Here is a 72,089-nt window from a genome sequence, read left to right on the forward strand (position 1 = left end):
AGTGGAGTGGAGTGGAGTGCAGTGGAGTGGAATGGAATGGAATGGGATGTAATGGAATGGAATGGAGTAGAGTGGAGCCGTGAGGAGTGGAATGGAGTGGAATGGAATGGGATGGTATGGAGTGGAGTCGAGTGGAGTGGACTCCAGTTGAGTGGAATGAAATGGAATGTAGTGGAGAGGAGTTGAGTTGAGTGGAGTAGAGTGGGTTGGAATGGAATGAAATAGAATGGAATGGAATGGAATGGTGAAATGAAATGTGAGCTGAGATTGTGTCACTGCACTCCAGACTCTGACAAAGTGAGAACCTGTCGAAAGAAAGGTGTGGAATGGAATGCAGTTGAATGGAAAGGAATGGAATTGATTGGAGAGGAGTGGAGTGGAGTGGAGTGGAGTGGATTGGAATGCATTGGAATGGAATGGGATTGAATCTAATGGAGTGGAATCTAATGGAGTGGAGTGGAGTGGACTGGAATGGAGTGGAATGGAATGAAATTGAATGGAATGGAGTGGAGTGGTGTGGAATAGAATGGAATGGAATGGAATGGAATGGAATGGTGAAATGAAATGTGAACTGATATTGTGCCACTGCAGTCCAGCTTGGTTGACAGAGTGAGATCCTGTCAAAAGAAAGAAATGGAATGGAATGAAGCGGAATGGAATGGAATGGAGTGGATTGTAGTGGAGTGGAGTGAAGTGGAGTGGAGTGAAGTAGAGTGGAATGGAGTAGAAAGGGATGGGACAGATTGGAATGGAATGGAAAGGAATGGAGTGGAGTGAAGTGGAAGGGAGTGGAATTGAATGGGATAGAATGGGATCGAGTGCATTGTACTGGAGTGAAGTGGAGTGGAATGGACTGGAATGGAATGGAATGTAGTTTAGTGGAATTAATGGAGTGGAGTGCATTCGAATGTTATGGAAAGGAATGGAATGCAATGGAATGCAACAGAGTTGTGAAATGTAAGGTGTGCTGAGATTGTTCCACTGCACTCAAGCCTGGGTGAATGAGTGATACCCTTTCGAAAGAAAGGAATGGAATGGAATGGAGGGGAATGGAATAGAATGGAATGGAATGGAGTGGAGTGCAGTGGACTTCAGTGGTGTGGAGTGGAATGGAGTGGAATGGAATGGGATGGAATGGAATGGTGTGGAGGAGAGTGTCATGGAGTGGAGTGGGGTGCAATGGAGGAGAATGGAATGGGATGTAATGGAGTGGAGTGGAATGGAGTGGAGTGGAGTGGAATGGAATGGAATGGAAAGGAGTGAAATGGAGTGGAGTGGGGTGGGATGGAGTGGAATGGGATGGAATGGAATGGAATGGTATGGAATGCAATGAAATGGAATGGTGAATTGAAATGTGAGCTGAGACTGTGCCACTGAGCTCCAGCCTGGATGAGAGTGAGATCCTCTAGAAAAAAGGAATGGAATGGAATGGAGTGGAATGAAATGGAATGGAATTGAATGGAGTGAAGTGCAGTGGATTGTAGTGTAGTGAATTGGAGTGGAGTGGTGTGGAGTGGACTGGAATAAGGTGGAATGGAATGTGATTGGTTGGAATGGAATGGAGTGGAGTGGAGTGGAGTAGGGTGGATTAGAGTGGAATGGAATGGGATGGAATGGAATGGTGTTGAATGGAATGGAGTGGAGCGAAATGGAATGGAATGGAGTGCACTGGATTGGAGTGGAGTCGATTGAAGTGGAAAGGAATGGAATGCGATGCAATTGAATGGAATGGAAAGGAATGCTTAAATGAAATGTGAGCTGTGATTGTTCCACTGCACTCCCACCTGCGTGAAAGGATGAGATCCTTTCGAAAGAAAAGATTGGAAAGTAATGGAGTGGAATGGAATGGAGTGTGATGGTAATGAGTGGAGTGGAGTTGTGTGGAATGGAGTGTAATTGAATGGTGAAATGAAATGTGAGCTGAGATTGCGCCAGTGCACTGCAGCCTGTGTGACAGAGTGACATCCTGTCAAAAGAAAGGAATGGAATGGAATGGATTGGAATGGAATGGAAAGGAACTGAATGGAATGGAATGGGATGGAATGGAATGGAATTCAGTGGAGTGGAGTGCAGTGGAGTGGAATGAAATGGGATGGAATTGTGTGGAGTTTAGTGGAATGGAGTGGAGTGGATTGGAGTGGAATGAAGTAGAATTGAATGGGATGGAATGGCGTGGATTGGAGTGGAGTGCAGTGGAGTGGATTGGAATGGAACAGAATGGAATGGAATGGAATGGAGTGGAATACAATGGAATGGAATGGTGAAATTAAATGTTTGCTGAGATTGTGCCACTGCACTACAGCCTGCTTGACAGGGTGAGATCCTCTCAAAAGAAATAAATGGAAGGGAAAGGAGTGGAATGGAATGGAATGGAATGGAATGGAGTGGAGTGGGGTGGGCTGGAGTGGAGTGATGTGGAGTGGAATGGAATGGAAAGGAATGGGATGGAATGGAATCAAGTGCAGTGGAGTGGAGTGGAGTAGAGTGGAATGGTGTGGAATGGAATGGGATGGAATGGAAAGGAATGTAGTGTAGAGGAATGAAGTGGAATGGAGGGGAGTGGAGTGAAGTGGAATGGAGTAGAATGGAGTGGGATGGAGTAGAATGGAGATGATTGGACGGTAGTGGAGTGGAGTGGAATGCATTGCAATGGGGTGGAGAGGAGTGGAATGGAGAGGAAGGGAATGAAATTTAATGCAATGGAATTTATTGGAATTTAATGGAAATTAAGGTTCAACTCTGTTAGATGAATGCACACATCACAAGGAAGTTTCCCAGAATGCTTCTGTGTAGTTGTTTTGTGAAGATATTTCCTTTTCCACCATAGGCATCAAATCACTCCAAATGTTCACTTGCAGATAGGACGAAAAGGGTCTTCCAAAACTGCTGAATCAAAAGTATGGTTCAACTCTGTGAGTAGAGTGCACATATCACAAAGAAAGTTGTCAGAATGCTTCTGTCTATTTTTAATGTGAAGATATTTCGTTTTCCACCAAAGGCCTCAAAGCAGAACAAATGTCCACTTGCAGCTTCTAAAAAAGAGTGTTTCAAAGCTTCTCAATCAAAAGAAAGTTTCATCTCTGTGAGATGAATGCACACATCACAAAGAAGTTTGTCAGAATGCCTCTGTCTAGTTTTTATGTGAAGATATTTCTTTTTCCAACATAGGCCTGAAAACACTAAAAATGTCCACTTGCAAATTCTCCAAAAAGAGTGTTGTAAAACTGCTCAATGAAAAGTAAGGTTTAACTCTGTGAGACGAATGCACACATCATAAAGAAGTTTGTAAGAATTCTTCTGTCTCGTTTTTATGCGAAGATATTTCCTTTTCCACCATAGGCCTCAAAGAGCTCATAATGTCCACCCGCAGATTCTACAAAAAGGGTGTTTCTGAGCTGCTCAAACAAAAGAAAGATTCAACTCTGTGAGATGAATGCACACGTCACAAAGAAGTTCGTCAGAATGCTTCTGTCTAATTTTATATGAAGATATTTCCTTTTGACCATAGGCCGCAAAGCGCTCCAAATGTCCACTTGCAGATTCTACAAAAAGAGTGTTTCAAAGCTGTTCAATGAAAAGTAAGGTTCAACTCTGTGAGATGAATGCATAAATCAAAAAGAAGTTTGTCAGAATTCTTCTGTCTAGTTTATATGTGAAGATATTTCCTTTTCCACCACAGGCTTCAAAATGCTCCAAATGTCTACTCGCAGATTCTACAAAAAGGGTGTTTCAAAGCTGCTCAATAAAAAGAAAGCTTCAGCTCTGTGAGATCAACGCACACATCACAAAGAAGTTTGTCAGAATGCTTCTGTATAGTTTTTATGCCAAGATATTTCCTTTTCCACCAAAGGCCTCAAAGCGCACCAAATGTCCACTACCAGATTCTATAAAAAGAGTGTTTCAAAACTGCTCAGTCAAAAGAAAGTTTCATCTCTGGTATATGAATGAACACGTCACAAAGAAGTTTGTCAGAATGCTTCTGTATAGCTTTTATGCCAAGATATTCTCTTTTCCACCATAGCTCGCAAAGCGCTCCAAATGTCCAGTTGCAGATTCTACAAAAGAGTGTTTCAAAACTGCTCGTTGAAAACTAAGGTTCTACTCTGTGAGACGAATGCACACAACACAAAGAAGTTTGTCAGAATTCTTCTGTCTAGTTTTTATGCGAAGTTAATTCCTTTTACAACATAGGCCTCAAAACGCTCCAAATGTCCACTTGCAGATTCTACAGAAAGACTGTTTCAAAGCTGCCAAATCAAAAGAAAGGTTCTACTCTGTGAGATGAATGCACACATCACAAAGAAGGGTCCCAGAATGCTTCTGTCTATTTATTATATGAAGATATTTCCATATCCACCATAGGCCTCAAGGCGCTCCAAACGTATACTTGCAGATTCTACAAAAAGAGTGTTTCAAGACTGCTGAGTCAAAAGAAAGTTTCAACTCTGTGAGATGAATGCATACATCAGAGGTAACTTTTTCAGAATGCTTCTGTCTATCTTTTATGTGCCGATATTTCCTCTTCCACTGTAGGCCTCAAAGCTCTCCAATTGTCCACATACAGATTCTACAAACAGAGTGTTTCAAAGCTAGTCAATCAAAATAAAGGTTCAACTCTGTGAGATGAATGCACACATCACAAAGAAGTTTGTCAGAATGATTCTGTCTAGTTTTTATGTGAAGATATTTCCTTTTCCACCAAAGGCCTCAAAGCTCTCCAAAGATCAACCTGCAGATTCTATAAAGAGAGTGTTTAAAACCTGCTCAGTTGAAAGTAAGGTTCAACTCCGTGAGATGAATGAACACATCACAAAGAAATTTCTCATAATGCTTCTCTCTAGTTCTTATGAGAAGTTATTTCCTTCTCCACCATAGGTGTCAAATCACTCCAAACGTTGACTTGCAGATAGTACGAAAAGCGTCTTTCAAAACTGCTCCATCAAAAGTAAGTCTCAACTTTGCGATATGAATGAACACATGACAAAGTAATTTGTCAGAATCCTTCTGTCTCGTTATTATGTTATGATAATTCTTTTTCCACCATAGGCCTAAGAGCGCTCCAAATGTCCCCTTGTAGATTCTACAGAGAGTTTCAAAACTGCTCAATGAAAAGTAAGGTTCAACTCTGTGAGATGAATGCACATATCACAAAGAAGTTTGTCAGAATGCTTCTGTATATTTTTCATGTGAAGATAATTCCTTTTCCACCATAGGACACAAAGCACTCCAAATGTCCACATTCAAATTCTACAAAAAGAGTGTTTCAAAGCTGCTCAATCAAAAGAAATGTCCAACCCTATGAGATGAATTCACACATCACAAAATGTTTGTCAGAATGCTTCTGTCTGGTTTTTATGTGAAGATATTTCCTTTTCCACCATAGGCCCCAAAGTGCTCCAAATGGCCACTTGTAGATACTACAGAAAGAGTTTTTCAAAACTGCTCAATGAAACGTAAGGTACAATTCTCTGAGATGAATGTATACATGACTAAGAAGTTTTTCAGAATGCTTCTGTCTAGTTTTTATGAGAAGATATTTGCTTTTTCACCATAGGCCACAAAGCGCTCCAAATGTGCACTTGAAGATTCTCCAAAAAGTCATTCAAAGCTGCTCAACCAAAAGTAATGTTCCACTCTGTGAGATGAATGCACCCATCACAAAGAAGTTTCTCAGAATGCTTCTTTGATTATTATTATTATTATTATTATTATACTTTAGGCTCTATGGTACATGTGCGCAACGTGCAGGTAAGTTACATATGTATACATGTGCCATGCTGGTGCGCTGCACCCCCCAACTCGTCATCTAGCATTAGGTATATCTCCCAATGCTATCCCTCCCCCCTCCCCCCACCCAACAACAGCCCCCGAAGTGTGATGTTCCCCTTCCTGTGTCCATGTGTTTTCATTGTTCAATTCTCACCTATGAGTGAGAATATGTGGTGTTTGGTTTTTTGTTCTTGTGATAGTTTACTCTTCTGTCTAGTTATTATATGAAGATATTTCCTTTTCCACCATTGGCATCAAGGCGCTCCAAATGTCTACTTGCAGATTATATGAAAAAAATGTTTCAAAACTGCTCAATAAAAAGTAAGGTTCAACTCCAACTCTGTGAGATGAAAGCACACATTTCAAAGAAGTTTGTCAGAATGCTTCTGTCTAGTATTTATGTAAATATATTTCCTTTTCCAACACAGATATCAAAGCGCTCCAAATTCCACTTGTAGATTCTACAAAAAGAGGGTTTGAAAACTGCTCAAAGAAAACGAAGGTTCAACCCTGTGAGATGAATGTACACATCACAAAGAAGTTTGTCAGAATTCTTCTACCTAGTTTTTATGTGAGGATATTTCATTTTCCACCACAGACCTCAAAGTGCTCCAAAACTCCACATGCAGATTCTACAAAAAGAGTGTTTGAGGGCTGCTCAATCAAAAGGAAGGTTGAACTTTGTGAGAAGAATGCACACATAACAAAGAAGATTGTCAGAATGCTTCTGTCTAATTTTTTTGTGAAGATATTTCCATTTCCACAATAGGCCTCAAAGCACTCGAAATGACCACTTGAAGATTCAACAAAAAGAGTGTTTCAAAACAGCTCAATGAAAATTAAGGTTCAACTCTGTGAGATGAATGCACACATCACAAAGAAGTGTGTCAGAATGCTTCTGTCTAGTTATTATTTGAAGATACTTCCTTTTCCACCATAGGCCTAAATGCGCTCCAAATATCCACTTTCAGATTCTACAAAAATAGTGTTTCAAGTCTGCTCCATCAAAAGAAAGGTTCAACTCCGTGAGATGAATGCACACATCACAAAGAAATTTGTCAGAATGCTTCTGGGTGGTTTTTAGGTGAAGATATTTCATTTTAAACCATAGGCTTCAAAGCGTTCCAAATGTCTACTTGCAGATTCTACAAAAAGAGTGTTTCAAACTGCTCAATAAAAAGAAAGGTTCAACTCTGTGCAATGAATGCACACATACCAAAGAAGTTTGTCAGAATGCTTCTGTCTATTTTTTGTGTGAAGAAATTTTCTTTTCCAACATAGGTCTCAAAGTCCTCCAAACGTCCACTTGTAGATTCTACAAAAATAGGGTTTCAAAACTGTTCAATGAAAGGAAGGTTCTACTCGGTGAGATGAATGCACACATTACAAAGGAGTTTGATGGAATGTTTCCGTATACTTTTTAAGTGAAGATATTCCCTTTTCCCCCATAGGCCTCTGTCTAATTATTATGTGAAGATAGTTCCTTTTCCACCATAGGCTCAAATGTGCACCAAATGTCCACTTGCAGATTCTACAAAAAGAGATTTTCAAAGCTGCTTAATCAAAAGAAAGGTTCAACCCTGTGAGACGAATGCACACATTACAAAGAAGTTCGTCAGAATGCTTCTGGCTGGTTTTTATGTGAAGATATTTTTTATCCCACCATGGGCCTCAAAGCGCTCCAAGTGTCCACTTGCAGATTCTACAAAAAGAGTGTTTCAAAGCTTCTCCATCAAAAGAAAGGTTCAACTACGTGAGATGAGTGCACCCATCACAAAGAAGTTTCTCAGAATGCTTTTGTATAGTTATTATATGAAGATGTTTCGTTATACACCACAGGCCTCAAGGCGCTCCAAATATCTACCTGCAGATTCTATAAAAAGAGGATTTCAAAACTGCTCAATGACAACCAAGGTTCAACTCTGTGAGATGAATGCACAGAATACAAAGAAGTTTGTGAGAATGATTTGTCTGGTTTTAATGTGAAGATATCTCCTTTTCCACCACAGGCCTCCAAGAGCTCCAAATGTCCACTTGCAGATTCTACAAAAAGAGTGTTTCAAAACTGCTCAATGAAAACTAAGGTTCAACTCTGTGAGATGAATGCACACATCACAAAGAAGTTTGACAGAATTCTTCAATCTAGATTTATGTGAAGATATTACCTTTTCCACCATAGGCCTCAAAGCACTCCAAATGTCCACTTGCATATTCTACAAAAACGGTGTTTCAGAGCTGCTCAAACAAAGGAAAGGTTCAACTCTGTGAGATGAATGCACAAGTCACAAAGATGTTTGTGAGCATGCTTCAGTATATTTTTAATGTGAAAATATTTCCTTTTCCACCATTGGCATCAAAGTGCTCCAAATGTACACTTGCAGATACTACAAAAGGAGTGTTTCAAAACTGCACAATGAAAAGTATCATTCACCTCTGTGAGGTGAATGCACACATCACAAAGAAGTGTGTTAGAATACTTCCCTCTAATTTTATGTGAAGATATTTCTTTTTCCACCATAGGCCTCAAAGCGCTCCAAATGTCCACTTGCAGATTCTACAAAGAAAGTGCTTCAAGGCTGCTCAATGAAAAGTAAGGTTCAACTCTGTGAGATGAATTCACAAATCATGAAGAAGTTTGTCAGAATTCTTCTGACTAGTTTTTATATGAAGATATTCCCTTTTCCACAATAGGCTTTAAAATGCTCCAAATGTCCTCTCGCAGATTCTACAAAAAGCGTGTTTCAAAGCTGCTCAATCAAAAGAAATGTTCAACTCTGTGAGATGAATGCACCCGTCACAGAGAAGTTTGTGAGAGTCCTTCTGTCTAGTTTTTATTTGAAGATATTTCCTTTCCCACCATAGGACTAAAGGTGCTCCAAATGTTCACTTGCAGATTCTACAAAAAGAGTTTTTTAAAACTGCTTATTGAAAACTAAAGTTCTACTCTGTGAGATGAATGCACACATCCAAAGTAGTTTGTCAGAATGCTTCTGTCTAGATTTTATGTGAAGGTATTTCCTTTTCCACCATTGGTCTCAAAGCGCTCGAAATGTCCACTTGCAGATTCTACAAAAGAGTGTTTAAAAGTTGCTTAATCAAAAGAAAGTTTCAACTCTGTGAGATGAATGCACACTTCACCAAGAAGTTTGTCAGAATGCTTCTGTCTTGTTTTTATGTGAAGATATTTCCATTTACACAATAGGACTCAAAGCACTCCAAATGTCCACTGTCAGATTCTACATAAAGAGTGTTACAAAACTGCTCAATGAAAAGTAAGCTTCAATTCTGTGAGATAATTGCACACATCACAAAGAAGTTTGTCAGAATGCTTCCGTCTGGTTTTTATGTGAACATATTTACTTTTCCACCATAGGTCTCAAAGTGCTACAAATGTCCACTCGCAGATTCTACAAAAAGAGTGTTTCAAAGCTGCTCAATGAAAAGCAAGGTTCAACTCTGTGAGATGAATGCACACACGACAAAGGAATTTGTCAGAATCCTTCTGTCTCTTTATTATGTTAAGGTAATTCCTTTTCCACCATAGACCTAAGAGTGCTCCAAATGTCCACTTGTAGATTCTACAGAGAGTTTCAAAACTGCTCAAGGAAAAGTAAGGTTCAACTCTGTGAGATGAATGCACACATCACAAAGAAGTTTGTCAGAATGCTTCTGTATATTTTTCATGTGAAGATAATTCCTTTTCCACCATAGGACACAAAGCACTCCAAATGTCCACTTTCAAATTCTACAAAAAGACTGTTTCAAAGCTGCTCAATCAAAAGAAATGTCCAACCCTGTGAGATGAATGCACACATCACAAAATGTTTGTCAGAATGCTTCTGTCTGGTTTTTATGTGAAGATATTTCCTTTTCCACCATAGGCCCCAAAGTGCTCCAAATGGCCACTGGTAGATTCTACCGAAAGATTTTTTCAAAACTGTTCAATGAAACGTAAGGTACAACTCTCTGAGATGAATGTACACAAGACTAAGAAGTTTTTCAGAATGCTTCTGTCTAGTTTTTATGAGAAGATATTTGCTTTTCCACCATAGGCCACATAGGGCTCCAAATGTACACTTGAAGATGCTCCAAAAACAGTGATTCAAAGCTGCTCAATCAAAAGAAATGTTCCACTCTGTGAGATGAATGCACCCAACACAAAGAAGTTTCTCAGAATGCTTCTGTCTAGTTATTATATGAAGATATTCCCTTTTCCATCATTGGCCTCAAGGTGCTCCAAATGTCTACTTGCAGATTCTATAAAAAGAGTGTTTCAAAACTGCTGAATCAAAAGAAATGTTCAGCTCTGTGATATGAATGCACTAATCACAAAGAAGTTTGTCAGAATGCTTCTGTCTAGTATTTATGTAAATATATTTCCTTTTCCAACACAGATATCAAAGCGCTCCAAATTCCACTCGTAGATTCTACAAAAAGAGGGTTTGAAAACTGCTCAATGAAAACGAAGGTTCAACCCTATGAGATGAATGTACACATCACAAAGAAGTTTTTCAGAATTCTTCTGCATAGTTTTTATGTGAGGATATTTACTTTTCCACCATATACCTCAAAGAGCTCCAAATGTCCACATGCAGATTCTACAAAAAGGGTGTTTCTAAACTCCTCTATCAAAAGGAAGATTCAACTCTGTGAATTGAATGCACATATCGCAAAGGAGTTTCTTCTCAGAATGCTTCTGTCTAATTTTCATGTGAAGATATTTGCTTTTCCATCATAGACCTCAAAGCACTCCAAATGACCACTTGCAGATTCAACAAAAAGAGTGTTTCAAAACATCTCAATGAAAAGTAAGGTTCAACTCTGTGAGATGAATGCACACATCACAAAGAAGTGTGTCAGAATGCTTCTGTCTAGTTATTATTTGAAGATATTACCTTTTCCACCATAGGCCTAAATGCGCTCCAAATGTTCACTTTCAGATTCTACAAAGATAGTGTTTCAAATCTGCTCAATCAAAAGAAAGGTTCAACTCCGTGAGATGAAGGCACACATCACAAAGAACTTTGTCAGAATGCATCTACGTGGTTTTTAGGTGAAGATATTTCCTTTTACACAACAGGCCCCAAAGTGCTCCAAATGTCCACTTGCAGAGTCTATAAAAAGAGTGTTTCAAACTGCTCAATCAAAAGAAAGCCTCAACTCTATCTGACGAATGCACAGATCCCAAAGAAGTTTGTCAGAATGCTTCTGTCTATTTTTTGTGTGAAGAAACTTTCTTTTCCAACATAGGCCTCAAAGCGCTCCAAACGTCCACTTGTTGATTCTACAAAAATAGGGTTTCAAAACTGCTCAATGAAAAGTAAGTTTCAACCCTGTGAGACGAATGAACGCATCACAAAGGAGTGTGTCAGAATGCTTCTGTCTAGTTATTATGTGAAGATAGTTCCTTTTCCACCATAGGCCAAATTGTGCACCAAATATCCACTTGCAGATACCACAAAAAGTTTTTCAAAGCTGCTTAATCAAAAGAAAGGTTCAACTCTGTGGGACGAATGCACACATCACAAAGAAGTTCGTCAGAATGCTTCTGGCTGGTTTTTATGTGAAGATATTTCCTATCCCACCATGGGCTTCAAAGCGCTCCAAATGTCCACTTGCAGATTCTACAAAAAGAGTGTTTCAAAGCTGCTCCATCAAAAGAAATGATCATCTACGTGAGATGAGTACACCCATCACAAAGAAGTTTCTCAGAATGCTTTTGTCTAGTTATTATATAAAAATGTATCGTTATACACCACAGTCCTCAAGGCGCTCCAAATGTCTACCTGCAGATTATATAAGAAAAGGGTTTCAAAACTGCTCAATGACAACTGAGGTTCAATTCTGTGAGATGAATACACAGAAAACAAAGAAGTTTGTGAGAATGCTTTTGTCTAGTTTTAATGTGAAGGTATGTCCTTTTCCACCACAGGCCTCCAAGAGCTCCAAATTTCCACTTGCACATTCTACAAAAAGAAGGTTTCAAAACTGCTTAATGAAAACTAAGGTTCAACTCTGTGAGATGAATGCACACAACACAAAGAAGATTGTCAGAATGCTTCTGTCTAGTTTTTATATGAAGATATTTCCTTTTCCACTATAGGACTCAAAGCACTCCAAATGACCCCTTGAAGATTCTACAAAAAGAGGGTTTCCAAACTGCTCAATCAAAAGGAAGCTTGAACTCTGTGTGATGAATGCACACATCACAAAGAAGTTTCTCAGGATTCTTCTGTCCAGTTTTTATGTGAACATACTACCTTTTACACCATAAGCCTCATTGCGCTCCAAATGTCCTCTTGCAGATTCTATAAAAAGAGTGTTTCGAAAATGTTCAAACAAAAAAAATGTTTAACTCTGGGATATGAATGCACACATCACAAAAAATTTTCTCAGAATTATTCTGTGCACTTTTTTGGTGAAAATATTTACTTTTCCACCATTGGCCTGAAAGCACTCCATATGTCCTGTTGCAGATCCTACAAAAACAGGGTTTCAAAACTGCTCAATGAAAAGAAAATTTCAACTTCATGAGATGAATGCACACATCCCAAGGAAATTTGTCATAATTTTTCTATATACTTTTTATGTGAAAATATTTGCTTTTCCACCATAGGCCTCATAGCGCTTCAAATGTCCACTTGCAGATTCTACAAAAAGAGTTTTTCAAAGCTGCTCATTCAAAGGAATGTTTAAGATCTATGAGGTGAAAGCACACATCACAAGGAAGTTTCTCAGAATGGTTGCGTCTAGTTATTATGTGAAGATATTTTGTTTTCCACCATAGGTCTCAAAGCGCTCCTGATCTCCCATTGCAGATTCTACAAAAGAGTGTTTCCAACCTATGCAATCAAAAGAAAGGTCAAATCTGTGAGATGAATGCACACGTCACAAAAAGTTTCCCAAAATGCTTGTGTCTATTACTTGATTGAAGATATTTCCTCTTCCACCATAGGCCTCCAAATAGCCACTTTCAGATCCTACAAAAAGAGTGTTTAAAACTGCTCAATCAAAGGAAAGTTTCAACTCTGTGAGATGAATGCACCCATCATAAAGAAGTTTCTCAGATTGCTTCTGTCTAGGTTTTTATGAACATATTTCCTTTTCCACCATAGGCCTCAAAGCACTCCAAATGTCCACTTGCAGACAGTATAAAAAGGGTGATTCAAAACTGCTTAATCAAAAGTAAGGTTCAACTCTGTTAGACGAATGCACATATCACAAAGAAGTTGGTCTGAATGCTTCTGTCTAGCTTTTATGTGAAGATATTCCCTTTTCCACCATAGGCCTCAAAGCACTCTGAATGTCCACTTCCAGATTCTACAAAAAGATAGTTTCCAAACTACTCAATCAAAAGAAAGTTCAAATCTCTGATATGAATGCACACATCACAAAGAAGTTTCTCAGAATGCTTCTTTCTAGTTATTATGTGAAGATATTTCGTTTCCCACCATAGGCCTCAAACGCTCCAGTTGTCCAGTTCCAGATTCTGCAAAAAGAGGGTTTCAAAACTGCTCATTTGAAAGTGTGGTTCAACTCTGTGAGATGAATGCACACATCACAAAGAAGTTTCTCAGAATGCTTCTGTCAAGTTCGTAAGTCAAGATACTTCCTCTTCCACAATAGGCCTCAAAGTGCTCCAAATACCCACTTGCAGATTTTAGAAAAAGAGTGTTTCCAAACTGCTCAATAGAAAGAACGTTTCAACTCTGTGAGATGAATGCACCAATCACAAATAATTTTCTCTGAATGATTCTGTCTAGGTTTTAAGCGAAGATATTTCCTTTTGCACCATGGGCCTCAAAGCGATCAAAATGTACACTTACAGATTCTACAAAAAGAGTGTCTCCAAACTGCTCAATCAAAAGAAAGGTTCAAAGCTGTGAGATGAATGCAAACATCACAAAGAAGTTTCTCCAAATGCTTCTGTCTAGTTGTTACATGAAGATATTTCGTTATCCACAATAGCCCTCAAAGCACTCCAAATGTCCACTTGCAGATTCTACAAAAAGAGTTTTTCAAAGCTGCTCAATAAAAGGAAAGTTCAAGTGTGTGAGATGAATGCACACATCTCGAAGAAGTTTCTCAGAATCCTTTTGTCTTGCTATTATGTGAAGATATTTCGTTTTCCACGTTGGCCTCAAAGCACTTGCAGATTCCACAAAAAACATGTTTTGAAAGAGCTCAATCGAAAGTAACGTTCCTCTCTGTGAGATGAATGCACACATCACACAGAAGTTTCTGAGAATTCTTCTGTATAGTTTTTTTGTGAAGATATTTCCTTTTCCAGCATAGGCTGCTAAGCGCTCTAAATGTCCACTTGCACATTCCACAAAATCATTTCAAAACTGCTCAATCAAAAGAAAGGTTGAAGTCTGTGAGATGAATGCACACATCACAATGAAGTTTCTCAGAATGCTTCTGTCTAGTTCTTAAGTTAAGATACCTCCTTTTCCACCATAGGCCTCAAAGGGCTCCATACATCCAATTGCAGATTCTACAAAAAGAGAGTTTCCAAACATCTCAGTCAAAGAACGTTTCAACTCATTGAGAGGAATGCACACATCATAAAGAAATTTGCACAATTCTTCTGTTTAGTTTTTATGAGAAGATACTTCCTTTTCCACCATCGGTCTCAAAGCACTCCAAATGTCCACTTGCAGATAGTACAAAAAGGGTGTTGAAAAACTGCTCAATCAAAAGTAAGTTTCTATTTTGTGAGATGAATGCACATATCAGAAAGAAGTTTGTCAGAATGCTTCTGTCTAGTTTTTATGTGAAGATATTTCCTTTTCCACCTTAGGACTCAAAAAACTCCAAATGTCCACCTGCACATTCTACAAAAAGAGTGTTTCCAAACTGTTCAATCAAAACAAAGGTTCAACTCCTTGGAAGGAATTCACACATAACAAAGAAGTTTCTCAGAATGCTTCTGTTTAATTTTTGTGTGAGGATATTTCTCTTTCCACCATAGGCCTCAAAGCCCTCAAATGTCCACTTGCAGATTCTACAAAAACAGTGTTTCAAAACTGCTCAGTGAAAATAAGGGTAAAACTCTGTGAGATAAATGCACACATCATAAAGAATTTTCTCAGAATGATTCTGTCTAGTTTTTATGTGAAGATATTTCGTTTTCCACCATAGGCCTCAAAGCGCTACAATTGTCCACTTGCAGATTCTCTAAAAAGAGTGTTTCAAAATTGCTCAATCAAAACTAAGGTTCAACTTCATGAGATGAACCCACCCATCAAAACGAAGTTTGTCAGAACGGTTCTGTATAGTTTTTATGTGAAGATATTTCCTTTTCCACCATAGGTCTCAAAGTGCTCCAAATATTCGCTTGCATAGTCTACAAAAAGACTGTTTCAAAACTGCTCAATCAAAAGAAAATTTCAACACTGTGAGATGAATGCACACATCACAAAGAAGTTGCTCAGTGTGCTTCTGTCTAGATTTTATGTGTAGATATTTCCTTTTGCACCATAGGCCTCAAAGCACTCCAAACGTCCTCTTCCAGATAGTACAAAAAGGGTGTTTCAAAACTGCTCAATGCAAAGAAAGTTTCAGAGATGAATGCATGCATCCCAAAGGAGTTTGTCAGAATTTTTCTGTTTAGTTTTTATGTGAAGATATTTCCTTTTCCACCATAGGCCTCAAAGCACTCCAAAAGTCCACTTGCAGATAATAAAAAAAGGGTGTTTCAAAACTGCACAGAAACATTCTGACAAACTTCTTTGTGATATGTGCCTTCATCTCACAGAGTTGAAAATATCTTTTTATTGAGAAGTTTTAAACCACTTTTTTTTGTAGAATCTACAGGTGTTCCTTTGGAGCACCTTGAGGCCTATGGTGGAAAGGGAAATATCTTCACATAAAAACTAGACAGAAGCATTCTGACAAACTACCTTGTGATATGTGCGTTCCTCTCACAGCGTTGAACCTCACTATCGATTGAGCAGCTTTGAAACACTCTTTTTGTCGAATCTGCATGTGGACATTTGGAGCGCTTTGAGAACTATGGTGGAAAAGGAAATATCTTCAAATAAAAATTACACGGAAGCATTCTTAGAAACTTCTTTCTGATGTGTGCATTCATCTCACAGAGTTGAACCTTTCTTGGATTGAGGAATTTGGAAATACTCTTTTTGTAGGATCTGCAAGTGGACATTTGGAGTGCTTTGAGGCCTACGTTGGAAAACGAAATATCTTCACATAATAACTAGGCAGAAGCATTCTTAGAAACTTATTTGTGATGTGTGCATTCATCTCAGGGATTGAAATTTTCTTTTGATTGAGCAGTTTTGAAACACCCTTTTTGTACTATATGCAAGTGGACATTTGTAGCGCTTTTAGGTCTGTGGCGGAAAAGGATATATCTTCACATAAAATCTTGACAGAAGCATTCTGACAGACTTCTTTGTGATATGTGGATTCAACTCACAGAGTTGAACTTTTGCTTGCACAGTTTTGAAACACCCTTTTTGTAGTATCTGCAAGAGGATATTTCAGTGCTTTGAAATCTATGGAGGAAAAGGAAATATCTTCAAATAAAAACTAGACAAAAGCATTCTGACAAACGCCTTTGTGATATGTGCGTTCATCTCACAGAATTGAACATTTCTTTTGATTGAGTAATTTCGAAACTCACTTTTTGCAGAATCTGCAAGTGGACATTTGGAGTGCTTGGAGGTCTATCGTGGAAAAGGAAATATATTAATTAAATAACTAGACAGAAGCATTCTGAGAAACTTCTTTGTAATGTGTGCATTCATCTCACAGTGTTGAATCTTTCTTTTGATTGAGAAGTTTTGAAACACCCATTTTGTGCAATCTGCAAGTGGACATTTGGAGCACTTTCAGGCCAATGGTGGAAAGGAAAAATCTTCACATAAAAACTGTACAGAAGAATTCTGAAAAACTTCTTTTGGAAGTGTGCATCCATCTCACAGAGCTGAATCTTGCTTTTGACTGAGCAGTTTTGAAACACACTTTTTGTATAATCTCCAAGCGGACAGTTGGAGCGCTTTGAGGCCTATGGTAGAAAACGAAATATCTTCACATAATAACTAGACAGAAGCATTCTGAGAAAGTTCTTTGATATGTGCATCCATCTCACGGAGTTGAAACTTTCTTTTGGTTTAGCAGCTTTAAAACACTCTTTTTGCATAATCTGCAATTGGACGTTTGGAGCGCTTTGAATCCTAAGGTGGAAAAGGAAATATCTTCACATAAAAACTATACAGAAACATTCTGACAAACTTGTTTGTAATGTGTGCATTCATCTCACAGAGATGAATCTTTCTTTTCATTGAGCAGTTTTGAAACACTCGTTTTGTAGAATCTGCAAGTGTACTTTTGGAGCGCTTTCAGGCCTATGGTGGAAAAGGAAATATCTTCACGTATAAACTAGACAGAATCATTCTGAGAAAATTCTTGGTGATGTGTGCATTCATCTCACAGAACTGAACATTTCTTTTGATTCAGCTGTTTTAACACACTCTTTTTGTAGACTCTGCAATTGGACATTAGGAGGGCTTTGAAGAATATGGCAGAAAAGGAAATATCTTCATATAAAAATGAGACAGAAGAATTCTGAGAAACTTCATTGTAATGGTTGCACTCAGCTCAGCGAGTTGAATTTTTTTTTGACTGAGCCGTTTGGAAACACTCTTTTTGTAGAATCTGCAAGTGGACATTTGGAGTGCTTTGAGGCCCATGGTGGAAAAGGAAATATCTTCACATAAAATCTAGACAGAAGCATTCTGACAAACTTCTTTGTGATATGTGCATTCATCTCACAGAGTTCAACCTTACTTTTGATTGAGCAGTTTTGAAACACCCTTTTTAAATTAGGTGTAAGTGGACATTTGGAGTGCTTTTTGGCCTATGGTGAAAAAGGAGATATCTTAACATAAAAACTAGACAAAATCAGTCTGAGAAAACTCTTGGTGTTGTGTGCATTCATCTCTCAGAGTTGAACCTTTCTTTTGGTTGAGCAGTTCGGAAAGAATCTTTTTCCAGAATCTGCAAGTGGACATTTGGAGCTCTTTGAGTCCTATGTTGGAAAAGGAAATATCTTCACAAAAAAACTAGACAGAAGCATTCTGACGAACTTCTTTTCGATATGTTCATTCATCTCACAGAGTTCAACCTTACTTTTTATTGAGCAGTTTTGAAACACCCTTTTTGAACTAGTTGCAAGTGGATATTTGGAGTGCTTTGTGGCCTATGTTGGAAAAGGAGATATCTTTACATAAATACTAGACAGAATCAGTCTGTGAAAATTCTTGGTGATGGGCGCATTCATCTCACAGAGTTGAACCTTTCTTTTGATTGAGTACTTTGGAAACACCCTTTTTCCAGAATCTGCAAGTGGACATTTGAAGAGCTTTGTGTCCTATTGTGGAAAAGGAAATATCTTCACAGAAATCCTAGACAGAGGCATTCTGAGAAATTTCTTTGTGATGTGTGCGTTCTTCCCACAGAGTTGAACCTTCCTTTTTATTGAGCAGTTTGGAAACACTCTTTCTGTAGAATCTGTAAGTGGACATTTGGAGAGTTTTGAGGCATATGGTGAAAAAAATCTTCCCATAAAAACTAGGCAGAAGCATTCTGACAAACTTCTTTGTGATATATGCATTCATCTCACAGAGTTGAACCTTACTTTTGATTGAACAGTTTTGAAACACCCTTTTTGTACTCTCTGCAAGTGGACATTTGGAGTGTTTGAGGTCTATCTTGGAAAAGGAAATATATTCCCAAAAACTAGACAGAAGCACTCTGACAAATTTCCTTGTGATGAGTGCATTCATCACACAGGTTTGAACCTTTCATTTGATTGAACAGGTTTGAAACACTTTTTACAATCTGCATGTGGACATTTGGAGCGCATTGAAGACTATGTTGGAAAAGAAAGTATCTTCACATAAAAACTATACAGAAACATTATGACAAACTTCTTTGTGATGTGTGCATTCATCTTACAGATTTGAACCTTTCTTTTCATTGAGCAGTTTTGAAACACTGTTTTTGTAGAATGTGCAAGTGTATATTTGGAGAGTTTTGAGGCCTATGGTGGAAAAGGAATTATCTTCACATAAAAACTAGACAGAAGCATTCTGAGAAACTTCTTTGTGAAGTGTGGATTCACCTCACAGACTTGAACTTTTCTTTTTATTGAGAAGTTTGGAAACACTCTTTTTGCAGAATCTGCTAGTGGACATTTGGAACACTTTGTTTTTTTTTTTTTTTTGGAGAATCTGTACATTTTATTTTTTTTTTCTTTTTTTTTTTTCTTTTATTATTATTATTATCATTATTATACTTTAGGTTTTATGGTACATGTGCGCAATGTGCAGGTAAGTTACATATGTATACATGTGCCATGCTGGTGCGCTGCACCCACCAACTTGTCATCTAGCATTAGGTATATCTCCCAATGCTATCCCTCCCCCCTCCCCCCACCCCACAACAGTCCCCGAAGTGTGATGTTCCCCTTCCTGTGTCCATGTGTTCTCATTGTTCAATTCCCACCTATGAGTGAGAATATGCGGTGTTTGGTTTTTTGTTCTTGCGATAGTTTACTGAGAATGATGATTTCCAGTTTCATCCATGTCCCTACAAAGGACGTGAACTCATCATTTTTTATGGCTGCATAGTATTCCATGGTGTATATGTGCCACATTTTCTTAATCCAGTCTATCATTGTTGGACATTTGGGTTGGTTCCAAGTCTTTGCTATTGTGAATAATGCGGTAATAAACATACGTGTGCATGTGTCTTTACAGCAGCATGATTTATAGTCCTTTGGGTATATACCCAGTAATGGGATGGCTGGGTCAAACGGAATTTCTAGTTCTAGATCCCTGAGGAATCGCCACACTGACTTCCACAAGGGTTGAACTAGTTTACAGTCCCACCAAGAGTGTAAAAGTGTTCCTATTTCTCCACATCCTCTCCAGCACCTGTTGTTTCCTGACTTTTTAATGATCGCCATTCTAACTGGTGTGAGATGGTATCTCATTGTGGTTTTGATTTGCATTTCTCTGATAAAAACCCTAGAAGAAAACCTAGGCATTACCATTCAGGACATAGGCATGGGCAAGGACTTCATGTCTAAAACACCAAAAGCAATGGCAACAAAAGCCAAAATTGACAAATGGGATCTAATTAAACTAAAGAGCTTCTGCACAGCAAAGGAAACTACCATCAGAGTGAACAGGCAACCTACAAAATGGGAGAACATTTTCGCAACCAACTCATCTGACAAAGGGCTAATATCCAGAATCTACAATGAACTCCAACAAATTTACAAGAAAAAAACAAACAACCCCATCAAAAAGTGGGCGAAGGACATGAACAGACACTTCTCAAAAGAAGACATTTATGCAGCCAAAAAACACATGAAAAAATGCTCACCATCACTGGCCATTTGGAACACTTTGAGGCCTAGTGTGGAAAAGGAAATATCTTCATATAAAAACTAGACAGAATCATTCTGAAAAACTTCTTTTGGATGTATGCATTCATCTCCTAGAGTTGAACCTTACTTTTGATTGAGCAGTTTTGAAACACGTTTTTTGTAGAATCTGCAAGTGGACATTTGGAGCACTTTGTGGGCTATGGTGCAAAAGGAAATATATTCACATATAATCTAGATAGACTCATTCTGGCAAACTTCTTTGGGGTGTGTGCATTCAATTGACAAAGTTGGACTTTCTTTTGATTGATCAGTTTTGTAACACTCTTTTTGTAGAATCTGCAAGAGGACATTTGGAGCGCTTTGAGGCCTATGGTGGAAAAGGAAATATCTTCACTTAAGAGCTAGACAGAAGCATTCTGAGAAACCTCTTTGTGATGTGTACATTCATCTCACAGAATTGAACCTTTTCATTATTATTATTATAATACTTTAAGTTTTAGGGTACATCTGCACAATGTGCAGGTTAATTACATATGTGTACATGTGCCATGCCGGTGTGCTGCACCCATTAAATCATCATTTAGCATTAGGTATATCTCTTAATGCTATTACTCCCCCCTCTCCACCCACAACAGTCCCTAGAGTGTAATGTTACCCTACCTGTGTCCATGTGTTCTCATTTTTCAATTCCCATCTATAAGTGAGAACATGCAGTGTTTGGTTTTTTGTCCTTGCGATAGTTTACTGAGAATGATGATTTCCAATTTCATCCATGTCCCTACAAAGGACATGAACTCATCATTTTTTATTGCTGCATAGTATTCCATGGTGTATATGTGCCACATTTTCTTAATCCAGTCTATCATTGTTGGACATTTGGGTGGGTTCCAAGTCTTTGCTATTGTGAATAGTGCCGCAATAAACATACGTGTGCATGTGTCTTTATAGCAGCATGATTTATAGTCCTTTACGTATATACTCAGTAATGGGTTGGCTGGGTCAAATGGTATTTCTAGTTCTAGATCCCTGAGGAATCGCCACACTGACTTCCAAAATGGTTGAACTTGTTTACAGTCCCACCAACAGTGTAAAAGTGTTCCTATTTCTCCACATCCTCTCCAGCACCTGTTGTTTCCTGACTTTTTAATGATCACCATTCTAACTGGTGTGCAATGGTATCTCATTGTGGTTTTGATTTGCATTTCTCTGATGGCCCGTGATGATGAACGTTTTTCATGTGTCTTTTGGCTGCATAAATGTCTTCTTTTGAGAAGAGTCTGTTCATATCCTTTGCTCACTTTTTGATGGGTTTGTTTGTTTTTTTCTTGTAAATTTGTTGGTGTTTATTGTAGATTCTGGATATTAGCCCTTTGTCAGATGAGTAGGTTGCAAATATTTTCTCCCATTTTTAGGTTGCCTGTTCACTCCAACGGTAGTTTCTTTTGCTGTGCAGAAGCTTTTTAGTTTAATTAGATCCCATTTGTCAACTTTGGCTTTTGTTGCCATTGATTTTGGTGTTTTAGACATGAAGTCCTTGCCCATGTCTATGTCCTGCATGGTAGTGCCTAAGGTTTCTAGGGATCAATTCAACAAAAAGAATTAACTATTCTAAATATATATGTACCCAATACAGGAGAACCCAGATTCATAAAGCAAGCCCTGAGTGACCTACAAAGGGACTTAGACTCCCACACAATAATAATGGGAGATTTTAACACCGCACTGTCAACATTAGACAGATCAACGAGACAGAAAGTTAACAAGGATACCCAGGAATTGTACTCAGCTCTGCACCAAGTGAACCTAATAAACATCGACAGAACTCTCCACCCCAAATCAACAGAATATACATTCTTTTCAGCACCACACCACACCTATTCCATAACTGACCACATTGTTGGAAGTAAAGCTCTCTTCTGCAAATGAAAAAGAACAGAATTTATGACAAACTGTCTCTCAGACCACAATGCAATCAAACTAGAACTCAGTATTAAGAAACCCATTCAAAACCACTCAACTACATGGAAATTCAACGACCTCCTCCTGAATGACTACTGGGTACATAAAGAATTGAAAGCAGAATTGAATCTTTCTTTTGATTGAGCCGTTTTGAAACACTCTTTTTGTGGAATCTGCAATTGGATATTTGGAGCGCTGTGCAGACTAAGGTGGAAAAGCCAATATCTTCACATAAAAACTAGACAAAAGATGTATGACAGACTTCTTTGTGATGTGTGCGTGCATCTCACAGAGTTGAAACTTACTTGCAATTGAGCAGTTTTGAAACTATCTTTTTGTAGAACCTGCAGGTGGACATCTGGAGGGCTTTGAAGCCTATGTTGGAAAATGAAATAACTTTACATAATTAATAGAAGCAGTCTGAGAAACTTCTTTGTGGTGTGCGCATTCATCTCACAGAGTTGAAAATTTATTTTGATTGAGCAGCTTTGAAACACTGTTTTGGTAGAATCTGCAAGTGGACATTATGAGCGCTATGAGGCCTATGTTGGAAAACTAAATATCTTCACATAAAAACTATACAGAAACATTCCAACAAACTTCTTTGTGATGTGTGCATTCATCTCACAGAGTTGAAACTTTCTTTTAATTGAGTAGTTTTGAAACAATCTTTTTGAAGGATCTGAAAGTGTATATTTGGACCGCTTTGAGGACTAGGGTGGAAAGGAAATATCTTCACATAAAAAACTAGACAGAATCATTCTGAGAAAATACTTTGTGATATGTGCATTTATCTTAGAGAGTTGAACCTTTCTTTTCATTGAGCAGTTTTGACACATTCTTTTTGTAGAATCTGCAAATGATCATTTGGAGCACTTTGAGGCCTATGGTGGAAAAGGAAATATCTTCTCATAAAAACTAGACAGAAGCATCTGAGAAACTTCTTTGTGATGTGTGCATTCATCTCACAGACTCCAACCTTTCTTTTGATTGAGCAGTTTGGAAACACTCTTTTTGTAGAATCTGCAAGTGGATATTTGGAGTGCTATACTGACTACTGTGGAAAAGGAAATATCTTCACATAAAAACTGAACAGAAGCATTCTGAGAAACATTGTTTTTGATTGAGCAGTTTGGAAACACGCTTTTTGTAGAATGTGCAAGTGGACATTTGGATCACTTTGGGACCTCTGGTGGAAACGCAAATATCTTCCCATAAAAACTAGGTAGAAGCAATCCGACAAACTTCTTTGTGATATGTGCATTCGTCTCACAGAGTTGAACCTTACTTTGGATTCTGCAGTTTTGAAACATCCTTTTGTACTGTCTGCATGTGGACAATTGGAGTGTTTGAGGTCTACGGTAGAAAAGGAAATATCTTCACATAAAAACTAGGCAGAAGCATCCTGAAGACTGTCTTTGTGATGTGAGCATTCATGTCACTGACTTGAATCATTCTTTCAATTCAGTAGTTTGGAAAATCTCTTTTGGCAGAATCTACAAGTGGACATTTGGAGGGCTTTGAGGCCTTTGGTGGAAAAGGGAATATCTTCACACAAAAACCAGAAAGAAGCATTCTGATGAACTTCTTTGTGATGCGTGCATTCATGTCAGAGAGTTGAACCTTTCTTTTCATTGAGCAGTTTTGAAGCACTCTTTTTGTAGAATCTGCAAGTGGGCAATTTGTGCATTTTGAGGCCTATGGTGGAAAAGGAAATATTTTCACATAAAAACTAGACAGAAGCCTTCTGAAAAATTTCTTTGTGATGCATGCATTCATCTTACAAAGTTGAACATTTCTTTTGGATGAGCAGTTTTGAAACACTCTTTTTGTAGAATCTGCAAGTGGACAATTGAAGCGCTTTGAGGCCTATGGTGGAAAAGGAAATATCTTCACTTAAGAACTAGACAGATGCATTCTGACAAATTTGTTTGTGATGTGCATTCATCTCACAGAGTTGAACCTGTCTTTCGATTGAGCAATTTTGAATCACACTTTTTATAGAATCTGCAAGTGGACATTTGAAGCACTTGAGACCAATGCTGGAAAAGGAAATATCTTCACATAAAAACTAGGCAGAAGCATTCTGACAAACTTCTTTGTGATGTATGCTTTCATCTCACAAAGTTGAACCTTACTTTTCATTAAGCAGTTTTGAAACACTCTATTTGTAGAATCTGCAATTGGACATTTGGAGTGCTTTGTGGCCTGTGGTGGAAAAGGAATTATCTTCACATACAAATGAGACAGAAGTGTTCTGACAAACTTCTTTATGATGTGTGCATTCATCTCACAGTGTTGAACATTTCTTTTGATTGACCAGCTTTGAAACACTCTTTTTGTAGAATCTGCAAGTGGGCATTTAGATCGATTTTGGGGCCTATGGTGGAAAAGGAAATATCTGCACATAAAAACCAGACAGAAGCATTCTGAACAACTTCTTTGTGATGTGTGCATTCATCTCACAGTGTTGAACCTTACTTTAGATTGAGCAGTTTGAAACACTCTTTTTGTAGAATCTGCAAGTGGACATTTGGAGTGCTTTGAGGTCTATGGTGGAAAAGGAAATATCTTCAAATAAAAATCAAACATAAGCATGCTGACAAACTACTTTGTGATGTGTGCATTCATCTAACAAATTTGAAATTTACTTTTCATTGAGCAGTTTTGAAACCCTCTTTTTGTAGAATCTGCAAGTGGACATTGGAGGGCTTTGAAGACTATGGTGGAAAAGGAAATATCTTCACATAAAAACTAGACAGAAGCCTTCTGAAAAATTTATTTGTGATGTGTGCATTCATCTTACAGAGTTGAACCTTTCTTTTGATTGAGCAGTTTGGAACACTCTTTTTGTAGAATCTGGAAGTGGGCATTTGGATCGCTTTGAAGCCTATGGTGGATAACGAAATATCTTCATATAATAACTAGACAGAAGCATTATGAGAAATTTCTTTGTGATGTGTCCATTCATCTCACACTGAGTTGAATCTTTGTTTTGATTTAGCAGCTTTGAAACACTCTTTTTGTAAAATATGCAAGTGGACATTAGGAGTGCTTTGGGGCCTATGATGGAAAAGGTAATATCTTCACATAAAAAGTAGACAGAATCAGTCTGAGAAAATTCGTTGTGATATGTGCATTCATCTCATAGAGTTGAACCTTTCTTTTCATTGGGCAGTTTTGACACACTCTTTTTGTAGTATCTGCAAATGGTCATTTTGGGTGCATTGTGGTCAATGGTGAAAAAGGAAATATCTTCACATAAAAACTAGACAGAAGCATTCTGAGAAACTTCTTTGTGATGTGTGCATTCACCTCACAGACTCGAAACTTTCTTTTGGTTGAGCAGTTTAGAAACATTATTTTTGTAAAACTTGCAAGTGGATATTTGGAGTGGTATACTGCCTCTAGTAGAAAAGGGAATATTTTCACATAAAAACTAGACAGAAGGATTCTGAGAAACTCCTTTATGATGTGTGCATTAATCTCACAGAGTTAAACCTTTCTTTTTATTGAGCAGTTTTGAAACACTCTGTTTGTAGAATCTGCAATTGGACATTTGGGGCGCTTAGAGGCCTATGGTGGAAAAGGACACATCTTCACTTAAATACTATAGAAAAACATTCTGACAAACTTCTTTGTGATGTGTGCATTCATCTCACAGAGTTGAACTTTGTTTTCATTGAGCAGTTTTGAAACACCCTTTAGCAGAATCTGCAAGTGTACATATGGGGCGCTTTGAGGCCCATGTTAGAATAGGAAATATCTTCAAATAAAAGCTAGACAGAATCATTCTGAGAAAATACTTTGTGATATGTGCATTCATCTCACAGAGATGAACCCTTCTTTTGATTGAGCAGCTTTGAAACAATATTTTTGTAGAATATTCAAGTGGACATTAGGATCACTAGCTGGTCTATGGTGGAAAAGTAAATATCTTCACATAAAAACTAGACAGAATCATTCTGACAAACTTATCTGTGAGGTGTGAATTCATCTCACGGAGTTGAAACTTTGTTTTGATTGAGCAGTTTTGAAACACTCTTTTTGTAGAATCCAAAATTGTACATTTGGAGCGCTTTGAGGCATATGGTGGAAAAGGAAATATCTTCACATAAAAACTAGACAGAATCATTCTGAGAAAATTCTTTGGGATATGTGCATTCATCTTAGAGAGTTGAAACTTTCCTTTCATTGAGCAATTTTGACAAACTCTTTTTGTAGAATCTGCAACTGGTCGTTTTGGGCGCTTTGAGATCTATGGTGAAAAAGGAAATATCTTCGAATAAAAACTAGACAGAAGCATTCTGAGAAACTTCTTTGTTATGTGTGCATTCATCTCACAGACTCGAAACTTTCTTTTGATTGAGCAGTTTGGAAACACTCTTTTTGTAGAATCTGCAAGTGGATATTTGGAGTGCTATACTGCCTCTACTAGAAAAGGAAATACCTTCACATAAAAACTAGACAGAAGGATTCTGAGAAACTCCTTTGTGATGTGTGCATTCATCTCACAGAGTTGAACCTTTCTTTTGATTGAGCAGTTTTGAAACACTCTTTTTGTAGAATACACAATTGGACATTGGAGCCCATTGAGGCCTATGTCGGAATACGAAATAACTTCACATAGTAGCTAGACAGAAGCATGCTGAGAAACTTCCTTTTGATGTGTGCATTCATCTCATGGAGGTGAAACTTCGTTTGATTGAGCAGTATTGAAACACTCTTTTTGTAGAATATGCAATTGGACATTTGGAGCGCTTTGACATCTATGGTGGAAAAGAACACATATTCACATAAAAACTACAGGAAAACATTCTGAAAAACTTCTTTGTGATGTGTGCATTCATCTCACAGTGTTGAACTTTGTTTTCATTGAGCAGTTTTGAAACACCTTTTTGTAGAATCTGCAAGTGTACATTTGCGGCGCTTTGAGGTATTTGTTGGAATAGGAAATAGCTTCACATTAAAACTAGACAGAAGCCTTCTGAAAAACGTCCTTGTGATGTGTGCATTCATCTTTCAGAGTTGAACCTTTCTTTTGATTGAGCAGTTTTGAAACACCCTTTTTGTAGAATCTGCAAGTCAACAATTGGAGTGCTTTGAGGATTATGATGGATAACGGAATGTCTTCATATAATAACTAGAAAGAAACAGTATGAGAAACTTATTTGTGTTGTCTGCATTCTTCTCACAGAGTTAAGCCATTCTTTTGGTTGAACAGGTTTGAAAAACTCTTTTTGTAGAATCTGAAAGTGGGCATTTGTAGTGCTTTGAGGCCTATGGTGGGAAAGGAAATATCTTCCCAGAAAAACTAGACAGAAGCATACTGAAAAATTTCTTTGTAATGTGTGCATTTATCTCACAGTATTGAACCTTACTTTCGATTGAGCAGTTTTGAAACACTTTTTTTGTAGAATCTGCGAGTGGACATTTGAAGTGCTTTGAGGCCTATGGTGGAAAAGGAAATATCTTCAAATAAAAACTAGAAAGAAGCATTCTGACAAACCTCTTTGTGATACGTGCATTCATCTCACAGAGTTTAACCTTACTTTTGGTTGAACAGTTTTGAAACACTCTTTTTGTACTATCTGCAAGTGGATATTTGCAGTGATTTGAAGCCTATGGTGGAAAAGGAGATATCTTCATTTAAAAACTAGACAGAATCATTCTGAGAAAATTCTTTGTGATGTGTGCATTCGACTCACAGAGTTAAAACTTTCTTTTGATTGAGTAATTTGGAAACACTCTTTTTGTAGAATCTGAAAGTGGACATTTGGAGTGCTTTGAGACGTAAGGTGGAAAAGGAAATATCTTGAATTAAAAACTAGACCAAAGCATTCTGAGAAACTCCTTTGTGATGTGTGCATTCATTTCTCAGAGTTGAACATTTCTTTTGATTGAGCAGTTTTGAAACACTCCTTTTGGAGAATCTGCAAGGGGACATTTGTACCGCTTTTTGTACTATGGCGGAAAAGGAAATATCTTCACATAAAAACTAGATAGAAACATTCTGACAAACTACTTTGTGATGTGTGCATTCATCTCGCAGAGTTGAACCTTACTTTCCAATGAGCTGTTTTGAAACACACTTTTTCTGGAATCTTCAAGTGGACATTCGGAGCGATTTGAGGCCTATGGTGGAAAACGAAATATCTTCACATAATAACTAGACAGAAGCATTCTGAGAAACTATCTTTGTGATTTCTGTATTCATTTCACAGAGTTGAACCTTTCTTTTGATTGAGCAGCTTTGAGACACTCTTTAAGGGATCTTCAAGGGGACATTTGGGGCGATTTTAGGCCTATGGTGGAAAAGGAAATATCTTCACTTAAGAACAGGACAGAAGCATTCTGAGAAACATTTTGTGACGTGTGCATTCATCTCCCATAGTTGAATCTCTCTTTTGATTGAGCGGTTTTGAAACACTCTTTTTTTAGAATCTGCAAGTGGACATTTGGAGCGCTTTCAGGCCTAAGGTGGAAATCAAAATATCTTCACATAATAATTAAATGGAAGCATTCTGAGAAACTATCTTTGTGATGTCTGTGTTCATCTCACAGAGTTGAACCTTTCTTTTCATTGAGCAGCTTTGAAACACTTTTTTTATGGGATCTGCAAGGGGACATTTGGGGTGATTTGAGGCCTACGGTGGAAAAGGAAATATTTTCACATAAAAACTAGACAGAAGTTTTCTGAGAAACTTCTATGTGATGTGTTCAATCATCTCACAAAGTTGAACCTTTCTTTTGATTGAGCAGTTTGAAAACACTCCTTTTGTAGAATCTGCATATGGACATTTGGAGCACTTTGAGGCCTATGGTGGTAAAGGAAATATCTTCACATAAAAACTAGTCAGAAGCAATCTGACAACCTTCTTTGTGATATGTACATTCATCTCACAGAGTTGAACCTTAATTCTGATTGGGCAGTTTTCAAGCAAGCTTTTTATCCTATGTGCAAGTGGACACTTCGAGTGCTTTGTGGCCTATGGTGGAAAAGGAAATATCTTCACCTAGAAATTAGAAAGAAGCATTCTGACAAACTCCTTTGTGATGTGTATATTAATCTCACAGAGTTGAACCTTTCTTTTGATTGAGTAGTTTGGAAACTCTGTTTTTGTAGAATCTTCAAGTGTAGATATGGAGCACTTTGCAGCCTATGGTGGAAAAGGAGATATCTTCACTTAAGAACAAGACAGAAGCATTCTGAGAAACTTCTTTGTGATGTGTTCATTCATCTCACAGAGTAGAACGTTTCTTTTGATGGAGCAGTTTAGAAACACTCTTTTTGAAGAATCTGCATGTGGTCATTCAGAGCACTTCGTGGCCTATGGCGGAAAAGGAAATATCTTCACATAAAAACTAGACAGAAGTATTCTGACAGAATTATCTGTGAAATGTGCATTCATCTCATAGAATTCAACCTTACTTTCGACTGAACAATTTTGAAACTCTCTTTTTGTAGAATCTGCAAGTGGACGTTTGGAACGCTTTGAGACCTGAGGTGGAAATCAAAATAGCTTCACATAATAATTAAACAGAAGCATTCTGAGAAACTTCTTTGTGATGTGTGCATTCATCTCCCAGAGTTGAACCTTACTTGCAATTGAGCAGTTTTGAAACACTCTTTTTGTAGAATTTGCAAGTGGACATTTGGAGTGGTTTGAAGCCTATGGTGGAAAACGAAATATCTTAACATAATAACTAGACAGAAGCATTGTGAGAAACTTATTTGTGATGTTTGCATTCATCTCACAGAGTTGAAAATTTCTTTTTATTTAGCAGCTTTGAAACTCACTTTTTGTAGATTCTGCAATTAGACATTTAGAGTGCTTCGAGGACTATGGTGGAAAAGGAATTATCTTCTCATAAAAACTATACAGAAACATTCTAACAAACCACTCTGTGATGTGTGCATTCATCTCACAGAGTTGAACATTTCTTTTCAATGAACATTTTTGAAACACCGTTTTTGAAGAATCCACAATTGTACATTTGGAGTGCTTTAAGGCCTATGCTGGAAAAGGAAATATCTTCACATAAAAACTAGACGGAATCATTCTGAGAAAATACTTTGTGATGTGTTCAATCACCTCACAGAGTTGAAGCTGTCTTTTGATTGAGCAGTTTGGAAACACTCTTTTTGTAGAATCTGCAAGTGGACATTTGGAGCGCTTTAAGGCCTATGGTGGGAAAGGAAATATCTTCACATAAAAAGTAGACAGAAGCATTCTGAGAAACTTCTTTGCAATGTGTGAATTCAAATGACAGAATGGAACCTTTCTTTGATTGAAAAGTTTGGAAACACTCCTTTTATAGAATCTGCAAGTGGACATTTGGAGCCCTTTGAGGTCTATGCTGTAAAGGGACATATCTTCACATAAAAACTAGACGGAAACATTCTGACAAACTTCTTCGTGATGTGTGCATTCATCTCACAGAGTTTAACCTTACTTTCGATGGAGCAGTTTTGAAACACTCTTTATGTAGAATTTACAAGTGGATATTTGGATCACTTTGAGGCATATGGTGGAAAAAGAAATACTTTCACAAAATAACTAGACAGAAAGATTCTGGAACTTCTTTGTAAGGTGTGCATTTATCTCACAGATTTGAACATTTCTTTTGATTGAGCAGCTTTGAAGCACTCTTTTTGTAGAATCTGCAATTGTACATTTCAAACGCTTTGAGGCCAGTGGTGGAAAAGGAAATTTCTTAAAATAAAACTATAGAGAAACATTCTGACAAACTGCTTTGTGATATGTGCATTCATCTGACAGAGTTGAACTTTTCTTTTCATTGAGCAGTTTTGAAACACACTTTTTGTAGAATCTGCAAGTGTACATTTGTAGTGCTTTGAGGCCCATTTTGGAAAGGGGAATATCTTCACAGAAAAACTACACAGAATCATTATGAGAAAATTCCTTGTGATGTGTGCATTCATCTCAATGAGTTGAACCTAAGTTTTGATATATCAGTTTTGAAACTTTCTTTTTGCAGAATATGCAAGTGGATATTTGGAGACCTTTGATGCCTATGGTGGAAAAGGAAGTATCTTCACATAAAAAGTACACAGAAGCGTTCTGAGAAACTCCTTAGTCATGTGAACATTCATCTCACAGAGATGAACCGTTCTCTTGATTGAGCAGTTTGGAAACACTCATTTAGTAGAATCTGCAATTGGATATTTGGAGTCCGTGGGTGCCTATTGTAGAAAAGGAAAAACTACACAGAAGCATTCTGAGAAACTTCTTTGTGATGTGTGCATTCATCTCACAGAGTTGAACCTTTCTTTTGGTTGAGCAGTTTGTAAACACTCCTTTAGTAGAATTTGCAAGTGGATATTTGGAGCCTTTGGAGGCCTATTGTGGAAAAGGAAATCGCTTCATATAAAAACTACACAGAAGCATTCTGAAAAACTTCTTTGTGATGTACACATTCAACGCACAGGGTTGAACTTATCTTTTGATAGAGCAGTTTTGAAACTCTCTTTTTGTAGAATCTGCAAGATGATATTTGAAGCCCTTTGCTGCCTATGGTGGAAAAGGAAATGTCTTCACATAAAAACTACACAGAAGCATTCTGACAAACTTCTTCGTGACGTTTGAATTCATCTCATGGAGTTGAATTTTCCTTTTGATAGAGGAGTTTTGAAACACTTTTTTTGTGGAATCTGCAATGGATATTTGGAGTGCTTTCAGGCCTGTTATAGAAAAGGAAATATCTTCACATAAAAACTACACAGAAGCATTCTGAGAAACATCTTTGTGATGCGTGCATTCATTTCACAGAATTGTACTTTCTTTTGATTAAGCAGTTTTGAAACTCTCTTTTCGTACAATCTGTAAGTGGATATTTGGAGTGCTTTGAGGCCTATGTTGAAAAGCAAATATCTTCACATAGAAACTACACAGAAGCATTCTGAGAAACTTCTTTTTATGTGTGCATTCAACTTACAGAGTTGAACCTATCTTTTGATAGAGCAGTTTTGAAACTCTCTTTTTGTAGAATCTGCATGTGTTTATTTCGAGCCCTTTATGGCCGATGGTGGAAAAGGTAATGTCTTCCCATAAAAACTACACAGAAGCATTCTTAGAAACTACTTTGTGATGTGTGTATTCAGGTCGCCGAGTTGAACCTTTCATTTGATTGAGCAGTTTTGAAACACTCTTTTGGTAGAATCTGCAAGGGATATTTTTAGCGCTTTGAGTCCTTTTGGGGAAAAGGAAATATCTTCACATTAAAACTACACAGAAACACTCAAAGAAACTTCTTTGTGACTTGTGCAGTCATCTCACATTGTTGTAGCTTTCTTTTGATAGAGCAGTTTTGTATATCTCTTTTTGTAGGATCTGCAAGTGGTTATTTGGAGCCCTTTGTGGCCGATGGTGGAAAACGAATAATCTTCCCATAAAAACTACACAGAAGCATTCTGAGAAACTACTTTCTGATGTCCCCATTCATCTCACAGAGTTGGACATTTCATTTGATTTAGCAGTTTTGAAACACTCCTTTGTAGTATCTTCAAGTGGATCTTTGGATCGCTTTCCAGCCTATTGTGGAAAAGGAAGTATCTTCACAAAAAATCTACACAGAAGCATTCTCAGAAACTTCTTTGTGATATGTGCATTCGTCTCACTGAGTTGAAACTTTCTTTTCTTTGAACAGTTTAGAAACACTCTTTTACTAGAATCTGCAAATGGATATTTGAAACCCTTGGAGGCCTATTGTGGAAAAGGAAATATATTCTCATAAAAACTACACAGAAGCATTCTGAGAAACTTGTTTGAGATGTGAGTATTCATCTCACAGAGTTGAACCTTTCTTTTGATTGGGAAATTTTGAAACAGTCTTTTTGTAGAATCTGCAAGTGGACATTTGGAGCGCTTTGAGGCCAATGGTGGAAAATGAAATATCTTCACATAAAAACTACACAGAAGCACTCTGAGAAACTCCTTGTGGTGCGTGAATTCATCTAACATAGTTGAACATTTCATTTGATTGAACAGTTTTGAAACACTCTTTCTGTAGAATCTGCACGTGGATATTTGGAGCCCTTTGAGGCCTAGTGTGGAAAAGGGAATATTTTCTTATAAAAATTACACTGAAGCATTCTCAGACAATTCTTTGTTTTGTGTGCATTTATCTCACGATTTGAAACTTTCTTTTCATTGATCAGTTTTGAAACCCTCTTTTAGCAGATTCTGAAAATGAATATTTGGAGCACTTTAGGCCTATGGTGGAAAAGGAAATATCTTCACATAAAAACTACACAGAAGCATTCTGAGAAACTTTTTTGTGATGTGTGCATTGAACTCGCAGATTTGAACCTGTCTTTTGATAGCGGTTTTCAGACTTTTTTGTAAAATCTGCAAGTGGTTATTTGGAGCCCTTTGTGGCCAATGGTGAAAGAGGAAATATCTTCCCACGAAAACCACAGAAGCATTCTCAGAAACAACTTTGTTATGTGTGCATTCATCTCACAGAGTTGAAACTTTCATTTGATTGGGCAGTTTTGAAACATTTTTCTTTTCGAATCTGCAAGTTGATATTTGAGCACTTTCATGACCATTGTGGAAAAGGAAATATCTTCACATAATAACTACACAGAAGCATTCTCAGAAACTTATTTGTTTTGTGTGCATTCATCTCACAGAGTTGAACCTTTCTTTTGATTGAGTAGTTTGGAAACACTCTTTTTGTAGAATCTGCAAGTGGATATTTGGAGCGCCTTGAGGCTTATGGTTGAAAAGGAAATATGTTTACATAAAAACTACACAGAAGCATTCAGAGGAACTTGTTTATGATATGTGCATTCAACACGCAGAGTTGTACCTATCTTTTGATAGAGCAGTTTTGAAATTCTCTTTTTGTAGAATCTGCAAGTGGATATTTGGAGCCCTTTGTTGCCGTTGATGGAAAAGGAAATTTCTTCCCTCAAAACTTCACAGAAGCATTGTGAGAACCTTCTTTGTGATGTGTGCATTTATCTCACAGAGTGGAATATTTCATTTGATTGAGCAGTTTGGAAACACTCTTTTTGTCGAATCTGCAAGTGGATATTTGGAGCACTTTGAGGCCTATTGTGGAAAAGGAAATATCGACACATAAAAACTACACAGAAGCATTCTGAGAAACTTCTTTGTTTCGAGTGCATTCATCTCACAGAGTTGAACCTTTCTTTTGATTGAGGAGTTTGGAAACATTCTTTTAGTAGAATATGCAAGTGGATGTTTGGAAACCTTAGAGGTCTTTTGTGAAAAAGGAAATATCTTCACATAAGAACTACACAGAAGCATTCTGAGAAACTACTTTGTGATGTGGGTATTCATCTCACAGAGTTGGACCTTTGTTTTGATTGAGCAGTTTTGAAAATCTGTTTTTGTAGAATCTGCTAGTGGATATTTGGAGCGCGTTGAGGCCTACAGAGGAAAAGGAAATATCTGCAAATAAAAACTACACAGAAGCATTTGGAGAAACTTCTTTATGATGTGTGCATTCATCTAACAGAGTTGAACATTTCTTCTGATTGAGCAGTTTTGAAATAAGCCTTTTGTAGATTCTGCAAGTGGATATTTGGAGGGTTTTGAGGCCTATGGTGGAAAAGGAAATATCTTCACATAAAAACTACACGGAAGCATTAGGAGAAACTTCTTTGTGATGTGTGCATTCATCTCACCGAGTTGAAGCTATCTTTTGAAAGAGCAGTTTTGAAACACTCTTTTTGTAGAATCTGCAAGTGGATATTTGGAGTGCTTTGTGGCCTATGGTGGAAAAGGGAATATCTTCACATAAAATATACACAGAAGCATTCTGAGAAACTTCTTTGTGATGAGTGCATTCAACTCACAGAGTTGAACTTATCTTTTGATAAAGCAGTTTTGAAATTCTGTTTTTGTAGAAACTGAAAGTGTTTATTTGGAGCCCTTTGTGACCGATGGTGGAAAACACAATATCTACCAATAAAAACTACACAGAAGGATTCAGAGAAACTCCTTTGTGATGTGTGCATTCATCTCATAGAGATGAACCTCATTTTTGATTGAGCAGTTTGAAAAAAGTCTTTTAGTGGTATCTGCAAGTGGATATTTGGAGTCCTTGGAGGCCTATTTTGGAAAAGGAAATATCTTCACATAAAAACTACACAGAAGCATTTTGAGAAACTTCTTTGTAATGTGTGCATTCATCTCTCAGAATTGAACCTTTTTTTTGATTGAGCAATTTTGAAACACTCTTTTTGTAGAACCTGCAGTTGGATATTTGGACTGCTTTGAGGCCTACGGTGGAAAAGGAAATATCTTCACATAAAAACTACACAGAAGCATTCTAAGGAACTTCTTTGTGATGTATGCATTCACCTCACCGAGTTGAACCTTTCATTTCATTGAGCAGTTTTGAAACACTCTTTTTGTACAATCTGCAATTGGATATTTGGAGCGCTTTGGGGCCTATTTTGGAAAAGTAATTATCTTCACATAGAAATTTACAAAAGCATTCTCAGAAACTTCTTTGTTTTAGTGCACTCATCTGACACAGTTGAACCTTTCTTTTGACTGAGCAGCTTGGAAACACTCTTTTAGTAGAATCTGCAAGTGGGTATTTGGAGCCCTTGGAGGCCTATTGTGGAAAAGGAAATATCTTCACATAAAAACTACACAGAAGCATTCTGAGGAACTTCTTTGTGATGTGTGCATTCAACTCACACAGTTGGAACTTTCCTTTGATTGAGCAGTTTTGAAACACTATTTTTGTAGAATCTGCAAGAGGATATTTGGAGTGCTTTGAGGCCTACTGTGGAAAAGAAAATCTCTTCACATAAAAACTACCCAGAAGAATTCTGAGAAACTACTTTGTAATGTGTGCATTCATCTCACAGAGTTGAACCTATCTTTTGACACAGAAGTTCTGAATCTCTCTTTTTGTATAATCTGCAAGTGGATATTTGGAGACCTTTGCAGCCTATGGTAGAAAACGAAATATCTTCACATAAAAACTACACAGAAGCATTCTGAGAAAGTTCTTTGTGATGCGTGCACTCATCTCACGTGGTTGAATCTTTCATTGGATTGAGCAGTATTGAAAAACTCTTTTGGTAGAATCTGCAAGTGGATATTTGCCACGCTTTGAGGCCTATTCTGGAAAAGGAAATATATTCACATAGAATCTACACAGAAGCATTGTCAGAAACACCTTTATTTTGTGTGCGTTCATCTCACAGAGTTGAACTTTTATTTTGATTCAGCAATTTTGAAACTCTCCTTTTGTAGAATCTGCAAGTGGATATTTGGAGCACTTTGTGGCGATGGTGGAAAAGGAAATATCTTCACATAAAAACTACACAGAAGCATTCTGAGAAATCACATTGTGATGTGTGCATTCATCTCACAGAATCCAACCTATCTTTTGATAAAGTAGTTTTGAAGTTCTCTTTTTGTAGAATCTGGAAGTAGATATTTGGAGCCCTACGTGCCCTATGGTGGAAAAGGAAATATCTTCACATAAACACTAGAAAGAAGCATTCTGAGAACTTCTTTTCTTTGTGATGTGTGTATTCATCTCACTGAGTTGAACATATATTTTGACAGAGGAGTTTTGATACTCTCTTTTTGTAGAAACTGCAAGTGGATATTTGGAGCCCTTTGCAAACTATGTTGGAAAAGGAAATATCTTCACATAAAAACTACACAGAAGCACTCTGAGAAACTACATTGTGATGTGTGCATTCAACGCACAGAGTTGAAACTATCTTTCGAGAGAGTACTTTTGAAACTATCTTTTTGTAGAATCTGCAAGTGGATATTTGGAGGCCTTTGTGGCCTATGGTGGAAAAGAAAATATCTTCACATAAAAACTACACAGAAGCATTCTGGGAAACTTCTTTGTTTTGTGGGCATTCACCTCGCAGAGTTGAACCTATCTTTTGTTAGAGCAGTTTTGAAATTCCCTTTTTGTAGAATCTGCAAATGGTTTTGTGGAGCCCTTTGAGACCGATGGAGTAAAATGAAATATCTTCACATAAAAACTACACAGAAGCATTCTGAGAAACTTCTTTGTGATGTGTGCATACATTTCACTGAGTTGAACATTTCACTTGATTGAGTAGTTTTGAAACATTCTTTTTGTAGAATCTGCAAGTGGATATTTGGAGCGCTTTGAGGTCTATCGTGGAAAAGGAAATATCTTCCCTTAAAAACTACAAAGAAGCATTATAAGAAACTTCCTTGTTATGTGTGCATTCATCTCTCAGAGTTGAACATTTCTTTTGATTGAGCAAGTGTATATTTGAAGCGCTTTGAGGCCTATGATGGAAAAAGAAATATCTTCACTTAAAAACTAGACAGAAGCATTCTCAGGAACATCTTTTGATGTGTCCATTCAACTCACAATGTTGAACCTTCCTTTTGAGAGAGCAGTATTGAAACACTCTTTTTGTAGGATCAGCAAGTGGATATTTGGAGAGCTTTGAGGTCTATGCTGGAAAAGGAAATATCTTCACATAAAAATTAGACAGAAGTATTCTCACAAACTTCTTTGTGATGTTTGCATTCAAATTGCAGATTTGAACTTTCCCTTTTGAAAGAGCAGTTTTGAAACGCACTTTTAGTAGTGTTGCCCAGTGGATATTTTCAGCCATTTGATGAGTATGCTAGATAAGGAAATATCTTCACATAAAAACTAGTCAGAAACATTGCAAGAAACTTCTTAGTGTTGTATGCATTCAACACACAGAGTTGAACGTTCCTTTTGATGGAACAGTTTTGAATCACTCTTTTTGTAGAATCTGCCAGTGGATATTTGGAGCACTTTGAGGCCTAAGCTGGAAAGGGCAATATCTCCACATAAAAACTAGACTGAAGCATTCTCAGGAACTTCTTTGTGATGTGTGCATTCAAGTCACAGAGTTGAAACTTCCTTTCGATTGACAAGTTTTGAAACACTCGTTTTGTAGAATCTGCCAGTGGATATTTGGAGCGCTTTGAGGCCTATGGTAGAAAAGGAAATATCTTCACATAAAAGCTAAACAGAAGCATTCTCAGAAGCTTCTTTGTGATGTGTGCATTCAACTCAGAGAGTTGAACCTTCCTTTTGATAGAGCAGTTTTGAAACACTCTTTTTGTAGAATCTGCAAGTGGATATTTGGAGTGCTTTGAGGCCTACGGTGAAAAAGGATCTCTCTTCACATAAATACTACACAGAAGCATTCTGAGAAACTTCTTTGTGATGTGTGCATTCATCTCACAGAGTTGAACATATCTTTTGGTAGAGCAGTTTTTAAATTCTCTTTTTGTAGAATCTGCAAGTGGATATTTGGAGCCCTTTGCAGCCCATGGTGAAAAAGGAAATATGTTCACATAAAAAACACACAGAAGGATTCTGAGAAACTTCTTTGTGATGTGTGCATTCATCTCATAGTCTTGAACCTATCTTTTGATAGAACAGTTTTGAAACTCTCTTTTTGTAGAATCTGCAAGTGGATATTTGGAGCCCTTTGCAACCTCTGGTGGAAAAGGGAATATCTTCACATAAAAACTACACAGAAGCACTCTGAGAAATAACTTTCTGATATGTGCATTCAACACACAGATTTCAACATATCTTTTGAGAGAGCAGTTTTGAAACTGTCTGTTTGTAGAATCTGCAAGTGGATATTTGGAGGCCTTTGTGTCCTATGGTGGAAAAGGTAATACCTTCACATAAAAACTACACAGAAGGATTCTGAGAAACATCTTTGTGATGTGTGCATTCATCTCGCAGAGTTGAACAAATATTTTGATTGAGAGTTTTGAAACTCTCTTTTTGTAGAATCTGCAGGTGGATAATTGGAGCCCTTTGCAAACTATGGTGGAAAAGGAAATATCTTCACATAAAAACTACATAGAAGCACACTGAGAAACTACATTGTGATGTGTGCATTCATCCCACAGAGTTGAACTTTTCTTTTGATTGAACAGTTTTGACATGCTCTTTTTTTCTATCTCTCTTTTTTATTTATTATTATTATTTTTATTGTTATTATACTTTGTTTTACGGTACCTGTGCACAATGTGCAGGTTAGTTGCATAAGTATAAATGTGCCATGCTAGTGTGCTGCCCCCATTAACTCATCATTTAGCATTAGGAATATCTCCTAATGCTATCCCTCTCGCCTCCCACCACCCCACAACTGTCCCCAGAGTGTGATGTTCCCCTTCCTGTGTGCATGTGTTCTCATTTTTCAGTTCCCATCTATGAGTGAGAACATGCGTTGTTTGGTTTTCTATCCTTGCGATAGTTTACTGAGAATGATGATTTCCAATTTCAACCATGTCCCTACAAAGGACATGAACTCATCTTTTTTTAATGGCTGCAGAGTAATTCCATGATGTATATATGCCACATTTTCTTAATCCAGTCTATCATTGTTGGACATTTGGGATGGCTCCAAGTCTTTGCTATTGTGAATAGTGCAGCAATAAACATACGTGTGCACGTGTCTTTATAGCAGCATGATTTATAGTCCTTTGGGTATACACCCAGTAATGGAATCACTGGATCAAATAGTATTCCTAGTTCTAGATACCTAAGGAATAGACACACTGACTTCTAAAATGGTTGAACTAGTTTACAATCCCACCAACAGTGTAAAAGTTTTCCTATTTCTCCACATCTTCTCCAGCATCTGTAGAGAAACACTCTTTTTGTAGAATCTGCAAGTGGATATTTGGAGCACTTTGAGAGCTATGTTGGAAAAGGAAATATCTTCACATAAAAACTACATGGAAGCATTCTGAGAAACTTGTTTGTGGTGTGTGCATTCAACTCCAGAATTGAACCTACTTTTTGACTGAGCAGTTTGAAACTCCCTTTTGGTAGAATCTGCAAGAGGGTATTTGGAACCCTTTGTGGCCGATGGTGGAAAAAGAAATATCATCCCTTAAAAACTACACAGAAACATTCTAAGAAACTTATTTGTGATTTGTGCATTTATCTCACGGAGTTGCACCTTTCTTGTGATTGAGCAGTTTTCAAACACTCTTTGCATAGAATCTGCAAGTTGATATTTGGAGAGCTTTGAGACCTATGCTGGAAAAGGAAATATCTTCACATAAAAACTACTCAGAAGCATTCTGAGTAACTTTTTGTTATATATGCGTTCATCTCACAGAGTTGAAGCTTTCTTTTGATTGAGAAGTTTGGAAACAACTGTTTTAGTAGAATCTGCAAGTTGATGTTGGGAACCATAGGAGGCCAATTGTGGAAAACTAAATATCTTCACATAAAAACTGCACAGAAGCATTCTGAGAAACTTCATTGTGATGTGTGCATTCATCTCACAGAGTTGAAACTTTCTTTTGATTGAGCAGTTTTGAAATATTCTTTTTGTAGAATCTGCAAGTGGATATTTGGAGCGCTTTGCAGCCAATGGTGGAAAAGGAAATATCTTCACATAAAAACTACAAAGAAACATTCTAAGAAACTACTTTGTAATGTGTGCATTCATCTCAAAGAATTCAACATATATTTTGACAGAGGAGTGTTGAAACTCTCTTGGAGAATCAGCAAGTGGATAAGTGGAGCCCTTTGTAACTTATGGTGGAAAAAGAAATATCTTCCCATAAAAAATACACAGAAGCACTCTGAGAAACTACTTTTTGAAATGTGCATTCAACTCACAGAGTTGAACCTGTGTTTTGAGAGAGCAGTTTTGAAACTGTCTATTTGAAGAATCTGCAAGTGGATATTTGGAGGCCTTTGCGTCCTATGGTGGAAAAGGAAATATCTTCACATAAAAACTACACAGAAGTATTCTGAGAAACTTCTTTGTGATGTGGGCATTCACCTCACAAAGTTGAACCAATCTTTTGTTAGAGCAGTTTTGAAACTCTTTTCGTAGAATCCGCAAGTGGTTAGGTGGAGTCCTTTGTGGCCGACGGAGTAAAAGGAAATATCTTTACGTAAAAACTACACAGAAGCATTCTGAGAAACTTCCTTGTGATGTGTGCATTCATTTCACCTAGTTGAACATTTCATTTGATTGAGCAGTTTTGAAACATTCTTTTTGTAGAATCTGCAATTGGATATTTGGAGCCCTTTGAGGCCTAGGATGGAAAAGGTAATATCTTCACATAAAACATACACAGAAGTATTCTGAGAAACTTCTTTGTGATGTGGGCATTTAACTCACAGAGTTGAACCTCTCTTTTGACTGAGCAGTTTTTAAATACACATTTTGTAGAATATGAAAGTGGAGAATTAGGGCTCTTTGAGGCCTATTAAGGAAAAAAAAATCTTCACTTTAAAAATATACAGAAGCATTCCGAGAAACTTCTTTGGGATGTGTGCCTTCTTCTCACAGAGTTCAACCTATCTTTTGGTAGAGCAGTTTTGAAATTCTCTTTTTGTAGAATCTGCAAGTGGATATATGGAGGCCTTTGCTGCCTACGGTGGAAAAGGAAATATATTCACAGAAAAACTAAACAGAAGCATTCTGAGAAACTTCTTTGTGATGTGTGAATTCAACTCACACTGTTGGACCTATCTTTTGATAGAGCAGTTTTGAAACTTTTTCTTTGTAGAACCTGCAAGTGGATATTTGGAATTCTTTGAGGCCAATTCTTGAAAAGTAAATATCTTCACATAAAAACGAGACAGAAGAATTCTAAGAAATTTCTTTGTGATGTGTGCATTCATCTCACAAAGTTGAACCTTCCTTTTGATAGAGCAGTTTTGAAACACTCTTTTTATAGAATCTGCAAGTGGATATTTGGAGCCATTTGAGGACTATGCTGGAAAAGAAACTATCTTCACATAAAAATTAGACAGAACCATGCTCTGAAACTTCTTTGTGATGTGTGCATTCAACTCGCAGGGTTGAAGCTTCCTTTTGATAGAGCAGTTTTGAAACAATCTTTTCATATAATCTGCAAGTGAATATTTGGAGTGCATTGAGGCCTATGCTGGAAAAAGAAATATCTTCACATAAAAACTAGACAGAAGCATTCTCAGAAATTTCCATGTGATGTGTGCCTTCAAATCACAGAGTTGAACATTCCCTTTGATAGAGCAGGATTGAAACAATCTTTTGTGGAATCTGCCAGTGGGTATTTGCAGTGCTTTTAGGCATAGGCTGGAAAAGGAAATATGTTCAAATAAAAACAAGAGAGAAGCATTTTCAGAAACTACTTTGTGATGTGTGTATTCAACTAACAGAGTTGAACATTCTTTTTGACAGAGCATTTTTGAAACACTCTTTTTGTAGAATCTGTCAGAGGATATTTGGAGCTCTTTGAGGCCTATGCTAGAAAAGGAGATAACTTCACATAAAAACTAGACAGAAGGATTCTCTGAAACTTCTATGTGATGTGTGCATTCAACTCACAGAGTTGAACCTTATTTTGATACAGCAGTTTTGAAACAATCTTTTTGTAGAATCTGCAAGTGGATATTTGGAGAGCTTTGTGGCATAAGCTGGAAAAGAAAATATCTTCACGTAAAAACTAGACAGAAGCATTCTCAGACACTTCTTTGTGATGTGTGCATTCAACTCACAGAGTTGAAACTTCCTTTTGGTAGAGCAGTTTTGAAACAATCTTTTTGTAGTATCTGCAAGTGGATATTTGGAGTGTGTTGATGCATAGACTGGAAAAGGAAATGTCTTCACATAAAAATTAGACAGAAGATTCTCAGAAACTTCTTTGTGATGTGTGCATTCATCTCGCAGGGTTGAACTTTCTTTTTATCATAGCAGTTTTAAAACACTTTTTTGTAGAATCTGCCAGTCGATATTTGGAGTGCTTAAAGGCCTATGCTGGAAAAGGAAATATGTTCACATAAAAACTAGAAAGAAGCATTCTCAGAAACATCTTTGTGATGAGTGCATTCAACTCAAAGAGATGAACATTCCTTTTGATAGAGAAGTTTTGAAACACTCTTTTTGTAGTATCTGCAAGTGGATATTTGGAGCACTTTGAGACCTATGCTGGAAAAGGAAATATGTTTACATCAAAACTAGACAGAAGCACTCTGGGAAACTTCTTTGTGATGTATGCATTCAATTCACAGAGTTGAACTTTCATTTTGATACAGCCGTTTTGAAACACTCTTTTTGTAGAATCTGACAGTGGATATTTGGAGCAGTTTGAGGCCTATGATGGAAAAGGAAATATCTTGACAAAATACTAGACAGAAGCATTCTCACTAACACCTTTGTGATGTGTGCATTCAAGTGACAGAGTTGAACCTTCCTTTTGATAGAGCAGTTTTTGAAAAACACTTTTTGTGGAATCTGCAGGTGGATATTCGGAAGGCTTTGAGGCCTATGCTGGAAAAGGAAATATCCTCACATAAAAATTAGAAAGAAGCATTCTCAGAAACTTCTGTGTGATGTGTACATTCAACCCAAAGTGTTGAATCTTCCCATTGATAGAACTGTTTAAAAACACTCTTTTTGAAGTATCTGCAAGTGGATGTTTGGAGCGCTTTAAGGCTTATGCTACAAATGGAAATATCTTCACATAAAAATTAGACAGAAGCATTCTCAGAAACTTCTTTGTGATGTGTACATTCAAATCAAAGAATTGAAACTTCCTTTTGATAGAGCAGTTTTTAAACACTATTTTTGCACAATCTGCAAGTGGATATTTGGAGTACTTTGAAGCCTATCCTGGAAAAGGAAATATTTTTACATAAAAACTAGGCAGAAGCATTCTCAGAAACTTCTTTGTGATGTGTGATTTCACCTCACAGAGTTGAACCTTATTTTCGATAGAGCAGTTTTGAAACACACTTTTGGTAGAATATGCAAGTAGATATTTGGGGCGCTTTAAGGCCTATGCTGGAAAAGGAAATATCTTCACAAAACAACTAGACAGAAGCATTCTCAAAAACTTCTTTGTGATGTGCGCATTCAACTCACAGAGTTGAACCATCATTTTGATAGAACAGTTTTGAAACACTCTTTTTCTAGAATCTGCAAGTGGATATTTGGAATGCTAAGAGGCCAACACTGGAAAAGGAAATATCTTCACATGAGAACTAGATGGAAGCATTCTCAGAAGCTTCCCTGTGCTTTATGCATTCAACTCACATAGTGGAATCTTCCTTTTGATAGTGCAGTTTTGAAACACTCCTTTTGTAGAATTTGCTAGTGGACGTTTGGAGCGATTTGAGGCCTATGCTGGAAAAGGAAATATCTTCACATAAAAACTAGACAGAAGCATTCTCAGAACCTTCTGTGTGATGAGTGCATTCAACTCCCAGACTTGAACCTTCCTTTTGATAGTGCAGTTTTGAAACACTCTTTCAGTACCATCTGAAGGTGGATATTTGAGCGCTTTTAGGCCAATGCTGGAAAACGAAATATCATCACATAAAAACTAGACAGAAGCATTCTCAGAAACTTCTTTGTGATGTTTGCATTCACCTCACTGAGTTGAAACTTCCTTTTGATTGAGCAGTTTTGAAACACTATTTTTATATAATCTACCAGTGGATATTAGAGGAGCTTTGAGGCCTATGCCGGAAAAGGAAATATCTTCACATGAAAATTAGACAGAAGCATTCTCAGAAACTTCTTTGTGATGTGTTCATTCAACTCACAGAGTTGAACCTTCCTTTTGATAGGGCAGTTTTGAAACACACTTTTTATAGAATCTGGAAGTGGATATTTGGACTGCTTTCAGGCCTAGGCTGGAAAAGGAAATATCTTCACATAAAAACGAGAAAGAAACAATCACAGAAAGTTCTTTGTGAACTGTGCACTCAATTCACAGAGTTTAAACTTCGATTTGATAGAGCAGTTTTGAAACACTCTTATTGTAGAATCTGCAAGTGGACATTTGGAGTGCTTTGAGGTCCATGATGGAAAAGGAAATATCTTCATATAAAAATTAGATAGAAGCATTCTTAGAAACTTCTTTGTGATATGTACATTCAAATCAAAGAGTTGAAACTTCCTTTTGATAGAGCAGTTTTGAAAAACTCTTTTTTCACAATCTGAAAGTGGATACTTGGAGCTCTTTGAGGCCTATGCTGGAAAAGGAAATGTCTTCACATAAAAACTAGACAGAAGCATAATCAGAAACTTCATTGTGATGTGTGCATTTAACTCACAGAATTGAACCTTCCTTTTGATACAACAGTTTAAATTCACTCTTTTTGTAGAATCCGCCAGGGGATATGTGTAGTGATTTGAGGCCTAGGCTGGAAAAGGAATTACCTTCACATAAAAAATAGACAGAAGCATTCTCAGAAACATCTTTGTTATGTGGGTATTCAGTGCACACGCTTCAATCTTCCTTTTGGTAGAACAGTTTTGAAACACTCTTTTTGTAGAACCTGCAAGTGGGTATTTGGAAGGCATAGAAGCCTATGCTAGATAAGGAAATATTTTCACATGAAAACTATGCAGTAGCATTCTAAGAAACTTCTTTGTGATATGCACAATCAACTCACAGAGTTGAACCTTCCCTTTCATAGAACATATTCGAAACTATAATTTTGTAGGATCTGCAATTGGATACGTGGAGCGCTTTGAGACCTATGCGGGAAAAGGAAATATCTTCACATAAAAACTAGACAGTAGCATTCTTAGAAACTTCTTTGTGATGTGTGCACTCAACTCACAGTGTTGAACCTTCCTTTAGATAGAGCAGTTGTGAAACACTCTTTTTGTAGAATATGCAAGGGGATATTCGAAGCGCTTTGAGGCCTCTGCTGGAAAAGGAAATATCTTCACATAAAAACTAGACAGAAGCATTCTCAGAAACAGCTTTGTGATGTGTGCACTCAACTCACATAGTTGATCCTTCCTTTTCATAGAGCAGTTTTGAAATACTCTTTCTTTTGTAGAATCTGCAAGGGGATATTTGCAGCGCTTTGAAGTCTATGCTGGAAAAGGAAATGTCTTCAAATAAAAACTAGACAGAAGCATTCTCAGGAACTTCTTTGTGATGTGTGCATTCAATTCACAGAGTTGAACCTTCCTTTTGATAGAGCGGTTTTGAAACACTCTTTTTGTAAAATCTGCAAGTGGATATTTGGAGAGATTTGAGGACTATGCTGGAAAAGGAAATACCTTCACATAAAAACCAGACAGAAGCATTCTCAGAAACTACTTTGTGGTGTGTGCTTTCCACTCACATAGCTGAACCTTTCTTCTGATAGAGTAGCTTTGAAACAGGTTTTTTGTAGAATCTGCAAGTGGATATTGTGAGTGCTTTCAGGCCCGTCCAGGAAAAGGTAATATCTTCAAATCAAAACTAGACAGAAGCATTCTCAGAAACTTTTTTGTGATATGTGCATTCAACTCACATAGTTGAACCTTCCTTTTGATTGAGCAGTTTTGAAACACGCTTTTTGAAGAATCTGCAAGTCGATATGTGGACCACTTTGAGGCCTAAGCTGGAAAAGGAAATATCTTCACATAAATACTAGACAGAAACATTCTCAGAAACTACTTTGTGATGTGTGCATTCAACTCACAGATTTGAACACTCCTTTTCATAGAGCAGTCTCTACACACACTTTTTGTAGAATCTGCAAGTGGATATTTGGAGCGCTTTGAGGCCTATGCTGGAAAAGGAAATATCTTCACACAAAAACTAGACAGAAGCATTCTCAGAAACTTCTTTGTGATGTGTGCTTTCAACTCACAACGTTGAAATTTCCTTTTGATGGAGGAATTTTGAAACATTCTTTTTGTAGAATCTGCCAGTGGATATTTGGAGCGCTTTGAGGCCTAAGCTGGAAAGAGAAATATCTCCACATAAAAATTAAACAGAAGCATTCTCAGAAACTTTTTGTGATGTATGCATTCAAGTCACAGAGTTGAAACTTCCTTTTCATAGACAAGTTTTGAAACACACTTTTTGTAGTATCTGCAAGTGGATATTTGGAGCGCTTTGATGCCTTTCCTGGAAAAGGAAATATGTTCACATAACAACAAGTCACAAATATTATCAGAAACTACTTTGTGATGTGTGTTTTCAACTGACAGTGTTCAGCGTTCTCTTTGATAGAGCAGTTTTGAAACACTGTTTTTATAGAGTCTGCAAGTGTATATTTGAAGCGCTTTGAGGCCTATGATGGAAAAGGAAATATCTTCACTTAAAAACTAGACAGAAGCATTCTCAGGAACATCTTTTGATGTGTCCATTCAACTCACAATGTTGAACCTTCCTTTTGAGAGAGCAGTATTGAAACACTCTTTTTGTAGGATCAGCAAGTGGATATTTGGAGAGCTTTGAGGTCTATGCTGGAAAAGGAAATATCTTCACATAAAAATTAGACAGAAGTATTCTCACAAACTTCTTTGTGATGTTTGCATTCAAATTGCAGATTTGAACTTTCCCTTTTGAAAGAGCAGTTTTGAAACGCACTTTTAGTAGTGTTGCCCAGTGGATATTTTCAGCCATTTGACGAGTATGCTAGATAAGGAAATATCTTCACATAAAAACTAGTCAGAAACATTGCAAGAAACTTCTTAGTGTTGTATGCATTCAACACACAGAGTTGAACGTTTCTTTTGATGGAACAGTTTTGAATCACTCTTTTTGTAGAATCTGCCAATGGATATTTGGAGCACTTTGAGGCCTAAGCTGGAAAGGGAAATATCTCCACATAAAAACTAGACTGAAGCATTCTCAGGAACTTCTTTGTGATGTGTGCATTCAAGTCACAGAGTTGAAACTTCCTTTCGATTGACAAGTTTTGAAACACTCGTTTTGTAGAATCTGCCAATGGATATTTGGAGCGCTTTGAGGCCTATGGTAGAAAAGGAAATATCTTCACATAAAAGCTACACAGAAGCATTCTCAGAAGCTTCTTTGTGATGTGTGCATTCAACTCAGAGAGTTGAAGCTTCCTTTTGATAGAGTAGTTTTGAAACACTCTTTTTGTAGAATCTGCAAGTGGATATTTGGAGCGCTTTGAGGCCTATGCTGGAAAAGGAAATATCTCCACATTAAAACTAGACAGAAGATTCCTCAGAAACATCTCTGAGATGTGTGTATTCAACTCACAGCAGTTGAACCTCCGTTTTGATAGAGCAGTTTTGAAACTCTCCTTTTGTAGAATTTGCCAGTGGATATTTGTAACTCTTTGAGGCCTGTGCTGGAGAAAGAAATACCATCACATAAAAACTAGACAGAAGCATTTTCAGAAACTTATTTGTGATGGGGGTATTCAGCTCACAGATTTGAACCTTCATTTTGATAGAGAAGTTTTGAAACATTCTTTTTTAGAATCTGCAATTGGACATTTGGAGCACTTTGACGCCAATGCTGGAAAAGGAAATATCTTCACATTAAAACTAGACAGAAGCATTCTCAGAAACATTTTTTGTGATGAGTGACCTCAACTCACAGGTTTGAGACTTCCTTTTGATAGAAAAATTTTGAAACCCTCCTTTTGGAGAATCTGCAAGTGGATACATGCAGCGATTTGAGGACTATGCAGGAAAGGAAATATCTTTACATAAAAACTACATAGAAGTATTCTCAGGAACTTCTTTGTGATGTGTCCATTCAAGTCACAAAGATGAAACTTCCTTTCAATAGACCAGTTTTGAAACACTCTATTTGTAGAATCTGCAAGTGGATATTTGGAGCCCTTTGAGGCCTATGCTGGAAAAGGGAATACCCTCACATAAAAACCAGAAAAAAGCATTCTCTGAAACTGCTTTCTAATATGTGCATTCAACTCACAGAGTTGAACATTGCTTTCGATAAAGCAGTTTTGAAACTCTCTTTTTGTAGAGTCTGCAGGAGGATATTTGGAGCGCTTTGAAGCCTACACTTGAAAAGGAATTCTCATCCCATGAAAACTAGACAGAATCATTCTCAGGAACTTCTTTGTGATGTGCGCATTCAACTTACAGAGTTGAAACTTCCTTTTGATAGGGTAGTTTTGAAACACTCTTTTTGTGGAATCTGCAATAGGATATTTGGAGCGCTTTGAGGTCTATGCTGGAAAAGGAAATATCTTCACAAAAAAATAATAGACAGAAGTATTCTCAAGAAATTCTTTGTGTTGTGTGATTTCAACTAACGTAGTTGAACTTTCGTTTTGATAGAGCAGTTCTGAAACAGACTTTTTGTAGAATCGGCAACTGTTTATTTGGAGCGCTTTGAGGCCTATGTTAGAAAACGAAATATTTTCACATAAAAACTAGAAAGAAGCTTTCTCAGAACTTCTTTGTGATGTGTTTATTCAATGCACCATGTTGAACCTTCGTTTCTAGAGAGCAGTTATGAAACACTATTTTTGTAGAATCTGTCAGTGGATATCTGGAGTGCTCTGGGGTCTATGCTGCAAAATGAAATATCTTCACATAAAAACTAGACAGAAGCCTTCTCAGAAACTTCTTTGTGATGTGTGTATTGAATACACAGAGTTGAACCTTCCTTTTGATAGCACAGTTTTGAATCACTCTTTTTGTACAATCTGCCAATAGATATTTCGGTGCTTTGAGGCCTATTCTGGAAAAGGATATATCTTAATATAAAACCTAGACAGAAGTATTCTGAGAAACTTCTTTGTGATGTGTTCATTCAACTCACAGAGTTGAACCTTTCTTTTGATAGAGCAGTTTTGAAACACTCTTTTCACAGAATCTGCAAGTGGATAATTCGAGTGCTTTGAGGCTTATGCTGGAAAAGGAAATATCCTCACATAAAAACTAGACAGAAGTATTCTAAGGAACACCTTTGTGATGTGGGCATTCAACTCAGAGGGTTGAACCTTCCTTTTGATAGAGCAGTTTTGAAACACTCTTTTTGTACATTCTTCCCGTGGATATTTGGAGTGCTTTGATGCCAATGCTGGAAAAGGAAATATCTTCACGTACAAACTACACAGAAGCATTCTCAGGAACTTCTTTGTGATGTGTGCATTCAACTCACAGAGTTGGACCTTCCTTTTGATATAGTAGTTTTGAATCACTGTTTTTTTAGAATCTCCCAGTGGATATTTGGAACACCTGGAGGCCTCTGCTGCTAAAAGAAACATCTTCACATAAATACTAGACAGAAGCATTCTCAGAAACTTCTTTGTGATGTGTGCATTCAACTTACAGAGTTGAACCCTCCTTTTGATAGAGCAGTTTCTACACACTCTTTTTGTAGAATCTGCAAGTGGATATTTGAGAGCTTTGTGGCCTATGCTGGAAAAGGAAATATCTTCACATAAAAACCAGACAGACGCATTCTCAGAAACTACTTTTTGATGTGTGCATTCAACTCACAAATTTGAACCTTCCTTTTGATGGAGAAGTTTTGAAACACTCTTTTTGTAGACTCTGCAACTTGATATTTGGTGCGCTTTGAGGAATATGCAGGAAAAGGAAATATCTTCACACAAAAATTAGACAGAAGCATTGTCAGAAACTTCTTTGTGATGAGTGCATTCTACTCACAGAGTTGAACCATCTTTTTGATAGAGAAGTTTTGAAACGCCCTTTTTGTAGAATGTGCCAGTGGATATTTGGAGCTCTTTGACGTCTATGCTAGATAAGAATATATCTTCATATTAAAACTAGACAGAAGCATTCTGAGAAACATCTTTGTGATGTGTGCATTCAGTACACAGAGTTGAACATTGCTTTTGACAGAGCAGTTTTGAAACACTCTTTTTGTAGAATCTGCCAGTGGATATTTGGAGTGCTTTGACGCCTATGCTGGAAAAGGAAATAGCTTCACATATAAACTAGACAGAAGCATTTTCAGAAACTTCTTTTTGATGTGTGCATTGTACTCACAGAGTTGAACGTACCTTTTGATAGGGCCGTTTTGTAAAACTGCTTTTGTACAATCTGCCAGTGGATAGTTTTAGCGCTTTGAGGCCTGTGCTGGAATAAGATATATTTTCACATAAAAACTAGAAAGAAGCATTCTCAGAACTTTTTTGTAATATGTTCATTCAACCCACTGTGTTGAACCTTACTTTTGATAGAGCATTTTTGAAACAATCTTTTTGTAGAATCTGCAAGGGGACACTTGGAGTGCATAGATGCCTATGATGGAAAAGGAAATATCTTCACATAAAAACTAGACAGAATCATTCTCAGAAACTTCTTTGTGATGTGAGAATTCAACACACAGACTTGAGCCTTCTGTTTGATAGAGCAGTTTTGAAACCCTCTTTTTGTAGAATCTGCAAGTGGATATTTGGAGTGCTTTGAGGACTACGCAGTAAAAGGAAATATCTTCACATAAAAAGTACACAGAATCATTCTCTGGAACTTCTTTGTGATGTGTGCATTCAACTCACAGTGTTGAACATTCCTTTGGATAGATTAGTTTTGAAACACTCTTTTGTAGAATTTGCAAGTGGATATTTGGAGCGCTTTCAGGCCTATGCTAGAAAACAAAATATCTTCACATAAAAACTAGATAGAAGCATTCTCAGAATCTTCTTTGTTTGTATTCAACTCACGGAGTTGAACCTTCGTTTTGATAGAGCAGTTTCAAAATACTCTTTTTTTAGAATCTGCAAGTGGATATCTGGAGCGCCTTGAGGCCTATGCTGGAAAAAGAAATACCTTCACATAAAAACTAGATAGAAACATTATCCAAAACTTCTTTGTGATGTGTGCATTCAACTCACAGAGTTAAACCTTCCTTTCAATACAGCAGTTTTGAAACAGTCTTTTTTAGAATCTGCAAGTGGATATCTGGAGTGCATTGAAGCCTGCGCTGGAAAAGGAAATAGCTTAAAATAAAAACTAGACAGAAGCATTCTCTGAAACTTCTTTGTGATGTGTGCATTCAACACAAAGAGTTAAATTTTCTTTTCAATAGAGCAGTTTTGAAACCCTCTTTTTTTAGAATCTGCAAGTGGATATTTGGAGGGCTTTGAGGCCTAGGCAGGAAAAGGAAATATCTTCACATAAAAACTAGACAAAAGCATTTTCAGAAACTTCTTTGTGATGTGTGCATTCAACTCACAGAGTTGAACCTTGCTTTTGATAGAGCAGTTTTGAAACACTCTTTTTGAGGAATCTGCAAGTAGATATTTGGAGCCATTTGAAGCGTATGCTGGAAAAGGAAATTTCTTCACAAGAAAAGTAGACAGAAGCATTCTCAGAAAGTTCTCTGTCATGTGTACATTCAACTCACAGAGCTGAACCTTTTTTTTTTGACAGAGCACATTGGAAAACCTCTTTTTGTGGAATCTGCAAGAGGATATTTAGAGCGCTTTGGAACCTATGCTGGTAAAGGAATTATTGTCACATTTAAACTAGACAGAAGCACTCTCAGGAACTTCTTTGTGAAGTGAGCTTTCATCTCAGAGAGTTGAACCTTCCTTTTGATAGAGCAGTTTTGAAACACTCTTTTTATGGAATCTGCAAGAGGATACTTGGAGCGCTTTGAGGCCTGTGTTGGAATAAGAAATATCTTCACATAAAAAATAGACAGAGGCATACTAAGAAACTTCTTTGGGATGGGGGCTTTCAATTCACAGAGTTGAACCTTACTTTGGATAGAGAAGTTTTGAAACACTCTTTTTGTATAATCTGCAAGTGGATATTTGGAGCGCTTTGATGCCTACACTGGAAAAGGAAATATCTTCACATTAAAAATACACAGAAGCATTCTCAGTAATTTCTTTGTGATGTGTGCATTCAAGTCACAGAGTTGAAACTTCCTTTTGATAGAGAAGTTTTGAAACACACTTTTTATAGAAACTGCCAGTGGATATTTAGAGTGATTTGATGCCTATGCTGGAAAAGGAAATAGCTTCACAGAAAAAATAGACGGAGGCATTTTCAGAAACTTCCTTTTGATGTGTGCATTGAAATCACAGAGTTGAACCTTTCTTTTGATAGAGCAGTTTTGAAACACTCTTTTTTTAGAATCTGCAAGTGGATATTTGGAATGCTTTGAGGCCTATGTTGGAAAAGGAAATATCATCACATAAAAACTAGAAAGATGCATTCTCAAAAACTTCCTGGTGATATGTGCATTCAATTCACAGCGTTGAACCTTCCTTTTGATAGAACAGTATTGAAACCCTCTTTTTGTAAAATCTGAAAGTGGAAATTTGGACTGCTTTGGGGCCTGTGCTGGAAAACTAAATATCTTCACATAAAAACTAGACTGAAGCGTTCTCAGAAACTTCTCTGTGATGTGTGCATTCAAGTCACAGAGTTAAACCTTCCTTTCAATAGAGCAGTATTGAAATACTCTTTTTTTAGAATCTGCAAATGGATATTCGGAGTGCTTTGAGGCCATTGCAGGAAAAGGAAATATCTTCACATAAAAACTAGACAAAAGCATTCTCAGAAACTTCTTTGTGATGTGTGCATTCAACTTACAGAGTTGACCCTTGCTTTTGATAGAGCAGTTTTGAAACATTCTTTTTGCAGAATCTGCAAGTGGATATTTGGAGCCATTTGAGGCCTATGCTGGAAAAGGAAATATCTTCACTTAAGAACTAGACAAAATAATTCAGAGAAACTTCTTTGTGATGTGTGCATCCAGCTCACAGAGTTGAACCTTCATTTTGATAGAGTACTTTTGAAACACTTTTTTTGTAGAATCTGCAAGTGGATATTTGGAGTGCTTTCAGGCCTATACTGTAAAAGGTAAGATCTTCACATAAAAACTAGAGAGAAGCATTCTCAGGGACTTCTTTGTGATGTGTGCATTCAATTCACAGAGTTTGAGCTTCCTTTTGGTAGAGGAGTTTCTACACACTCTTTTGTATATTCTGTAAGTGGATATTTGGAGTGCCTTGAGGCTTATGCTAGAAAAGGAAATATCTTCACATAAAAACTAGACAGAAGCATTCTCAGAAACTTATTTGTGATGTGTGCATTCAACTCACAGAGTTGAACCTTCCTTTTGCTAGGGCAGTTGTGAAACACTGTTTTTGTATAATCTGTAATTGGATATTTGCAGCGCTTTGAGCCTATGCTGGAAAAGGAAATATCTTCACATAAATACCAGACAGAAGCATTCTCAGAAACTTCTTGTGATGTGTGCATTCAACTCACAGAGTTGGACATTCCTTTTGATAGAGTAGTTTTGAATCATTCTTTTTGTAGAATCTGCCAGTGTATATTTGGAACGCCTTGAGACCTCTGCTGCTAAAAGAAACATCTTCACATAAAAACTAGACAGAAGCATTCTCAGAAACTTCTTTTTGATGTGTGCATCCACCTCACGGAGTTGCACCTTCCTTTTGATAGAGCAGTTTTGATACAGTTTTTGTAGAATCTGCAAGTGGATATTTGGAGCCCTTTGAGGGCAATGCTGGAAAAGGAAATATCTTCACACAAAAACTAGACAGAAGTATTCTCTGGAACACCTTTGTAATATGTGCATTCAACTGACAGAGTTGAACATTCCTTTTGATAGAGCAGTTTTGAAACACACTTTTTGTAGAATCTGAATGTGGACATTTGGAGCGCTTAGACACCTATGCTGGAAAAGGAAATATCTTCACATAAAAACTAGACAAAAGCATTCTCAGAAACTTCTTTGTGATGTGTGCATTCAACTCACAGAGTTGACCCTTGCTTTTGATAGAGCAGTTTTGAAACACTCTTTTCGCAGAATCTGCAAGTGGATATTTGGAGCCATTTGAGGCCTATGCTGGAAAAGGAAATATCTTCACGTAAAAACTAGACAAAAGAATTCAGAGAAACTTCTTTGTGATGTGTGCATCCAGCTCACAGAGTTGAACCTTCATTTTGATAGAGTACTTTTGAAACACTCTTTTTGTAGAATCTGCAAGTAGATATTTGGAGTGCTTTCAGGCCTATACTGTAAAAGGAAATATCTTCACATAAAAACTAGAGAGAAGCATTCTCAGGCACTTCTTTGTGATGTGTGCATTCAATTCACAGAGTTGGAGCTTCCTTTTAGTAGAGGAGTTTCTACACACTCTTTTGTATATTCTGTAAGTGGATATTTGGAGTGCCTTGAGGCTTATGCTGGAAAAGGAAATATCTTCACATAAAAACTAGACAGAAGCATTCTCAGAATCTTATTTGTGATGTGTGTGTTCAACTCAAAGAGTTGAACCTTCCTTTTGCTAGGGCAGTTGTGAAACACTGTTTTTGTATAATCTGTAATTGGATATTTGCAGCGCTTTGTGCCTATGCTGGAAAAGGAAATATCTTCACATAAATACCAGACAGAAGCATTCTCGGAAACTTCTTGTGATGTGTGCATTCAACTCACAGAGTTGGACATTCCTTTTGATAGAGTAGTTTTGAATCATTCTTTTTGTAGAATCTGCCAGTGTATATTTGGAACGCCTTGAGACCTCTGCTGCTAAAAGAAACATCTTCACATAAAAACTAGACAGAAGCATTCTCAGAAACTTCTTTTTGATGTGTGCATCCACCTCACGGAGTTGCACCTTCCTTTTGATAGAGCAATTTTGATACACTTTTTGTAGAATCTGCAAGTGGATATTTGGAGCCCTTTGAGGGCAATGATGGAAAAGGAAATATCTTCACATAAAAACTAGACAGAAGTATTCTCTGGAACACCTTTGTAATATGTGCATTCAACTGACAGAGTTGAACATTCCTTTTGATAGAGCAGTTTTGAAACACGCTTTTTGTAGAATCTGAATGTGGACATTTGGAGCGCTTAGACACCTATGCTGGAAAAGGAAATATCTTCACATAAAAACTAGAAGGAAACATTCTCATAAACTTCTTTGTGGTATGTGCATTCAACTCACATACTTGAGCCTTCCTTTTGTTACAGCAGTTTTGAAACACTCTTTTTGTAGAATCTGCAAGTGGATATTTGGAGCGCTTTGAGGCCTATGCTGGAAAAGGAAATATCTTCACATAAAAATTAGATAGAAGCATTATCAGAAACTTATTTGTGATGTGTACATTCAACTCACAGAGTTGAACCTTTCTTATGATAGAGCAGTTTTGAGACCCTCTTTTTTTAAAATCTGCAAGTGGATATTTGGAGCGATTTGAGGCCTATGCTGTAAAAGGAAATATCTGGAATAAAAACTACACAGACGCATTCTCAGAAACTTCTTTGTGATGTGTGCACTCAACTCACAGTGTTGAACCTTCCTTTTGATAGAGCAGTTTTGAAACACTCTTTTTGTAGAATCTGCAAGTGGATATTCGGTGTGCTTTGAGGCATATGCTGGAAAAAGTAATATGTTCACATAAAACCTAGACAGAAGCATTCTCAGAAACTTCTTTTTGATATGTGCATTGAACTCAGAGAGTTGAACCTTCCTTCTGATAGAGCACTTTTTAAAACTATGTTTGTAGAATCTGCAAGTGGATATTTGCAGTGCTTTGAGGCCTATGCTGGAAATGGAAATATCTTCACATAAAAACTAGACAGAAACATTCTCAGAAACTTTTCATTTTTTATTTATTATTATGATACTTTAAGTTTTAGGGGACATGTGCACAATGCGCAGGTTAGTTACATACGTATACATGTGCCATGCTGGTGCGCTGCACCCACTAACTCTTCATCTAGCATTAGGTATATCTCCCAATCCTAACCCTCCCCCTCACCCGACCCCACAACAGTCCCCAGACTGTGATGTTCCCCTTCCTGTGTCCATGTGTTCTCATTGTTAAATTCCCACCTATGAGTTTGAATATGTGGTGTTTGGTTTTTTGTTCTTGTGATTGTTTACTGAGAATGATGATTTCCAATTTCATCCATGTCCCAAAAAAGGACATGAACTCATCATTTTTCATGGCTGCATAGTATTCCACACTGTGTATGTGCCACAGTTTCTTAATCCTGTCTCTCATTGTTGGACATTTCGGTTGGTTCCAAGTCTTTCCTATTGTTAGTAATGCCACAATAAACATACGTGTTCATGTGTTTTTATAGCAGCATGATTTATGGTCCTTTGTGTATATACCCAGTAATGTGATGACTGGGTCAAATGCTATTTCTAGTTCTAGATCCCTGAGGAATCCCCTCACTGACTTCCACAATGGTTGAACTTGTTTACAGTCCCGCCAACAGTGGAAAAGTGTTCCTATTTCACCACATCATCTCCAGCACCTTTTGTTTCCTGACTTTTTAATGTTTGCCATTCTAACTGGTTTGAAATGGTATCTCGTTGTGGTTTTGATTTGCTTTTCTCTGATGGCCATTGATGGTGAGCATTTTTTCATGGGTTTTTTGGCTGCATAAAAGTCTTCTTTTGAGAAGTGTCTGTTCATGTCCTTTGCCCACTTCTTTTTGATGGGAGACTAAATGCTCCAATTAAAAGACACAGACTGGTAAATTGGATAAAGATTCAAGACCCATCAGTGTGCTGTATTCAGAAATCCCATCTCACGTGCAGAGACACACATAGACTCAAAATAAAAGGATGGAGGAAGATCTACTTAGCAAATGGAAAGCAATAAAATGCAGGGGTTGCAATCCTAGTATCTAATAAATCAGACTTTAAACTAATGAAGATCAAAAGAGACAAAGAAGGCCATTGCATAATGGTAAAGAGATCAATTCAACAAGAAAAGCTAATTATCCTAAATATATAAGCACCCAATACAGGAGCACCCAGATTCATAAAGCAAGTCCTGAGTGACCTAAAAAGAGACTTAAACTCCTACACTTTAATAATGGGAGACTTTAACACCCCACTGTCAACATTAGACAGATCAACGAGACAGAAAATCCACAAGGATACCCACGAATTGAACTCAGCTCTCAGCCAAGCGGACCTAATAGACATCTATAGAACTCTCCACCCCAAATCAACAGAGTATACATTTTTTTTTCAGCACCACACCACACCTATTCCAAAATTGATCACATACTTGGAATTAAGGCTCTCCTCAGCAAAAGTGAAAGAACAGAAATTATAACAAACTATCTCTCAGATCACAGTGCAATCAAACTAGAACTCAGGATTAAGAATCTCACTCAAAACTGCTCAACTACATGGAAACTGAACAACCTGCTTCTCAATGACTACCAGGTAGATAACGAAATGAAGGCAGAAATAAAGATGTTCTTTGAAAACAAGAAGAACAAAGACACAACATACCAGAATCTCTGGGATGCATTCAAAGCCTTGTGTAGAGGGAAATTTATAGCACTAAGTGCCCACAAGAGAAAGCAGGAAAGATCCAAAATTGACACCCTAACACCACAATTAAAAGAACTAGAAAAGCAAGAGCAAACACATTCAAAAGCTAGCAGAAGGCAAAAAATAACTAAAATCAGAACAGAAATGAAGGAAATAGAGACACAAAAAACCCTTTAAAAAATTAATGAATCCAGGAGTTTCTTTTTTGAAAAGATCAACAAAATTGATAAACCGCTAGCAAGAATACTAAAGAAAAAAAGAGAGAAGAATCAGATAGATGCAATAAAAAATGATAAATGGGATATCACCACTGATCCCACAGAAATACAAACTACCATCAGAGAATACTACAAATACCTCTATGAAAATAAACTAGAAAATTTAGAAGAAATGGATAAATTCTTCGATGCATACACTCTCACAAGACTGAACCAGGAGGAAGTTGAATCTGTAAATACACTAATAACAGGCTCTGAAATTGTGGCAATAATCAATAGCTTACCACCCAAAAAGAGTACAGGACCAGATGGATTCACAGCCAAATTCTGCAAGAGGTACAAGGAGGAACTGGTACCATTCCTTCAGAATCTATTCCAATCAATAGAAAAAGAGGGAATCCTCCCTAACTCATTTTATGAGGCCAGCATCATCCTGATACCAAAGCCGGGCAGAGACACAACCAAAAAAGAGAATTTTAGACCAATATCCTTGATGAACATTGATGCAAAAATCCTCAATAAAATACTGGCAAACAGAATCCAGCAGCACATCAAAAAGCTTATCCACCATGATCAAGTGGGCTTCATCCCTGGGATGCAAGGCTGATTCAATATATGCAAATCAATAAATGTAATCCAGCATATAAACAGAACCAAAGACAAAAACCACATGATTATCTCAATAGATGCAGAAAAGGCCTTTGACAAAATTCAACAACTCTTCATGCTAAAAACTCTCAATAAATTAGGTATTGATGGGACATATCTCAAAATAGTAAGAGCTTTATATGACAAACCCACAGCCAATATCATACGGAATGGGCAAAAACTGGAAGCATTCCCTTTGAAAACTGGCAGAAGACAGGGATGCCCTCTCTCACCACTTCTATTCAACATAGTGTTGGAAGTTCTGGCCAGGGCAATTAGGCAGGAGAAGGAAATAATGGGAATTCAATTAGGAAAAGAGGAAGTCAAATTGTCCCTGTTTGCAGATAACATGTTTGTGTATCTAGAAAACCCCATTGTCTCAGCCCAAAATCTCCTTAAGCTGATAAGCAACTTCAGCAAAGTCTCAGGAAACAAAATCAATTTACAAAAATCACAAGCATTTTTATACACCAGCAACAGACAAACAGAGATCCAAATCATGAGTGACCTCCCATTCACAATTGCTTCAAATAGAATAAAATACTTAGGGATCCAACTTATAAGGGACGTGAAGGACTTCTTCAAGGAGAACTACAAACCACTGCTCAAGGAAATAAAAGAGGATACAAACAAATGGAAGAACATTCCATGCTCATGGGTGGGAAGAATCAATATCATGAAAATCGCTCTACTGTCCAAGGTTATTTACAGTTTCAATGCCATCCCCATTAAACTACCAATGACTTTCTTCACAGCATTGGACAAAACTACTTTAAAGTTCACATGGAACCAAAAAAGAGCCCGCATCGCCAAGTCAATCCTAAGCCAAAACAACAAAGCTGGAGGCATCACAACACCTGACTTCAAACTATACTACAAGGCTACAGTAACCAAAACAGCATCGTACTGGTATCAAAACAGAGATATAGATCAATAGAACAGAACACAGTCCTCAGAAATAACGCCACATATCTACAACTATCTGATCTTTGACAAACCTGAGAAAAAGAAGCAATGTGGAAAGGATTCCCTATTTAACAAATGGTGCTGGGAATACTGGCTAGCCATATGTAGAAAGCTGAAACTGGATGCCTTCCTTTCACCTTATACAAAAATCAATTCAAGATGGATTAAAGACTTAAATGTTAGACCTAAAACCATAAAAACCCTAGAAGAAAACCTAGTCAATACCATTCAGCACAAAGGTATGGGCAAGGACTTCATGTGTAAAACACCAAAAGCAATGACAACAAAAGCCAAACTTGACAAATGGGATCTAATAAAACCTAAGAGCTCCTGCACAGCAAAAGAAAAAACCAATAGAGTGAACAGTCAACCTGTAAAATGGGAGAAAATTTTCGCAACCTACTCATCTGTCAGAGGGCTGATATCCAGAATCTACAATGAACTCAAACAAATTTACAAGAAAATCAGAAACTTCTTTGGGATGTGAGCATTCAACTCACAGATTTGAACCTTGCTTTTTATAGAGCAGTTTCAAAACACTCTTATTGTGGAGTCCGCCAGTGGATATTTGGAGCAGTTTGAGGCCTCAGGTGGAAAACGAAGAATGATCACATAAAACCTAGACAGAAGCATTCTCAGAAACTTCTTTGTGATGTTTGCATTCAGCTCACAGAGATGAACTTTACTTTGGTGGAGCATTATTGAAACACTCTTTTGGAAAAGGAAATATCTTCCCATAAAAACTAGAAAGAAGCATTCTCAGAAACTCCTTTGTGATGTGTGCATTTAACTCACAGAATTGATCCTTCCTTTTGATAGAACAGTTTTGAAACACTCTTTTCATAGAATCTGCAAGTGGATATTTGGAGCACTATGATGACTATGGTGGAGAAGGAAATATCTTCATATAAAAACTAGACAGAAGAATTCTCAGAATCATATTTGTGATGTGTGCATTCAACTCCAGAGTTGAACCTGTGTTTTGATAGACCAGTTTTGAAACACTCTTTTTGTATAATCTGCAAGCGGATACTTGGAGCGCTTTGAGGCCTATGGTGGAAAAGGAAATATATTCACATAAAAACAAGACAGAAGCATTCTCAGAAACTTCTTTTTTGCGTGTGCATTCAACCCACAGAGTTGAACCTTCCTTTTCATGCAGCAGTTTTGAAACACTCTTTTTGTGAAATCTGCAAGTGGATATTTGCAGTGCTTTGTGGCCTACATTGGAAAACGAAGTATCTTCACATAAAACCAGACAGAGGAATTCTCAGAAACTTCTTTGTGATGTGTGAATTCAACTGACAGAGCTGAAGCTTCCTTTTGATAGAACAGTTCTGAAAAACTCTTTTTGTAGAATCTGCAGGTGGATATTTGGAGCGTTTTGAGGCATACGGTGGAAAAGGAAATAAACTCAGTAAAAACTAGCCAGATGCTGTCTCAGATACTACTTTGTGATGAGTACATTCAAGTCACAGCATTGAACCTTCCTTTTGATAGAGCAGTTCTGAAACACTCTTTTTGTAGAATCTGCAAGTGGATATTTGGAGCGATTTGAGGCCAACAGTGGAAAAGGAAATATCTTCACATAAAAATTAGACAGAAGCATTTTCAGAAACTACTTTGTGATGTGTGCATTCAATTCGCAGAGTGGAAACTTCCTTTTGCTAGAGCAGTTTTGAAATACTCTTTTTGTAGAATCTGCAGGTGGATATTTCGAACGATTTGAGGTCTACGGAAGAAATGGAAATATCTTCACATAAAAACTAAACAGAAGCATTGTCAGAAACTTCTTTATGATATGTGAATTCAACTCAGAGAGTTGAACCTTCCTTTTGATAGAGCAGTACTGAAACACTCTTTTCGAAGTATCTGCAGGTTGATATTTGGAGCGGTTTGAGTCCTTTGGTGGAAAAGGAAATATCTTCACATAAAAACTAGACAGAAGCATTCTCAGAAATTTCTTTTCAATGTGTGCATTCAATACAAAGAGTTAAACCTTCCTTTGATAGGGCAGCTTTGAAACACTATTTTTGTAGTATCTGCAAGTGGATACTTGCAGTGCTATGAGGCCTATGGTCTGAAAGGAATTATCTTCACATAAAAACTAGATAGAAGAATTCTCAGCATCTTCTTTGTGATGTGTGCATTGAACTCACAGAGCTGAATCTTCCTTTGATAGAGCAGTTTTAAAACACTCTTTTTTTAAAATGTGCATGTGGATTTTTGGAGCACTTTGAGGCCTATGGTAAAAAAGGAAATATCTTCACATAAAAACTAGACAGAAGCATTCTCAGAAACTACTTTGTGAAGTGTGCATTCAACTCATAGAGTTGAACCTTCCTTTTGATAGAACAGTTGTGAAACACTCCTTTTGTAGAATCTGCAAGTGGATATTTTGAACGCTTTGAGGCCTATGGTGGAAAAGGAAACAACGTCAGTAAAAACTAGACAGAAGAATTCTCAGAAACTTATTTGTGAAATGTGCATTCAAAGCGTTGAATCTTCCTTTTGATAGAGCAGTTTTGAAACACTCTTTTTGTAGAATCTGCAAGTGTGTATTTTGAGTGCTTTGAGGTCTATGCTGGAAAAGGAAATAGCTTCACATAAGAGGTAGATGGGAGTATTCTTAGAAACTTCTTTGTGATGTGTGCTTTCAACTCACAGAATTGAGCCTATCTTTTGATAGAGCAGTTTTGAAATGCTCTTTTTGTACAATCTGCAAGTGGATATTTGGAGCACTTTGAGGCCTACGGTGGCAAAGGAAATATCTTCCCATGAAAACTATACAGAAGCATTATCTTAAACTTCTTTGTGATGTGTGCATTCAACACACAGTGTTGAACATTCCTTCTGATAGAACAGTTTCAAAACACGCTTTTTGTAGAATCTGCAATTTGATATTCGGTGTGCTTTGATGACAATGGTGGAGAAGGAAATATCTTCATATAAAAACTAGACAGAAGAATTCTCAGAAACTTCTTTGTGATGTGTTCATTCAACTCCAGATTTGAACCTGCGTTTTGATAGGCCAGCTTTGAAACACACTTTTTGTAGAATCTGCAAGTGCGTATTTTGAGTGTTTTGAGGCCTATGGTGGAAAAGGAAATACCTTCACATAAAAACTAGATAGAAGCATTCTTAGTAGTTTCTTTGTGATATGTGCATTCACCTCAAGGAGTTGAAACTTTGTTTTGATAGACCAGTTTTGACACATTCTTTTTGTAGAATATTCTGGTTAATATTTGGAGTGCTTTGATGCCTATTGTGAAATAGAAAATATTTTCACATGAAAACTAGACAGAAGCATTCTAAGAAACTTCTTTTTGAAGTGTGCTTCAACTCAAAGAGTTGAACCTTCCTTTTGATAGAACAGTTCTGGAACACTCTTTTTTTAGAATCTGCAAGTGGATATTTGGAGCTCTTTTACACCTACGGTGGAAAAGGAAATAACTTCAGTAAAAACTATACAGAAGCATTCTCAGAAACTTTCTTGTGATGTGTGCATTCAACTCACAGCGTTGAACTTCCTTTTGGAAGAGCAGTTGTGAAACATTCTTTTTGGAGAATATGCAAGTGGATATTTGGAGCGCTTTGAGGCCTACGGTGGAAAAGGAAACATATTCACATTAAAACTAGACAGAAGCATTGTCAGAAACTTCTTTGTGATGTGTGCATTCATCTCACAGGGCTGAACATTTCTTTTGTTACAGCAGTTTTGAAACACTCCTTTTGTAGAATCTGCCAGTGGATATATGGAGCGCTTTGCGTCCTATGGTGGAAAATTAAATACCTTCACATGAAAACTAGACAGATGAATTCTCAGAAACATTTTTGTGATGTGTGCATTCAACTCACAGAGGTTAACCATTCTTTTGATACAACAGTTCTGAAACACTCTTTTTGTAGAAATTGCAAGTAGATATTTGGAGCATTGTGAAGCCTGTGGTGGAAAAGAAAATATCTTCATATAAAAACTAGACAGAGGCATTCTCAAAAACTTCTTTGTGATATGTGCATTCAACTCACAGAGTTGAACCTTCCTTTGATAGAGCAGTGTTGAAACACTCTTTTAGTAGAATCTGCAAGTGGATATTTGGAGCGCTTTGAGGCCTTTGGTTGAAAAGGAAATATCTTCATATAAAAACTAAACAGAAGCATTCTCAGAAACTTGTTTGTGATGTGTACATTCAACCCATAGAGCTGAAGCATTCTTTTGATACACCAGTTCTGAAACACTGTATTTGTAGTATCTGCAATTGGATATTTGAAAAGCTTTGAGGCCTACGGTGGAAAAGGAAATATCTTCACAAAAAACTAGATGGAAGGATTCTCAGAAACTGCTTTGTGTCATGTGCATTCAACACACAGTGTTGAAACTCACTTTTGATACAGCAGTTTTGAAAAATTATTTTTTAGATTGTTTAATTGGATAATTTGAGCACTTTGATGTCTATGGATGAAAAGGAAATATCATCACATAAGAACTAGACAGAAGCATTATCAGAATCTTCTTTGTGATGTGTGCATTCAATTCACAGAGTTGAACCTTCATTTTGATAGAGCAGGTTAGAAACACTCTTTTTGTAGTATCTGTAAGAGGATATTTTGAGCGATTTGCGTCTATGGTGGAAAAGGAAATATCTTCACATGAAAACTAGACAGAAGCATTCTCTCAAACGTTTTTGTGATGTGTCCATTCAACTTACAGAGTTGAACCTTTCTTTTGATAGAGCAGCTTTGAAACACTCTTTTTGTGGAATCTGCAAGTGGATATTTGTAGCATTTGAGGATATGGTTGGAAAGGAAAAATCTTCATATAAAAACCAGACAGAAGCATTCTCACAAAATTCTTTGTGATGTGTGCTTTCAACTCACAGAGTTTAATATTTCTCTTGAAAGATCAGTTTTGATACCCTCTTTTTGTAGAATCTGCAAGTGGATATTTGGAGGGTTTTGAGGCCTGTAGTGGAAAAGGGAATATCTTCACCTAAAAACTAGACAGAAGCATTCTCCAAAACTTCTTTGTGATGTGTGCATTCGACTCACAGAGCTGTACATTCCTTTCGATAGAGCAGTTTTAAAACACTCTTTTTGTAGAATCTGCTAGTGGATATTTGGAGTGCCTCGAGGCCTACAGTGGAAAAGGAAATATCTTAACATAAAAACTAGACAGTAGCATTCTCAGAAACTTGTATGTGATGTGTGTGTGCATTTAACTCACAGAGTTGAACCTTCCTTTTGAAAGAGCAGTTTTGAAACACACTTTTTGTTGAATCTGTAAGTGGATATTTGGAGCACTTTGAGGCCTAAGGTAGGAAAGGAAATATATTATCATAAAAATTAGTCAGAAGCATTCTCAGAAACTTCTTTGCGATGCGTGCATTCAACTCACAGAGTTGAATCTTCCTATTGAGAGAGCAGTTTTGAAACTCTATTTTTTTTATAATCTGGAAGAGGAGATTTGGAGCACTTCCAGGCATACGGTGGAAAAGGAAATGTCTTAGCATAAAAACTAGACAGAAGCAAACTCAGAAACTTCTTTGTGATGTGTGCATTCAACTCACAGAGCTAAACCATTCTTTTGATATAGCTGTTTTGAAACACTCTTTTTGTAAAATCTGCAAGTGGATATTTCGAGAACTTTGAGGCCTATGCTGGAAAAGGAAATATCTTCACATAAAAACTAGGGAGAAGCTTTCTCATAAACTTCTTTGTGATATGCACATTCAACTCAGAGAATTGAACCTTTCTTTTGAGAAAGCAGTTTTGAAACACTCTTTTTATAGGATCTGCACATGGATATTTGGAGCACTTTGAGGCTATTGTGGAAAAGGAAATATCTTCACATAAAACCTAGACAGAAGAATTCTCAGATACTTCTTTGTGATTTGTGCATTCAACTCACGGATTTGAACTTTTCTTTTTAAAGATTAGTTTTGAAACACTCTTTTTGTAGAATCTCCAAGTGGATACTTGGAGCGCTTGGAGGCCTATGGTGGAAAAGGAAATATCTTCACATAAAAACTAGACGGGAGCATTCTCAGAAACTTATTTGTGATGTGTGCATTCAACTCACAGAGTTGAACTTTTCTTTTCATAGAGCAGTTCTGAAACATTTTTTTGTAGGATCTGAAGTGGATATTTTTAGTGCTTTTAGGCCTCTCGTGGAAAAGGATATATCTTCACATAAAAACTAGACAGAAGAATTCTCAGGAAATTCTTTGTGAAGTGTGCATTCAATTTACATAGATAAACCATTCTTTCAATGCAACAGTTCTGAAACACTCTTTTTGAAGTATCTGCAAGTGCATATTTGGAGCATTTTGAGGCCTATGGTGGAAAAGGAAATATCTTCACATAAAAACAAGACGGAAGGATTCTCAGAAGCTTTTTTGTGATGTGTGCATTCAACTTAAGAAGTTGAACATTTCCTTTGATACAGCAGTTTTGAAACACTCTTTTTGTTGAATATACATGTGGATAATTGGGCGCCCTGAGACCTACGGTGGAAAAGGAAATATCTTCGCATAAAAACCAGACAGAAAATTTCTCAGAAACCTCTTTGTGATGTTCGCATTCTACTCACAGAGCTAAACTTTCCTTTTGATAGAGCATTTTTGAAACAATTCTTTTAGAGAATCTGGAAGTGGATATTAGGAGTGCCTTGAGACCTGTGTTGGAAAAGGGAATGTCTTCACAAAAAAACTTGACAGAAGCATTCTCAGAAACTTCTTTGTGATGTGCATATTCAATTAACTGAACTGAACTATCCTCCTGATAGAGTATTTTTGAAACACTCTTTTTGTTGAATCAGCAAGTGGATATTTGGAGCGTCATGAAGCCTGCAGTGGAAAACAACATATCCTCACATAAACACTAGGCAAAAAAATTCTCAGAAACTTCTTTGTGATGTGTGTATTCAAGTCACAGAGAGGAATCATTCTTTTGATACACCAGCTCTGAAACACTCTTTTGGTATAATCTGCAAGTGCATATTGTGAGCGCTTTGAGACCTATGGTGGAAAAGGAAATATCTTCATATAAATTCAAGACAGAAGTGCTTTCAGAAACTGCTTTGTGATGTGTGCATTCAACTCACCGAGTTGAACATTCCTTTTGATAGAGCAGTTTTTAAACCCTCTTTTTGTAGAAATTGCAAGTGGATATTTGGAGCAATTTGAGGCCTACGGTGGTAAAGGAAATATCTTCATATAAAAACTAGACAGAAATATTCTCAGAAAATTCTTTGTGATGTGTGCATGCAACTCACAGATATGAACCTTCCTTTTGATAGAGCAGTTTGAAACACTCTTTTTGTAGAACCTGCAATAGGATATTTGGAGTTCTTTGAGGCCTAACATGGGTAAGGAAATATATTCAAATTAAAACAAGACAGAATCATTCTCAGAAACATCATTTTGATGTGTGCATTCAACTCACAGAGTTGAACATTCCTTATGATAGAGCAGTTTTGAAACACTCTTTTTGTAGAATCTGCAAGTGGTTATTTAGAGCACCTTGAGGTCTACGGTGGAAAAGGAAATATCTTCACATAAAAAATAGACAGAAACATTCTCAGAATCTTCTTTGTGATATGTGCATTCAAATAACAGAGCTGAAATTTCCTTTTGATAAAGCAGTTTTGAAACACCCTTTTGATAGAATCTGCAATTGGTTATTTGGTGCGCTTTGAGGCCTACGGTGAAAAAGGAAATATCTTCACATAAAAACCAGAAAGAAGCATTCCCAGAAACTTCTTTGTGATGTGCATATTCAACTCACAGAGCTGAAATTTCCTTCTGATAGAGCAGTTCTGAAACACTCTTTTGTAGAATCTTCAAGTGGATATTTGGAGCACTTTAGGGTCTATGGTGGAAAAGAAAATATCTTCGCATAAAAACAAGACAGAAGCATTCTCAGAAACTTCTTGGTGATGTGTGCATTCAACTCATGGAGTTGAACCTTCTTTTGATAGAGCAGTTTTGAAACACTCTTTTTTGTACAACCTGCAAATGGATATTTTGAGGGCTTTATGGCCTATAGTGGAAAAGGAAATATCTTCTCATTAAAACTAGACAGAATCATTCACAGAAACTTCTTTGTGATGTGTCCATTCAAGATACAGAGTTGAAGCTTTCTTTTGATAGATTAGTTTTGAAACCCTCCTTTTGTAGAATCTGCAAGTGTATATTTGGACGTTTCAGGCCTATTGTTCAAAAGAAAATATCTTCATATAAAAACTAAACAGAAGCATTCTCAGGAAATCCTTTGTGATATGTGCATTCGACTCACAGAGTTGAACTTTTCTTTTGATAGACCAGTTTTGAAACACTCGTTTTGTAGAATCTGCAAGTGGATATTTGGAGCATTTTGAGGCCTATGGTGGAAAAGGATATATCTTCACATCAAAAGTAGACAGAAGCATTCTCAGAATCTTCTTTGGGCTGTGTACATTCAACTAACAGAGTTGAACACTTCTTTTGATAGACCAGTTATGAAACACTCTTTGGTAGAACGTGCATGTGGATATTTGGAGTGCCTTGGGGTCTACGGTGTAAAAGAAAATATCTTCAAATAAAAAATAGACAAAACCTTTCTCAGAATCTTCTTTGTGATGTGTGCATTCAACTCACACAGATGAACCATTCTTTTATACACCAGTTATGTAACACTAATTTTGTGGAATCAGCAGGAGTGGATATTTGGAGTGATTTGTGGCCTACAGTGTAAAAGGAAATATCTTAACATAAAAACTACACAGAAGCACTCTCAGTATCTTCTTTGTGATGTGTGCATTCAACTCACAGTGTTCAACATTTCTTTAGATAGAGACGTTTTGAGACCCTCTTTTTGTAGGATCTGCAAGTTGATATTTGGAGCACGTTGAGGCCTACCGTGGAAAAGGAAATACCTTCACGTGAAAACTAGACGGAAGATTTCTCAGAAACTACTTTGTGATGTGTGCATTCAACTCACAGAGTTGAACCCTCCTTTTGATAGAGCAGTTTTGAAACACTCTTTTTGTAGAATCTGCAATTGGATATTTGGAGCGTCTTGAGGCCTATGGTGGAAATGGCAATATCTTCTCATGAAAACTTGACAGAAGCATTCTCAGAAACTTCTATGTGATGTGTGCTTTCAACTCACAGAGTTGAGACTTTCTTTTGATAGGTCAGTTTTGAAACACACTTTTTGTAAAATCTGCAAATGGATATTTGGAGCGGTTGAGGCCTATGGTTGAAAAGGAAATATCTTCATATAAAAACTAGACAGAAGCATTCTCAGAAACTTCTTTGTGATGCATGCACTCACCTCACAGAGCTGAACCTTTGTTTTGATAGATCAGTTTTGAAACACCCTTTTTGTATAATCTGCAAGTGGATATTTGGAGCGCTTTGAGGCCTGTGGTGGAAAAGGAAATATCTTCACATAAAAATCAGACGGAAGCATTCTCCAAAACTTCTTTGTGATGTGCACATTCAACTCACAGTGCTGAAATTTTCTTTTGATAGAGCAGCTTTGAAACACTTTTTTTGTAGAATCTACATGTTGATATTTGGAGTGTCTTGAGGCCTACGGTGGAAAAGGAAATATCATCACATAAAAACTAGAAAGAAGCATTATCGGAAACATCTTTGTGATGTGCACATTCAACTCACAGAGCTGGACTTTCCTTTTGCTAGAGCAGTTTTGAAACACTCTTTTTGTAAAATCTGCAAGTGGATATTTGAACTGCCTAGAGGCATACAGTGGAAAAGAAGATATCTTCACATAAATACTAGAGAGAATCATCCTCAGAATCTTCTATGTGATATGTGCATTCAACTCACAAATTTGTGCCATTCTTTTGATAGTGCATTTTTGAAACACTATTCTTGTAGAATCTGGAAGTGGATATTTGGAGCGTCTTGAGGCCTACTGAGCAAAAGGGAATAACTTCACATAAAAACTAGACAGAACTATTCTCAGAAACTTCTTTGTGATATGCACATTCAACTCCGAGAATTTAACCCTTCTTTTGAGAGAGTAGTTTTGAAACACTCTTTTTTATGGGATCTGCAAGTGGATATCTGTAGTGCTTTTAGGCCTATGTTGGAAAAGGAAATATCTTCACATAAAAACTAGGCAGAAGGATACTCAGAAACTTCTTTGTGTTGGTGCATTCAACTCACAGAGGTGAACATTGTCCATCATAGAGCAGTTTTGAAATACTCTTTTTGAAGTATCTACATGTGGATATTTGGAGCATCTTGAGGCCTACGGTGGAAAAGGAAATATCTTTACATAAAAACTACCCAGAAGACTTCTCGAAACTGATATGTGGTACGTGCATTCAACTCACAGGGCTGAAGTTTTCTTTTGATAGAGCAGTTTGAAACACTCTTTTTGTAGAATCTGCAAGTGAATATTTGGAGAACTTTGAGGCCTACATTGGAAAAGGAAATATCTTCACATAAAAACTAGACAGAAGCATTCTCAGAAACTAGTTTGAGATGTGCATATTCAACTAACAGAGCTGAAATTTCCTTATGATAGAGCAGTTTTGAAACTCTCTTTTTGTAGAATCTGCAAGTGGATATTTGGAGTGCCATGAAGCCGATGGTGGAAAACAAAATATCTTCACATAAAAACTAGACAGAAAAATTCTCAGAAACTTCTTTGTGATGTATGCTTTCTATTCACAGAGTTGATCCTTTCTTTTAATAGAGCAGTTTTGAAACCCTCTTTTTGTAGAATCTGCAAGTGAATATTTGCAGTATTTTGAGGCCTACAGAGGAAAAGGAAATATCTTCACATAAAAACTAGAGAGAAGCATTATCAGAAACTTCTTTGTAATGTGTGCATTCAACTCATAGATGTGAACCTTTCTTTTGATACACCAGTTCTGAAAAACTATTTTTGTAGAATCTGGAAGTGGATATTTGGAGCGATTTTAGGCCTATGGTCGAAAAGGAAATATCTTCACATGGAAACTGGAAGGAAGCATTCTCAGAAACTTCTTTGTGATGTGTGCATCCAACTCACAGAGTTGAACATTTCTTTTGATAGAGAAGTTTTGAAACACTCTTTTTGTAGAAAGTGCAAGTGGATATTTGGAACGCTTTGAGGCCTACATTTGAAAAGGAAATTTCTTCATATAAAAACTAAACAGAAGCATTCTCAAAACGTACTTTGTGAAGTGTTCATTCTACTCACAGAGCTGAACTTTTCTTTTCATAAAGCAGTTTTGAAACCCTCCTTTCGTAGAATCTGCAAGTGCGTATTGGGAGTGATTTGACGAATTTGTAAGAAAAGGAAATATCTTCATATAAAAACTAAACAGAAGCATTCTCAGAAACTTCTTTGTGATGTGTGCATTCAACTCACACAGTTGAACATTTCTTTTGTTAGAGCAGTTTTGAAACACTCTTTTAATAGAATCTGCAAGTGCATATTTGCAGTGATTTGAAGCCTACAGTGGAAATGTAATATCTTCATATTAAAACTACACAGAAGCATTCTCAGAAACTTCTTTGCAATGTGTGCATTCAACTCACAGAGTTGAAACTTCCTTTTGACAGGGCAGTTATGAAACATTCTTTTTGGAGAATCTGCAAGTGGATAGTTTGAATGCTTTGGGGCCTACTCTGGACATGGAAATATCTTTGTATGAAAACCAGACAGAAGCATTCTCAGAAATTTCTTTGTGATGTGTGCATTCAACCTACAGAGTTGAACCTTTCTTTTGATAGAAGAGTTTTCAAACACTCTTTTTGTGGAATCTACCGGTGGATATTTGGAGAATTTTGAGGCGTATTGTGGAAAAGGAAATATCTTCACATAAAAACTAGACAGAAGCATTCTCAGAAACTTCTTTTTGATGTATGCATTCAACTCACAGAGTTGAACTTTCATTTTGATAGAACAGTTTTGAAACACTCTTTTTGTAGAATCTGCAAGTGGATATTTGGAGCGCTTTGATGACTACGGTGGAAAAGGAAATGTTTTCACATAAAACTAGACAGAAGCTTTCTCAGAAACTTCTTTTTGATGTTAGCATTAAACTCACAGAGTTGAACCTTCCT

This window comes from Pongo abelii, chromosome 17, assembly GCF_028885655.2.
Source record: "Pongo abelii isolate AG06213 chromosome 17, NHGRI_mPonAbe1-v2.0_pri, whole genome shotgun sequence".
Taxonomy (NCBI): domain Eukaryota; kingdom Metazoa; phylum Chordata; class Mammalia; order Primates; family Hominidae; genus Pongo; species Pongo abelii.